At 41.4% G+C, this 60,613-nt stretch overlaps 3 protein-coding genes across 3 annotated transcripts in view; 2 read left to right on the top strand and 1 right to left on the bottom strand.

Annotated features, from left to right (window-relative positions):
- The window catches only part of FDX2 (ferredoxin 2), a 10,193-nt gene extending 335 nt beyond the window's left edge, over window positions 1-9,858 (top strand). The window contains exons 2-5 of the mRNA XM_063294321.1: window positions 3,648-3,687; window positions 4,856-4,962; window positions 6,171-6,258; window positions 7,728-9,858. Coding sequence (XP_063150391.1) covers window positions 3,648-3,687; window positions 4,856-4,962; window positions 6,171-6,258; window positions 7,728-7,884 — 392 coding nt within the window. The 3' untranslated portion in view covers window positions 7,885-9,858. The remainder of the gene's footprint in view (window positions 1-3,647; window positions 3,688-4,855; window positions 4,963-6,170; window positions 6,259-7,727) is intronic.
- Window positions 9,859-13,646: 3,788 nt separating this feature from the next.
- ZGLP1 (zinc finger GATA like protein 1) lies at window positions 13,647-22,761 on the top strand. The gene is made up of 6 exons (XM_063293006.1): window positions 13,647-13,801; window positions 15,916-16,179; window positions 16,237-16,488; window positions 19,912-20,003; window positions 22,099-22,192; window positions 22,626-22,761. The coding sequence occupies exons 1-6, from the start codon at window positions 13,647-13,649 to the stop codon at window positions 22,759-22,761; spliced, it is 993 nt and encodes a 330-aa protein (XP_063149076.1).
- Window positions 22,762-34,654: 11,893 nt separating this feature from the next.
- ICAM5 (intercellular adhesion molecule 5) lies at window positions 34,655-57,000 on the bottom strand. The gene is made up of 12 exons (XM_063294311.1): window positions 56,934-57,000; window positions 52,519-52,791; window positions 50,517-50,834; window positions 47,572-47,850; window positions 45,740-46,018; window positions 42,317-42,559; window positions 41,415-41,657; window positions 40,878-41,120; window positions 39,597-39,836; window positions 38,716-38,958; window positions 36,209-36,472; window positions 34,655-34,872 (listed from the first exon to the last, which is right to left on the bottom strand). Exons 1-12 carry the CDS (start codon window positions 56,998-57,000, stop codon window positions 34,655-34,657), a joined length of 2,910 nt encoding a protein of 969 aa, XP_063150381.1.
- Window positions 57,001-60,613: the final 3,613 nt, after the last annotated feature.

The raw sequence follows: 60,613 nt of genomic DNA, 5'->3' as shown, positions 1-60,613 counted from the left end.
CTACCCTTCCAAAAGTTTGTTGTTTCTATTTGACTGTGATTTGCTTAGATTTTTATCTTTTCTTCCGTTCGAGGATTACCGTTAATCTGTATCGCTTCTACCCTCCCCACTCCCCCCGCGATTCCCAGTATTGCTTCCGCAGGTAGCCTAGACCTTTATTCTCCCTCTTTGCTAGCATACTATGAGAACCCAGGTTATGATGCTGTAGGTCGTACCCCAGGGAGTTAAGAGAGCAAACCTTTTAAGGATGGTATGTGTGTCATGCAAACATAGTCACTATTTATTATTTTTGGTGCTAGATGAGGGCATCTCCCAATCATTTTGGATTGTAGAAATCGACTCTTTGGAGATACATAATGTTCTCTGTGGAATGGCTGTTTTAATGGGATCTTCTATATCTTACTCTGTTTTCTGAATTTACTGTTGGATTTTGTTTTTGTTTTTTTTCTTTATTATTATTATATAATCTAACTAGGTACTTTTTCACATTAGGTAGATGAAAATATACAATAAATATTTTTCATTAAATGAGAGGGTTTGCATATACTCACATCTTATTTTGGGGGTCCACATATAACAGCCTTTGCTTCTTGTACTTACTCCTGTTCTTTTTTTTCTCATTGGTTTAGTGTTATGTCCCTAAATCCCCAGAACCAACCAGCATGGTAACTGCAAAATTCAAATCTAGGCAAATTACTCCTGTGAATCTTATTTTAAAAGTGTTGGCTCTTGTTTCAGACTCCCATATTTCACAGAACAGATACCTCTCATTTTTCAGAAGACCACAGTATAGTAGAGAAGCTATGCTGCTGGTTCTATTGTAATCCTTAATACTTTGTCAATATTTCATTGATAAAATTCTAAAAATTAATTTAGTGAGGGACAAGGATTTATAAAAATGCCCATTTCTTCTTAGGAGAAAATAAAATATCCATTTAATTTTTTAAGCCCATATTACAAGCCAAAAGGTTCCCAAACTATGAACCAGTCAATGAAAACCCTTATCTTTATGGCACAGCAGGAAAGTGGAATGGAGGAAGTAGAAGAAGGGGGGAAACAAAAGAAATAAAGGCCCAACTCTTAAAGTTCAGTATTAGCTCTTAAATAATGCTAGAGCCATACAGTTATGGGGGGAAAAAGCCTGAGAGAGTTGTTGAAATAGTCCTACGTTCCATCATTACCTCTGTCCAGTTACAGAAGGAGCCTGACATACATGGTATTTCACAAAACCTTATGGATTGGCAACAGCCTTCTTAAGCTTGACAAATTAAGGCACTTCTACACACTGTATCTTTTTATTCATGTATCTTTTTCAACCCTCTCCTAATCAACTTTGTGTGGCAAGATAAGCCATTTAAAGGAACCTGGGCAACTGTGTTTTAGGCAGAGTGCCGTAAACACACTTTGTAGTCAGGGCTAATAATTGGGGAACTTACCTTACCCTGGGTTCCTTTTGTCATCTTGATATGGAAGAGAACATTACTTTGAAATTAGCATTCACTCCTGGCCTCTGTATTGCCAGATAGTTATGTACCTGTGGTTCATGGTAGACTCAATTAAGCATGTTACGTGATTCTGTCCATTGACTAGATTCACTAGGCCATAATGGGCATGCTTGGTTTAATCCTAGTGTATTGTGTGAATCCAGCCATTGTTGATTATAAATCATGCATTTTGAACACAGCCATTGGACTGATTAACATAATCAAGTTAGCCTTATTTGGGGGGGGGTGTTTAAAACATGGTTTACGGTTTGGAATTACAAGTAAATCCAGCAATTCTGGTTTTATATAAAATTATATCCCACTGCAGTCACAAAAGTCTCTCAGCAATTCACAAAGACAAAAAGACAATAATATATAAGAACATCTTGTAAATACTGTTAAAACTCCCCAAACAATAGGTGTCAGACCTCCTTTTGAGGTGTCAGACCTCAGAAACCCCCAGGAAAAGCTTTGCTTTCAATATTTACCAGAAGGCAGACAACAGTGGAGACAAACACATCTCCCACAGGAGGCCATTCCAAAGGGCCAACACATCACTGAAAAATAACTCTTCTGAGCTTTGGCGCCCTGACTTCCCCAGAATGGGGGACAACCAGCTGGTTTTCCTGGCATGATCAAAATGGTCAGGCTAACTCTAGTGGGGATATCCAGTCCTGCAGATAACCTGGTGCCAAGCCATAGGTTAAAACCAGTACTTTAAAAAATATAGTTTAAAAATATGGTTAAATTATTGCATAGAGTGATGTGTAAACCTAATCTGTGTGGTTTATTCAACTATACATAAATCATGGCTTAAGATGATGTATGAAACCAGTCACTATATATTACCTGAAACAGTGATTATACCTTATGTTCTCTGAAAGGATAAGCAGACCCAGTATGATATTCTTTAACAGTGATCTATTTGCTCACAAGCATATCCACTGACATCTTCATTATGTATTCATTTTTATAGTAGTCCTGTGAGATAGGTCAGTGTTATTTATTATCCTCAAAATGCTGAAGTACTGAGAAAATATGGTTGTCAGATATCAGTTTAATCCAGGCAGATGTTGAACTGCAGTTTCTTGCTTCTACTGTGCTATGCACCAACAGTACTTCAGTATTTGTTTGGAGATTCTAGTTTAAATCTTGCATTTTCATGAACTTTTCACATGTTTCAAAATATGAATTAAAAATTTCCCATAAGTAGCACAAAAGCTGCTCTTGTACAATGAATATTTTTGTCTTGGTAGGATAATAGTAGAAAAACAGATATTTTTAGTATCTGTTAAGGCAGCAATTAAATTCTCCAGAATAGCTATGCAGTGCTTGCAAGACAGCAAACAACCAGCACAGTGTAGGAGAACCGTAGAGCAGCCTTTCTTGATTTGCTTGTTGCTGTCTGGAGCCTGTGTATCACTCTTAGGCGGTTGTACTACTTCCCCGGTTCCAAGCTGTCTGTTTTCTACAGAGTGGTAGGTCAGTTGTTTGTATTCTTTCTGGTTTGTAGAAGCATTTCTTAGTATTTGTTGAATGCATTTCTACTGTCATTTTATCATGCTGGATTGTTGTTAGTTGTGAAAATAAATGTTGCTGAAAACTGATTCACTGAAGCGCACAAGCGATAATACAACCTGAGTACTAAAAATTCAGAAGACTGACAATAGTGAACAGGTCTTCAGTGCAATTACTGACTGTGGGCACTGTGACCTCACAAGAACAGCCCTAAAATGAAAGTGCAAATAGGGTATACAGTGATGATTATCTAAAAATGAGATTTCATTAGGCTGGAGATCCATTTGTCTTAGCCTTTTCTGTATTTTATTTTATGAAATGTTGTCAAATGATCCCATGAAGCTAAGACTTACTATTAGATGGCATGGAATAGATAAAATAACACAAGTAGTAAACACCAGGTCTAACACAAGTAGTAAACACCAGATCTGTTTGTAATAAGGCCTTGGTCATCCTGGACTTAGAGGGTGAAGAGGTGGATCTAGTGTGTATTACCAAAATCTGGTTGGGCAAGATTCCTGCTGAAGATCTGTCCTCCTTGATTTCAGGTCCTTCATCAGCCTCACCACCAAGGGCAGGGAACGGAGGTAGCATTGAAGGATTTGCATCTTCCTAATTAATAATGGCATTTTGTTGTTTTTCCAGTGGCTTTTCAAACTGAAGATGAGAGCTGTCCAGCAGAAGTGTGAGTATTAGGATGCACATGCATGTGCACATGGGTGGTGAAAATAAAGAAGAAGTGGTGCAACTGAAGCAGGCCCATTTTGTTGCTATTCCAGTTTCTTGATATTTTGTTTAGTGTTTGTAGACACAAATAACTTCAAGTAGCTGTCCCTTCTGGGTCTGGCTGATATGGAAACTAAGTTCAGAAAACCTATAATAGAATATTTTAGGGGTATATTTGAACTGGAAACCAGGATACATTACACTGAAGTACAAATTGGTTTAATGACAATGGTGGCAGCAAAGATAGGCTTGAGGGGTGGGGTTACAGTCCCTCTTTATTGACTTATGCAAATCAGAGTATACATGCATTTGGATAGAGCAACTAGTAATAACACATTGTATAATAGCTGGGTTTAATACATTGGTATAACACATCATGTGCTTGGTGAAATCAATGAGGCCATTAGAGTATAACTATGAGGTAATATGTCAAGACTACAAAGACAATGGGATTTTGAAAGAAAAAGAGGCATTCCATGAACATAGTTTCTTTGTAGGGAATTACTTTTATTTCCCTGAGCTCTGCTCACCTCCCAGTATCTTTTCACAAATTAATGTTCTTTGAATGCTCTATGACTAAGCTGACAGTGCAGTTTTCCAGGGAAAGTGTTTTTCTAATGAGTAGTTGCCCAATTTGACCATATATAGCTCAGCCTGTGCTTTGTTTTCTCTGGGAAGATCTATTTGGGTTAGGGGCTTTAACTTGGCCCTACAAACCTAAATCAACCTAGGATGAAAATTATGGTTAAAGTATTTTACCTTAATCATAGTTTGATCCAAGGAAGTAGTTCATATAGTGTGCTAGATCTAAAAGTAATCTAGTTTAGCATGTCATGTAAAGCACTCTTATCATTTGTGTCTTTTGTTTCAGATTAAAAATCTGTGTCAGCTCTTAGATTAACCTTCCCCATATGTTCCCCATGTGTGTAAGGACTGTAGCCCCCAGAATTCTCATCCAGCATAGGGGGAGCCAGGATGGGCAAGGCTATTTTAGATGTTGCTTGCAATTCTACATAAAGGCAGAAATTGCCAGAAAACATTCAGTTGTGCTTTTAGCATTTGAACATATGACACATACTGGAAGGCCCTGAATTGAGAGCATTTCAATGTTTTTTCTTTTGTCTCAGAGTCAATGTAGTGTTCATAGACCGTTCTGGGCAAAAAATCCCAGTGCAAGGCAAAGTTGGGGATGATGTGCTGCACTTGGCTCAGAGACATGGCATCGACCTAGAAGGTATGTCATAAATATCTATATAAACCTCCCCTGGATCAGAGCAAAGGCCTATTTAGGCCAGCATCCTGCTTCCAACATTGGGTCACATGCTCTGAGAAACCCACACCACAAGCAGGATGTGAGTACAATTTATTTATTTTATTTTATTTTTCAAATTTTGCTACCGCCCATCTCCCCCAAAAGAGAGACTCTGGGCAGTTTACAATAAAATTAAAACTATAATAATAAACAATTAAAATCCTATAAAAATAAAACAATTTACAAATATAAAATACAATATAAATAAATGTAAAATCCATTTATTTATTATTTATAACCTGCCCATCTCATAAGTGACTCTGGGTGGCTTACAATAAAATAAACAAATAAAATACCTAATATAAAATAAAAAACAAAGCAGCTGAGCATTGTAAAATAACCATCAACAGAGCCAAGAGATTGGCTCTATTGCACTTCTGGGTCCCCACGCCAGGCACAAAACCATGTCTTTAGGGCCTTGGAGAGCTCTGCCCCATAACTCTTCAGCACTTCATATATAGTAGTACGGTCTCCAAATTGAAGGTTCTGTTTATTGCCCTATAGCAGCATAGAAGTAATCTTCTACATAACATTCTGTAGCAAAGAAAATTAAAAGTCAGAGCTGTTCAAATCACAGATTGTGACTTTAAAAGATTTCCCTTAGAAAAATATAATGTTCTGCACAACCACAAGGTGAAGTTGGTCTGCTTCTAAGTGTTAAACTCTGCTATAAAGAAGTTCCAACTTGCACAAAACATACAATTACTGGGCTTGTACAGAGACAGTTAAAAGCTTAAATAGCAGCATACACAGACCCAAATTCATCATTTTCTGGTAGATTTGTTTACCTGTTCCTGAGTGCCTTCTGCTTGCTAAACAGGATTTTTCTAGTTTTTTGTAGATTCTTACCTTTAATCATGGGCCAGACACAATATTGCTTCTTTATGTAATCTAGCCCCAGTAACTAACTTCTGCCTTCATTTTAAAAAGACAAAACATTTTCCTCTCCAGGAGGAAAAGGATTGGGAAGATCTGCCTGTTGTATATGCCTGGGGAAAAAAAAAATCTCTGAATGATGTGGATTTCAGCCCAGACACTGATTTTCTGTTGGCGCTGCCTCTTGGCTTAGCAGCAGAATCATATGGGATCATGGAAGCTGGGCTGAATCAGTCTGCCTTTTGCCTTCACAGGTGCCTGTGAAGCCTCCTTAGCTTGCTCCACTTGTCACGTTTATGTGAGCCAAGATTTTGTGGATAAGCTTCCCGTGCCTGATGAACAGTAAGGCTTACTTTGGCTTTCTTCTTAAAGAAGCTGTGGCTAACGTTTGGTCTGTAACATTTCCTGGATTGGGCTTTACGCTGAAGCTTTTCCCAACCCCTTTGGAGCAAGGTGACTGGATATGATCCAGTGCTTTCAGGATGAATAATTTGGGAGTAGTCCCACTGTAAAAGGGCATCCTTTGTTTTTACTGTGGGAAAGACCCCACAGCAGCTCTGCAGTTCTTCTGTGCTGCTTCTGGCATGGACAATACTAAAAGTCAAGCAATATCCTACTGAAAAAAGTCCTTACATGCTAATGGCATTACACACATGCAGTATACTCAGCAAGCAGGGGGTTTTTCTTAAGTTTGCTTTTTACCCGTAACAAAGGACAGTTTGGGTATTTAAGTATATACCCCCCCATTCATGCTTGAAAAATTCTCATCAGTTGCATTAATAATTTCCAGTATGTGCTGAAGCTTCACCAGGAGAAATCCCCATAGGACATTTGTGTGCTGAGTCAGTTTGATATTATAACACAGTGTTTCTCAACCTTTGCAACTTTAAGATGTGGACTTCAACTCCCAGAATTCCCCAGCCAGCTAAAAGTTGCAAAGGTTGGGAAACGATATATATTGGCTAAATCAAGGAGGATAGATATTATGAGAGGAATTGAGTAGGTGGAGCTCCAGATACAGAAGATAGCACACATGGCTTGTTTGCTAATTACTGTATATACGCCTCAGCAGGGCCTGATAACTTAGAACCTTGATTTGACAGAACAGCCTATTGAAACCTCAACAACAGATTATCATACTTCCTTCAGAGCACTAATAAATATGTGGCCAGCAGAACTGCCTAATTTATAGGCAGTGCTGTTCAGCTGAAAGCCTCTTACATAGAACAGTCTCATGCAAAGATGATGCACTGATTTGAATATGCTATATTGTACTTTGGTATATTTATACCAGTTTTATCTTTTTGTTAGTTGATGCTTCTTGATAGGGCCAATTGACTGATCAATAAATTAACTCATTCATTATGGTAGAAAGGCATTTGAGCATCAGGTAACAATTCAGTCTTAGAATCTCAACAACCTTCAAAAGTTGCTGAATATACTAAAATCAAAAAGTTTGTTGTATATAGAAATATAAAATCAATTACAAAAGACAAAAAGCATTTGTAAAGTCTACAATGCTGTATGAATTGGAATAAGCATTTAAAGCACCAGGCTAGAAAATGGGAGACCATGAGTTCTAGTCCCACATTAGGTATAAAACCAGCCTCTCTCAGCCTTAGGAAACAGGCAGTGGCAAACCACTTCTGAAATCTTGCCAAGACATGCTTTTATGTTATTATTTGGATCTACTTGCTTTTTTTTCATCTTTTTCAGGTTTTAAAAACTGTTATCTCCCATGAATGTTGTAAGTGCAAAGTCAGGATGTTAATTGCAATCATGAATAATTCCTGACACTTTTGTCCTCCTAGGGAGGAGGATATGTTGGATATGGCACCGCTGCTTCAGGAGAACTCTCGACTGGGCTGCCAAATTATCCTTAACAAAGAACTGGAAGGAGCAGAGTTCACCCTTCCCAAGATCACCAGGAACTTCTATGTGGATGGGCATGTTCCCAAACCTCACTGAGAGCCACAGATGCCATAGCTGGATCTATCTACATTGTTAAGCTGATAAAGGCTTCAGAGAACACAGCAGGGTTGGGCCCAAAGCTGGAAACATTTAAAGAAAAGAAAACGGAGGAGATGGCTATGAAAGGAGTAAGAAGATGGTGCTGTGGAAGGAACTGAGTGAAAGAAGGAATAAGGCTCAAGCATTTGGCAACTATCTCACCTGCCTGTGCCTTCTTCAGAAAGCCAAAGCTGAGTTAAGCATAGCCTCATCCATGGCTCAGAGAGCTGCTGGGGGAAGGATATTTCCATACCCGCTGTAACAGTTCTTACCCTACTTCCTGAAACCGAAGTATTTCATGGCGAGGCAAGATGTTCCTAAGCAGTAGCCACTGTCTTTCAGCAGAGGAATATAAAGTTTTATGCTGTGTTAATTGCCTGAGGATGGGAAAAAATGTAATTCCCATAAGCACTTTCTCTGTATGCTTTCTAATTTGTTTTCTTGTTCTTCAAGCACTGTTTTGATCCACACTGGGTCTTCCTCATCGCTTGTCTGCATTTAACTGTAGAACAGTATATTGGACCTTTGGTCATCTCTATAACCAAAAAACCAAGGACTTGGCTTCTTCCAGTAAAGAACAAGCAAGCTGTTGCTAATGTTTTTTACTTAATTCTCCATACACATGAACAACTATATTTGGAATATGTGTATATGGGGCAGGGGCTGTGCAGCACCCTGGATTCAACTTTCAAAGATGCTTTGAAGGGTTCAGGAGCACAACCATAGCATTTGTCTGCAATGCTTTTAAGTGATTGTCTTTTTTTCCTGGAACTGCACAGCCACTTAGAAGTGTTACAGACAAGAGCTCTGAAGCAATTTTTGGAGGTTTTTCCAATACCAAAGTTCAAAAGCATCAATCTTCTTTCTATTCTGCTTCTTCAAAGTCCAACTTTCACTTCCATAGAGTGTCACAGGGAATACCTTTTCCTGTGCTATTTATTATGGCATCTGAATATCTTTTCCAAAGCCTTCATGGCTGTTCTGCAAAATGTTAGGCTGCAGCTTGTTCCTTTATTGTTGATGGTTGATCCTAAAAGGTAGAAGTTATCTACCACTTCAGGTCTTCATTGTCAATTCTAAGGCTGGCTGTTGTACCTGTTATCATTAGTTTGGTCGTCTTTAATTTTAGTATTTTGTGACTGAGCTCCTTGACTTTTATTATTAGGGCTTGCAGATCCCTTTGTATTTTGGCTATCAGAGTAGTGTCATCAGCATAGTTACAGCACACTGGTGGGCATACAGCATGCTATCCTTCAGGATAATAAATCCAGGTTTTCAGGAAAAAAAACCACATTTTCAGAAAAGAATCAGTTTTTGCATGTAGATAATGTCTTTGTATCATTATTGTCTACATACTTTTGATGCAGGGAAAATAGATTCTTCCCCCACCAGAGCCGGCACAGCATTGGTATAGATGATGGATCTGCATTTGTTTATTTAACAAGTAACTGGGATAAGCTTAATCTGCAATTCAGATAAATTTTATGCTGTTAAATTGGTTTGAGCAACCTATGCTCCTCCAAAGGTTGACTACAACACCCATAATCTTTGACCAGTGCCCATGCTGATTGAGATTGATTGGAACTGAACATCACCTAGAGGACCACAAGTTTCCCAATTTTGCTATAGCCCTTTCTAGTAGAATGGGAATGTCTTTCAGCAAAACCATTATTTCATTCTATGCACCAACCTTCATTGATCATCATATTTAGGTTTCTCTTCCATTGCAGCAGCTAAAATGTTCATAAATATGTAGTAAAAGGTAAATATGCATACAATATGAAGAGTATACAGTGGTGCTTAAAAGTTTGTGAACTCTTTTGGATTTTCAATTGTTTCTGCATAAATATGATCTAAAATGTGATCTGTTCTCCACACAAGTCCTAAAACTAGATAAAGAGAACCTAATTAAACAAATGAGTCAAAAACATACTTGCTCGTTGATTTTTTGATGAAAATGATCCAAACCTACATACTTGTATATGGCAAAAGTATGTGCACCTTTGCTTTCAGTTACTGGTATGCCCCCCTTGGGCATACCATAACTGCAACTAAACATTCTGATAACTGTTGATCAGTCCTGCGCATCGGCTTGGAGGAATTTTAGCCCTTTCCTCCTTACGGAACAGCTTCAACTCAGGAATGTTGGTGGGCTTCCTTGCATGAACTGTCCTCTTCAGATCCTTCCGCAACATTTCTAAGGATTAAAGTCAGGATATTGAATTGGCCATTCCAAAACATGTAACTTCAGCTTTAACCATTCTTTGGTTGTATGACCTGTGTGTTCTGGGTCATTGTCTTGCTGCATGACCTACTTTCTCTCAGGGACAGATACCCTGACATGTTCCTGTAGTACAATCCAGAATTCAGTGATGGCAAGCCATCCTGGTCCAGAGACAGCAAAGCAGGTACAAACCGTGATACTGCCACCACCGCATTTCACAAGTGGGATAAAGTTCTTATACTGGAATGCGGTGTTAGCCTTTCACCAAACAGAATGCTTTTTATTCAAGTCAAAGAGTTATATTTTGGTCTCATCAGTCCACAGAACATTGCTCAAATAGCCTTCTGGCTAATTTGCATGGTCCTTCACAAACTGTAGTTGGGCAGCAATGTTCTTCTTGGAGAGTAGGGGTTTTCTCTTTGTAACCCTGTCACATACACCATTGTTCAGTGTTCTCCTGATGGTAGTCTCATGAATTCTGACATTTGCCAGTACAAGAGAGGCCTTTAGTTCCTCAGACATTATCCTGGGGTTCTTTGAGACCTGGAGTATTACATACCTTGCTCTTGGTATGATCTTGGTTGGTCAACCACTCCTGAGGAGGGTAACAATGGTGTGGAGTCCAAGATTTTTAGAAATTGTTTTGTAACCTTTTCCAGAGTGGTGAGCATCAACAACTGTTTTTCAGAGATCTTTGTTCGAGCCATGACACACTTCCACATACCTGTGTTATAAAGATCAGACTTCAATAGTGAGTAACCAGAATTCTCTTCTTTAAATAAGGTAGGACCTCTCACACACCTGGTTATCATCCCATTCATTGAAACACCTGACTCTAATTTCCGCTTCAATTGAACTGATCACACACTAAGTAGTTTTGGATCATTTTCCCCAATAAATCAATGAACAAGTATAAAGTTTTTGATGCATTTGTTTAACTGGGTTCTCTTTATCTAGTTTTAGGACTTGTGTGGAGAACAGATTATGTTTTAGGTCATATTTATATAGAAACACTGAAAATTCAAAAGGGTTCAAAGATTTTAAGCTCTACTATAAATGTCTGGTGTGTCCACAAAAACTCAAGCAAGAGGTAGAGAGGAATTGTTTACACCTGTGGTAGTTTACAAATATATCCGTATGGTTATTTGTCAGAACCTCAACTTTTATTCAGAACTGTGCTTTAAATGTTGCACCAGTCAGATACCAGTTCTTGCTTTCTCTCACTTCTCTTTGTGATGCCACCTGAATCAGATTGCTTCATCCTAATTCAAAACATCAGGGTCAGTCCTAGGTTTGAGAAACTTTTCAATTTTTGACCAAGAGAAACTGATTGGCAGGTACATCTGTAGATGTGGGACAGCATTTTGTTTCTCACTAAAAAGGACATAATTCTAGCTATTTAAGATGCTGAACAATACAGATGGATTAGTCCCAAATGAAGTTGTATCCATAAGCCCAAGAGGTCATCTGTGAACATCATGCACATATTGCCTAGAATTGATTGGCATCAAAATCAAATAAATACAATAAATAAGGAAACTGCTTAATAAGCAGATTTAATAACTCAGAAGTTGTAATTTATCTAAAAGTGACATTTTGATCAAGAGATATCGTTTGAGGAAACCAATGCTAAAAATAGTATTTTTCAAAAGAAAATACTTGGGGTGCAAATGAAGTCATGTATTGTATCATCTATTTCCACTGACGCTTATGTGAGAATCCAATATGTGAAGAAACTCACTGCAAAGTAAGATCTGAGACCACAGATACCAACCTTTTCTCTCCCCCCCCCCCCTTAAAAAAAAGTTTTGGGCAGGAAAGGGTATTTGAGGATTTTTTTTAATGATTTCCCCAATCTTTGGGAATTTTCAAAAATTCACAACCATTAGACTTGGAAGAGATTATGTTAGCTCAAAACCAGAAAAGTTTCCTTTAGGCTAACTTTCATAAGTTTTTGCTCTTAAATAATCCTTCTGGAATGAGCAGCATAAGCAGAGGTGGGCATTGACCAAACTCTGAAATGTACCGTCCCAATCTCTTTTCTGTAGCCCTCCTGCACACTGTGCTGCTGAAATTTCACATTTGTTTTTTTAAAACCTGAGATAAAATACACAGCCACTTCTCCACTAAGCTTAATGTACTTAATTTTAAAACCCAAAGCACCAAAAAAAAAACAAACCAAACAAACCAATCACCCCTATGAATGTACCTAGAGCCATTGTCACACCCCAAAGCACACCTTTAGGCTACAAAAGGTTTGCCCTGACCTAAAGTGGCCTCCATATTTTGGATGGGCATTATGGATGTTGGCAGCCCATAGTCCAAGAGCTTAGAAAAAGGCAGCCTAAGGGGATGGCAAGGCTGTTTTGATATGACTGATGAAACTCAGCCTACGCCCCCAGAACCACTGGAAGCTGGCATGTTACCCTCTCAAAAGGTTCAGCTGAGGAGGATTTGGGTCTGAATATGGATCTGAACCTAATTTCCTCATATCCAGCCTCAGCAGGAAAGTGAAGTTACTTCCCAATCACATTGGCTTCCTGCAGCTCAGTGGATGGATCCATGTAATTTTCTTAGAACAAGGCAGAAATTGTTTGCCATTGTCAGCTTCTAAGACCCTTCCTTTACCTTCCAGTCTAGTTTACAGTCCTGGGTCTTCTATCCATGTGGTGACCTTTTGAGTTAACAGTTTGGGGCTTTGTTCTCAGGTGAGATTAACCAGGTGTTACCACTTGCTGTAGACATACTTAGAAGGAAGTGGATTGCTTCCAAATGGCACCCCAGCTCCTAATTTTAAAAGCTAAGCAATGCATACCACATCTGATAATTTTTAATCAGATATATTTCAAGCAGAGTGTCTTGCTTATAATTTTTAGGTAGCTGAACTTATAAGGCCATATGGAAACATTTGGGTTCAACTCACTGGTTCAAACCCACTTAGCTGAACAATATTTTCAATAATAACCAATTGGATGGCTCTTGAAAGCTGAGCAATAAAGCAAAGCACACAGTGATCTCTCTCCCCTCTGGTTTTTTAAAGATACACAAACTCTGAACATGGAGGCTCCACTTAACCAACTCCAGATGAAGCCTCTTGTCCTAACTGACTTAATTTTTAAGAAAATTAAGAAAAATAAAGAAAATTAACTTAATTTTCTTGCTCTGTAAAAAGTCATGACAGGCTCTAGGACAAACCCCCGGCATCTAGAGAAGATGCCCTCACTTAGGTACGGTAAGGAATCCTGCTTTTGGTCCTTCCTCCGTTTCAGGGATACTCTTAACCTTGTGATGTTTGAGCTCCGATCTCGACCTTCTCCTGTTTGGATCGACGTAGCCTAAAGCAAGCTGGGGCGGAAGGGGGAGAGTCGAATTCCTTTGTATAGGCGCCGGCCCTGTGCTCCCAGGTGCGCCCAATTTAGCACCTTCGTTGTAAGGCCGAGTCCTGCGCCTTTGAAGGTGGCGATAGGCGTCAGTTTCTCCCTCCGGACCGTTGGTCATGGAGGGGGACCTTTTCTTGGAAGGGCAACCCCCGGACTTTTCGGTCCTGCAGGAGCTGCTCTGCCCACCTTGCCTGGAATCCGAGCCTGGCAGCAGCCCAGCCTCCACTTCAGGGGGCATCGGGTCAGAAGCCGCCGCTGCTAGAGAATTCAGGTTAGCTACTCTGACTGACACCGACGCTCTGCTCCCGAGAAGGAGGGGCTCCAGATCGGTTCGCCCCCGAAGAAGAATCGGAAAGGCTCCTCCTGCGTGATTGCGCCCACCCAGCTGGGGGACCCGAATTAGCTCCTTGGACCTCTCAGGATCAAACGAGGGCTGAATCCCACGGACGATAAGTTCAGGACTAACCCTCATTAAACGCAGCGGGACTTGCTTCAGAGTAAATGTGCAAAGGACCAGGGCTATCGACTCCTTTGTCTGAACTCTACGCGTAATCTTACTGGGGTTTATTTCCGAGTAAGATGTGGCGCAGGATCGGTTTTTAGAGCGAAACCCCTTCCCCGTTTACTCGGAAATAGCCGCAGTGCTCGGAGAGGGGGACTGCGTCTTCCCCGCACGCTCTGGCCAGACTAGCCTTTGGGTGGCCAGCCCCGTAAGCGGCGCGAGCCCCAGCAGGCTTGGTTACCATTGGTCAAGAACTTGCAAGCGGGAACCCCCCGCGGGGACCTTGCAGGTGTGGGCAGCTGAGCGGGCGGGAAACTTTATACGGGCGCCTCGTGGGTTTTCCTTGAGGGGAGGCGAGCCCAGGAGGAGGGTGCCTCTTGTTTAGCCGGCCTGGAGTAACTGGTCCGGGTGTGGGAAAGGACAGCCTCCAAAGAAGGAGGAGGAATTAGTGGGCAAGACTGTTGGGGAAAGCGGGGGCTGGCACTCACCTCAGTCTCGTGTGGAGGGGAAAGGGGCTGTATCAACGATTGGAACCTCCCTTGAGATGGCAGAGGTACTCCTCTTTCAGGAAGTGCCTCCTTGGGCCGTTCCCCAGAAGTCCTGGGCAGCTGACACTGGGGAGCTGAGGGAAGCCAGGGAGTCATGTTCAAAGGATGGCATATTCGAGGCAGGGCGATCCCTGGTGCCGTAGGTCGATTTTCAAGGCTACTGGTGATGAGTTCGCAGGGCAGAGGGGAGCCAGGAGATGCGCCACCCACCGGGGCTCCGATTTCCTTCAGTCAAACAACGAATTGATAATTTAGTTCCAGATTCCAATCTCTTCCTATCAAACACTCTCTCTGCTAAGATCTCTTAGATTAGGGTCAGAATGATGGTGCAGAAGTTATGGAGGGCGGGGGGATATACAAAGGATATGACTTACGGAAGGCTACTTGGAAAAGTCATGGATTATGTAAGAAAGTGAAGCTTTATTTAGGGAAGTTTCCAAAGGGATCATCTCTGTAATAATTCTTTGTGCAAACAACAGTTCTGTGGTATCCTGAAGATTTAGGACACAAACTTTTGTGGACTACAGTGCTATAATCAATCTGTCAGTCTGTGAAATTCATTGCTAAACAAACTTATTAACAAGCCATGATCACTAAAATGCTTATAGACATTTGAGGGGATGAATTTCTGTTATTACTGAACTTTTCTTTTGAAACCCATTTGAGCAGTATATTTACTTGGAAGTAAGCCATATGGATCGTAAAATTTTAGAGCACCTATATTTCTAATCAGTTCACTGACATTATGTTACAGCAACTGTTGTTTCAATGCTTTCTTTAGATGCTGCAACAGATTTAGAGGGTCTTTGGTTATGTATATTGGCTAAAGCATAAACAATAAAGTAGATAACCGTTCATGATAAAGTAGCAGATAATTTTTTCAGTATAAAAGATCTGACTGTTTTCACGTGTGTTGAATCCTTGGTTAGGATTTTTTTTAAAAAGCTCCTTTAGGAAATTAGAAAAACTATTATTTTTTTAAACTGAATTTGGATGGATGGTAGGAGAACCTCTCATACAGAAATTATACTAGCACACAGTGGAGACAGACACTTATTACAGAATTAATTGGGGCAGGAAGTCCTCTAAAAAAGCAGCCTAAGATAACTTTCTCATGGGCACATTAATCAAAAGAGTCTTTAGAAGAGCCATCTGTAAATTTTAAAAATGGTATGGAAATGCGAGTATTTCTTAGGTGGGGGCAGTCCTCAGTTGGTGCATGGGGAAGGAGGAGAGTTTAGGGTAAGTGCCCCACCCTTTTATAAGCATGCATGACTTACTCCTCCTCCACCTTGGCTCACTCAGTGCTTTTTGCTTACTCCTTCTCACCTGCAGGTTTGAGCCTTTCAGCAACATGGCTTGTTGCCTTCAGATGCCAGACAGCAAAGCCCTCAGCTTCCTGCAGGAGAGTGCACAGCTGCTGTCCCAGGCAGAGCCAATCAGCAGTAACCCCGGAAAGCCTCTGTGGCAGCTGGGCCGGACCATGCATTCTGCCCACAGTGTCCGTGCATCCCAGTGCAACTGTTTCCCCTCTCCCCTAGTGCCTTTTGCTCCTGCGGATGCTCTGAGCCTCATCAGCCTCCATTGCTCCAGCCTTGAGTCAGAACCTCTAGATCAGGTCAAGCCCCCAGAAGCTGAGGAGGTTGCTCACGAGAGGTCTCCCATTACCCACTCTAAAGACCATGGTAGCCACCTGCTGTGGACAGCTTGTGTGGAAGAGCCCAGACTGGCACAACTCTCTGAGTCACAGAGAGGCAGGAAGAGGGTCTTCCGCAAGCAGCCCAGACCCATGAGGAGCTATGATGCTCTGGACCCAAATTTCCAAGGGGTGACGCTCCACATGAAACTGTGTCTGTGTCAAAGCAGCTTGGAGGGCTGTCGCCTTGTCATTAACCCCCAATTCAGCAGGTACAGTTGCTGCAGGACATGTCCGTGAACCTGTGGCTCCAAATTCCCAGATAGGCTAACAAAAGCTGCTCTGTAGGACTAAATAACTTTCCCTCTCTTGATTAACTTGTCTACCATGTAATATGCTTATTGTGTCCCACAAGTAATGATTCTGACTAGAAAAAATTTCAAAGACTCCCTGAAGATTTAAACAGTCTCCTCTGTGTAGTGCCCCAATTCCTAGAAGTTGCATTTTGCCTTAAAAGGGAGAGACATATCAAGCTTTCCCATCTTTTTGGGTAGTCAGACTTTGAAAGAGCACTCAGATACTGAAAAAAGTTGAGTTTGAGGGCCCAACCCAGTGTCTGTAGACCCCAATGTGCCAGCTGCTATCTCACCATGTTTCCTGGTCCACCTTTTATTTTTACTTTTAAATGGGAAACTGACACAGTGCAAAGCCTCCAGCATCATTTTTACTTTCAAAAATGACACATGGATCTCATAAGTTTTCTTGGAAAATAAAAATGATAGGTGGCTGTACCCTCTTGCCTAACAAAAGGACCAAGGTAAGCTGCAGCAGCAGTATCACAAATTGTGCAAGAACTGGGGAGGCTAGACGGGATGGGTGGAAGTGTTCTGGTACCTAGATGGTTTGCAGGGGCGATGTCTCCATGGAAGCCATTTTATGAATGGACATTTGTTCTCACCTCTACCACCCTCTATAGCAGCCATTTTATGAGAGTCCGTAACATGTTTTCAGAATTCCAAATGTGCCCACTGTGCTCCCCACAGAAGAACAAGCCATAGAGCCTTGTTTTCCAGATGATAAGAGACAAGGTAAACTCCTAACATAGTAAGGCACCATGTTGATAAAGATAGCAACAGAGTTATAAATCTTGGCCACTCTCCCTTCTGTTGCTTTCGGTTTTGGTTGAGTCAGCCTGGTCACCTATGGAGATAAGATGTTGAGGAAGTGACCATTTGCAACTTCTTCCTGGAATTCCAACTAGGCAAGTATTGTTTGGTAGATATAAAGCAGTACTCTCAGAAGTTCAATACTGTATTGCTGGGGAGAAACCAGTCCCAAAACTGCTGCTGTAAATTCAGCGCAGTCACTTCCCAGCCACCTAAAGGCTCTATTGTTTTCTAGTAACTCTTATCTCAGTGATAAAGGACTTCATGCCTTTTAGAAATTATGGATTAGATCACGCATAATTCCTGGCCATTGACCATTCTGGCTGGAACTGTTGTTGTTAGTTGCCATTGAATCTTTTACAACAGCTAACAACATTATAACAGAACGAAATGTTGTTCAGGCTTGCCTGACTGTTCCAACGTTTGCATCCATTGTTGCTGTAACTGTATCAATCCATCGCATTGAAGGTCTTCCTCTTTTCCGCTGGCCCTCGACTTTACCAAACAGGATGTCCTTTTCAAGCAATCGGTCTTTCCTGACGATGTGCCCACAGTATGAGAGTCTAAGCCTAGTTATCTTTGCCTCTAGGGAACATTCTGGTTGTATTTCTTCTAAAACTGATTTGTTTGTTCTTCTGGCAGCCCATGGTATTTTCAGTAGTCTTTGCCAACACCACAATTTGAATGCATCAGTTCTTCTATCTTCCTTTTTTAACGTCCAACTTTCACAGGCATATGTGGCAGTTGAGTAGACCATGGCATGAGTCAGACGCACCTTTGTTTTTAAACTGACATCTTTACTTCTGAAAACTTTAGATAGGTATTTGATGGCAGATTTTCCCAGTGCAATACGTTGTTTGATTTCTTGATTACTCCTTCCCTTGGCATTGATGGTTGATCTGAGTAGAATGAAATTGTTGATGACTTCAATTTCTTCTCCATTTATTGTGACATTGTTTAGTGGTCCATTTGTGAGAATCTTCGTCTTCCTCACATTCAGGTGTAGTCCGTATTGCTGACTACAATCTTGGATCTTCATCAGCAAGTACTTCAAGTCTTCTTCACTTCCAGCAAGCAAGGTTGTATCATCTGCATATCACAGGTTGTTAATGAGTCTTCCATCAGTTCTGATACCCTGTTCTTCTTCGTATATTCCTACTTCTCGAATTATTTGTTCAGCATACACATTGAATAAGTAGGGTGAAAGTATACAACCTTGCTGCACACCTTTTCCATTTATGAACCACTCAGTATCATTGTTTTCTGTTCTAATTTTCTGTACTAAGTTGGAACTGTAGTTCCTGATATATAAAGGGCACCACAGTTGAACATTTTATTTTGGGAGTAAATTCTATAGAAGGAAAACCCTCCTATACTGTTCATTTCTCACATTTACCTATTCTCCTCTTGCCTTGATCACTTTCCATATCTTTGCTATGCAAAACGTGTGATAACCAGCAAAAAGAAAAAAAAAAGGAGAGGCACCTTTTTTATTCTTTTCATTTTGTGACACACTGTGATTTAAATGAAGTAGAATAATCCTAAGGAAGGTAAGTTATAAGGAATTGTATTTGCTACTTTTTAATCTGTTCTCTACCTGCCCCTTTTAAGTCCCAACTGTTTCTTTAGTTTTAGCTGCAGATTTGTATTTATAAACTATAGTACCTATGAACTATTTGTTAGAGGTTTCCATATTTTCTTTATGACCAGTATGGCTATTACTGAGTTTATATTTCTATATTACACTTGCTGAGCTGCTCAGTCTGAGTCCTACTGATCCAGGAATTACTCCAATGATCCATAGAAGCTTTTTCTGCATAGACATGTATAGGACAGATCGGTAAATGTGGAAGCTTACATTTAGAGGACACATTCTAACAGATGTAAGATCCTTTTTGCACATAGATACATCTTGGATTGAGTCTGATTTGAGTAAGTTTCTTATTGCTTTGGTTGAAAATTGATTAGTTAAACTGTCTTGAACTTAATTGTACCAGCTATTGCTCACAAAGCTGCAATGTTCATTTACATAGCCACCCAGAGTCCCCCCCATAGGGGAGAGATGGGCAGTGAATAAATTTATAAAATAAATAAAAAATAAATAAACAAACAAACATTGGTAAATAATCTTTTAGTACAAACTGTCCTATAAACATTTTGTAATTAATTATGTTCTTTCACTCCCATCCTTTGGCCTCTGCCATTAGGGTGGATAATTGTGTAGTGGTTGATAGGAGTACCCCTAATGTGATCCTGCTGTCCTCAGGGAAAACAGTAACAACCACCTGCTTGGCCATAGGATGTTCTTGGGTGTCTTATTTATGCCTTTCCCTCCCTCTTCAATCTCTAAAATGAGACTCATGGCATGTATATCAGAGATGCTGTAAATAAATGTGAGAGAAGCTGTAAAGATTGTTGGTTATATTCAGCTTTCAGTATAGGTCAGGTTATAAAGCTAAATCAAGTGACTCGGGAAATGGTTTTGTTTAAAAGCACACTTAAAATGCTTAACATCTAATCTGTGCTCAGTGGAAAACTTAGGAAAAGAAGCGGAGCCCCTTTAGCAGGAGAAGAGTGCAAAGCTGGCAGTTCAGAAGATGAAGGATTCCTCTCTACTCACAGTATGTTGATTCTTTTGCCAGTAAATACTTGTAAGACCAACTAGTAATGTTTAAAGGGTCAAAGACAAAAACATGTGATTTATCTTTTTTTGAGAAAAAGATCGGGTCTAATAATCTAGTAAGAACATTAGAACCCATAATCAGAGCTATTAAGCAATAGATTAAGTGATTAACTGCTTTGATTTGGTTCCAACCAATGCTACTGTTATCTTGATGTCACAGTTTGTCATCCTGTACAGTATTCCTTGCTTTGTAAGCCAAGCTGGAATTTTGTTCTGGCAGAGCAGAGTTGGGAGATCAGTTTGTTACAACATTAATAGAGATTAATGTATGTTTGCACAAGGATGTACTAACCTTGAAGCACAGAATTAGATGGAAAGGGAGCAAGACTCATTTTCATGGTGTTCTGAAGTCAAGGATACTAATGAGTTGACAATCTGGAGTGATTTTATGAATTCAACAAATGATAGACAGCCTCTAATAATTATCATAGTTTAATAGACAATACAGTATGGGAGGGAATCACTTTCCACTTGGCACAGAGATTTTTCCCTTAGTAACTTCTATACACTATTTTTAAGGCTAGTATATTTTAATAATTAATTAAATGAATTCCACCTCTGTTTAAAACTCAGCAACTTAGAAGCATCTCATGTAACAAGTAAATTCATTGGTATTTACGGTCATTTGTTTTAAATATCTTAAACTGTATGTGTTGTATTTTCTTAATCTTTGCTTTAAATAGATACTGTGTTTTCATGTTGTTTTTGTTAGCCACTTTGCATTTTTTAAAATAAAAATTGGGATAAAGTATTTTAAGTAATCAAACATTAAATGTAACATTGTTTATAGTATTTTAGATAATCAGACATAAGAAGGCAAAAAGTGCATCTCTAAATACTGAGGGACCCTTACTGGGGTTGTAATTGGTAGGCTTCCGATAAGGCCATCTCCTCTAAAGATTTATGGATTTGCTGTTCAGAATACTAATAAGATGTGGTTGCTCTACAGAGATCCCCAAGAGTCACTTATAGCAATTTCTAGAGTAATCCAAACATAATTTGGGTGATATGGCCCCATCACTAGTGACGGTTGGATAATTGTAGAAGATACTATAAGCATAGGTGTATTGGACAGGGAAGACTGGCAAGTGATGAAATAGACATCAGGCAGACCTCAGTGTTTCATAACTGTCTCCTGATGTCATGGCACAAATATGTAAGTTATGAGGTTTGTGTTGTGATATCACAACTCATCGTTTTCATGACATCACAGTCTGTACTGGATTCCTATGGCTGTAAGTCACTAGTGAGCATACCCCAAATTAATGTTAGAAAAAATCCTAACAGTAGTTCAACTGTAGATCCAGTTATACAGAGATCTTGTGGGATCCTGTTCATTGGAGCTGTTCAAGTGAAAGATAGACAGTCATCTGTTTGGGATAATTTAATTTGGATTTCTGGGTAGGGGTTGACTCAATGGCCTAAATGGCTCCTTCCAATTCTATGATTCCATGCTATAGTTTGAATCATCATTTTCTTTCTGATTATAAGCCAGCTGAACAGAAGGATTGGCAGATAGTACTTCAGTCCTAAATTGCAATTTTAAATTACACTTTACTGTGAAGTAAAATAGTTTAAACTATGAGTTGAGAACTCCCCATTTAAGAATCATCCTAGCAACAAACTCGCTAAGTAATTTGGTTCACAGTTATGACTTTGTCAACCATAGTTCATCACCTATGTATGAAGAAAAAAAATGGACCACCTCACCAGACTATTTGCAGGATTATTGAAATAAGATAGGGAGACACTTTGAATATTATAGATACTAAGTATTGTATAAATTACATACATTAATCTATTAAAGGTCACTCATCCTGAATTTTCTTTATAAAGTCTTCAATGATGAGCAGATATGACATCTTTCATGTCAACAGGATTTTCCCCAAAAATTCAGAGCAGCCAAAAAACAAAAACTAAACATTTGTCTAGTACTGAAACTATCCACGTTAGAAGAAAATTGCAAGACATGTTTTCAGTAAATGTAAATTGCTCAGATATATTACTTGACCTCATTGCTGTTTGCTTTCAAGGGAATAAGCGTTGTGCTTCTTGCAAGACTAGGAAAACACCACTGTGGAGAGATGCTGAAGATGGGACCCCTCTCTGTAATGCTTGCGGCATTAGGTATTTAGCATCCTATGCTATTATAGTTCAGCAGTTATATTTGATAAGGTCTAGGAGTTACTACAAAACTGGCCAAACACAGAACTGCTTCTGATATATATGCTAAAGGTACAACAAAGCATAGAAAGGAAAAAGGTGATTTGAACTATGACTAAGATGGTGCCCTTGAAATATGTTGGAAAACAGTTCCAAAAATCCCTAATACTATTGGCCCTATTGTTCACAGGAAGTATTTTTCTTGTATCCCACAAATATTTCATGCACTCCCAAGACAAGACATTTCCATTTCATTTCATGCAAAAGGGAAGATAGCTTTTTGCATGAGTAAAGGTGGGTAGAAGGTTGGTACAGCTTACAAAATTCAGCTTGGTCAATGAACAGAGATGTGGAATGACCAATGACACAATCATCTGATTAAACTTCTTTCCCCTAGGTACAAAAAGTACAGAATTAGATGTTTTCACTGCTGGAGTATTCCAAAGCATGGTGGGAAACCTTACTCACATTGTTCCAACTGTGGAGGAAAGTTGGGTGTAGTAGCTGTCCAGCAGAAATCTGGAAAAAGGTAAAAGGGGCAAGGGAGAAGGAAAGCTTTGGTTGCCCATTCTGATTGTGCTGAACTGAACATCCGCTGCTCACTTGGGGTTGATTTGTGGGCCACCCGTAAGAAATATGGCCTGTACTACAACATTTGATTTAGGTTCTGATTTGATGATTTGAAAAACAAACCGGTTCATCTGGATTAATTAATAGGTCTCCTGATAAATAAGAATAGCTGTGCCTGTAGGTGAGTTCTAGTGCCCAGATTACCAGTTTTCATTAAAAACCAACAAATAAGCAACAACACCCCATCTCTAGCCCTTCCAGGTGATGAAGTAAAAAGCAAATCCTGTGATCGCTATCCAGCTAAAAGTAGTATCTTTGCAATAAAAGTCTGTCCCTATTTTTCAGTGTCCCACCTAATTAATGAACAGTTTTAGCAACTGGAGAATGAAATTATCAGTTCCCTTTTTAAAATATTTTCCATTGGGAAGGGATTGGTGATTCATTTAAAAAATTTCCAGATTTTTGGTGTTGTAACTGAATTGTGTTTGTGTACAAAAACAAAAACAAACAACCCCCCCTCCCCACAAAGATTAAAAACAGAAACAGGAGTTTGAAATAATTCTAATATGAGCATTTCTTTTAAAAATTAAAAATATTCAATATTCAAAAAATTATCCTGCCAGCTGGATACAGATAAATTATATAGTAGATTTGTCTAAAGATAAATCCATTTTAGATTATAGTGTGTGTGTGTGTGTTATGCTAACTCTCCAGAGTAATCCAGTATTGTTATTACATGAGAATGGATGAGAAGATGGATGAGCCCCTGCAGTCCAATATGGCTATTTTTTTTTAAAGGAAAATGAAGTGAGAGATGGGATAAGAATTGATTTTCAAAGGAATACAATGTATTAAGAGCTGGAGGTAACTTTTACAGATGAATGCAGAATGTTAAGCCCAGCTGCATATTTTCCTTTCTGTTTTCCTCCCTGGATAAAGTTGCTTCTTCTCTTTCAGAGCAGATGTCTGTGCTGAGAGAGCATATGTGCCTGTTCAGAAATCAGCCTTAAAAAAAAAATCTGAAAGTTTTAGTGAAGATAAAGGTGTTACTTAGGGTTTAGGTGTTACTTAGGACTTAGCTAGACAGAGTGACATGACATAGCTGAAGAAAGCCAGAGAAAGAATTGGCTTGATCTATTTATCCTTATATTTTTCCTCCACAATAGTGACCAAAATAAATGGCATTTCCTTAACCATCTTTTGATGAATCCAGAACAGCTCTGTCTAATCCAGATTATGCATCTTTCTTTGTTTTTCTTCATTTACTCCATGACTGATATCAGATCCTGCTTTAGAGGTTGAGGATTTACGTTCATTTACATTACATCCTTGAGGATTTTAATTACAGGTGGAAATATATTACTTGGATCCCAGGTTTCCCTACTGCAAAGGAAGGGAAGTCAAGGTCAGCCCTATCTATTTGGATGGGTGCTCAGTCACCAGAACTCTTGGGGATCATAGACCTACTTTCTGATATTGTCAGCCTTCTTTATAAATACATAAATAAATGAGTCTCTAGTCTCAGAATCTCCAGTTAGAGAGAGAAGCATGAAGTTCCAAAATGTGGCTGATCAGTAGTGTGAAAGTAAAGTGAATTCTAAACTCTGATGAAGTATACCCTATGTCCCAGCTCATTGTTAAGGTCATTCCTTGCAGACCCCTCTATAACTCTCAGTCTAGAGACTTGTCCCGATACTTTCAAGATGAAAGTTAGAACAATAGCTCGGTAGTAATATTTCTGCCGTTTGAAACACCATGTCGTACATTCGTAGACAACTGCTTTCTTCACTGGTGGTCCCAGTGCAAATGTTGTCTGTGCACAAACTCACATGTTCAGAAAACATGAGAAAGCTGTAGTAATTATAGGTAGTCCTCACTTAACAACCATTTGTTTAGTGATTGTTCAGAGTTACAAGAGTGCTGAAAAACAACTTATGACAGGTACTCACACTTACGACTGTCACAGCATCCCCGCAGTCACGTGATCATAATTTGGGAACTTGCCAACTGGTTTGCATTTATGATCTTTGCAGCGTCACATAGTCATATGATTGCCATTTTTGACCTTCCTGGCTGGCTCCTGGCAATTAAAATCAATAGGGAACCATGTGATTCACTTAATGACCATGTGGTTTGCTTAACGCCCGCAGGGATTCACTTAACAGCTGCTGCAAAAAAGGTGGTAAAATCGGGTTGGATTCACTTAATGACCGCTTTGCTTAGCAATCAAAATTCCAGTCCCAGTTGTGGTCATTAAGCAAGGATTACCTGTAAAGGGTTGAAGTGGTACTGGGGAGATTCAGGTTCAAGTCCACTTTCGGCCATGGAAGCTCACTGGGTGACTTTGTATCAGTCATTGTCTCTCACCCCAACCTACCTTACAGGGCTGTAGCATGGAAAAATGGGAGGCAGGAATGCTATTTGGGATGTAAATCAAACAAATAAATGAACCAGAAAACACCCTTGAAATACCTTGGCTGAACATTCTGAAGGATGCTGCTGCTTTAATGCTGCAAAAAGGAGTGCTTTGCTTGCCCCATTATGCTTTTTGAAGTGATCTTTTTTGGTGATTTCCACAGCCCTAGCCTAAATAGTATTAATAGATTATTAATAGCCTAAATAGTTTTAACAGTATTAATAGATTATTTTAATTGTACTCTGAAGAATGAGCATAAAATTGAGAATGTAGTTATGCCCTAAACATATATCATATTACAGATTTAAGGGATTCCTTTCCTTCTGTTTTGTAGATGTGGGAATTTTGTAAAAATTTGCAATTAGCTGGAGAGGAAAAGTTCTTTGAGGAATTTGATCTACTTGCCTGAGACCCTTGGATGGATACCTAGGTGGATGATTATTAGATATACTAACTACATTTCCATTTCCATTGACAGACCTTTATTTTTATTTTGTATTTTGTTTCTTCCTGGATATTATTCTGATATGAAATTGCAGATATGCCATATGTTGAATATTTAGTTTAAATGAATGTGGAAGAAGGTAGCAAGGAAGCATTAAATGTTTATGAAAAAGCGGTGCTTCACTTGAAATTTCAACCATCTACATGACTGAGGACAAAATGCTGAAATATTTTCAAGTAATTATTCTTCCTAATCGCACGGACATTCCTTTAGGGTATATTGGGTTTAATATTTCTCTTGCTGTCACCACCAATTTATAGCATTTGGGGTTAAAGCTATATTAGTTGCAGTGCTATTTAACATTTTCTAGAGAGGAATTATAAAGTGCAAAGCAGCATTTTCACAAGTTGTAGTGCTTGGGACAAGCAGGAGAGGGATCTTATTTAAAACATGTAATACTAGTCTGCCATCTTAAAGGTAAGGCTTTTAAGAGATCCAGATTTTAAAAAAGCAATAGTCCCATGTGATTAAGCACTTTTCTCCTGATAATATTTGTTAATTTCACAAAAAAATAATTAGTATAAATATACAAGGTATATGCTTGAAGTATTTGTATATTTGTAGTAAACTCATGTATTTGACAGTTTACTACAAATATATGAATAATATATGCACATTATTTCAATATGCAGGAACATGATAGTTTCTGAATATTGATCCCTTCACCAGTACGTGGTATGTTTCAAAAGGTATGTCGCTCTCCAGGAAGAATTGTGTTGTGTGATACTGTGCAGTATATTTGTTTTTCTAAATAGTGTTTATATTAGAAGTATGAGATTGCTGTAGTCTCTGGGCAGAGCACTACTAAAATAAAAACAAACAGATCTCTGTCATGAAATAATCAAACCAAATACCCTGATTTTTCTGTAATTTACAAAAGTTCTGTAATTTACTAAAATACAAAATTTTGTTGAAAATGAGATTCTTAATGGTTATTTCATAACTAAATAGCTGCCAAGCATCTGCAATAAATACTGTTTATTGGTATGTCCTACAGAACACTGTCTAATTAATTCTTGCAAAGACTTGGAAGGGGAAGGGGAAATACTACTATACCTTATACTAGTGCCACTGCTATGCCCTTGAAAGATTCAGATCCTAGAACAAAATATGTAGACAGACAGTAGACATACTATTTATATTTAGAAATAGTTAATTAAATGGGTCATTAGTTACTGAGAGAGTTCTCATTTAAATTTTGTGGAATGTAAAGCCAGCCAATTAATTTATCCTTCGAATCACACCAAATAAAGTAAATTGTTTAATTTTGACTCTAGTTTCCTCTGTATCATCCCAGACAACAGTTTCTTTTCAAATTACAAATGATTTCCAAATTACAAATGATTTCCAGTTACTAAGGTCAAGTGTGATTGAAAGCATGCCTGCTAGGTTATGTCTGAAAGTGCTCATGACAAAACTTAAGAATGGTAACTCTTACACCGAAAATGTACTTTGAAAAACTTGACAGAGTGCCAATTAAAAAACACACCAAGGGTGAATGATGTTAGATGTTTCCTAATTAATTTCCCAGTTCTCATCAGATCCTGTTTCAAAACTGAATAAGCTTCCACATCCTATCTCCATTACTTTCATAAATTACTTTCAAAATAATTTAAAGTTGTCCACTGCTCTCTCAAGGATGAAGGGGCAGGGAACAGTGGGGGGATAGAATTCTGCCTGTGCAACATTCTGGACATAGGAAACGGACAGACAGACAGACAGACAGAAGGGTGACCACTGACTTGTCCATACACCGTGCTTGGATCTCTCTGCCTAGCCAGAGAGTCCTCCTCATGTTCTTTGCAAAGTAGATAAAAAGTTTTGTGCATGATCCTCTCCTGTTCAAAATATCAAACTTTGAAGAAGAAAAAAAAGGTAGCCAGAAGAATGTTTATTAAAGATTAGAAAATAAAGTTTAAGACACACAAAGATGATAGAAAGGTAGTTGTCCACACAGCTGTGATCTGATCTAAGGCCCTCATTGCATGCTCATTCCAGCCAGCATCTAAGACCTCAGCTGAATTGTGCACCAGAGCCTCAGGAATAACCACAAGCCCCCTCTAAAATCCTACTGGGTCAATAAGTCACCTGGGGTGGACCAATCAAATAGCCCAACTTTCCTGCAGTGGGGGGCGTGAAAAAAAAAGTGAAAGGTTCCCTGTGCAAGTACTGAGTCATGCCCAACACTTTGGGGGGATGCTGCTTTCACGACGTTTTCTTGGCAGGAAAGCACCCAATGGAGTAGGCAGTGATGGCAACAGAAGGCCAAGATTAGGTGGTACCTGGATGGTGTTGATGAAGAGCATCCAAAGAGGCCAAGAAGATACCACCCGGACCCTGCTGAGACAAGGCCAAGCGCCTCCCCATCTCGGAGGACTGTCCTGAGACTCAGAATGCTGGACTTGCTACACTGAAGCCCAGGACAGTAAGAGGCACAGGCCCCAGCAACAGTTTAATCTGGACCACCTCAACCCCTTAAAAGCCCAGAGTGGCAGCAACAGCAGAGACAAGACTTCCTCAATCTCTACTAACCCACCCAGTAGCAGACCCACGCACCAGACTGCACAGGTTTCTTACACTTAGGATGGTATGGAATAAAACTGTAGGCTACAGTGTAAGTATAGAACAGTGAAAGGATAAGAAATAAAGGAGCTTAGGAAAGAAGACATGGTTGTAAAGGTTATGCTAGGAATAAACTGGAAAGTAGTGTAAGAAATAGGACTATAGGAAATAAGAAAGGTGTATTTAAAAACGAGTCTGGAACCTCCACTTTAAATGTAAAATCTTTATTAGGTATATTTCTCAATAATAATAATAATAAACCCCTGGCTACAGGAATTCTACCATCTTCTGCTCAAATCTGTCACCATCCCCAAAATGAACCCATGAGAGACCAAATGGTTCATTCCAACTCTGTGACTCTATGACACCGAATGTGAGAAGGGTCATCCCTGTTAACAGCCAGATAGGGGTAGGAAAAGCAAGCCCCATTATTTCCTTGGTTTTCCACTTTGCCCCAGAATGCTTTGAGGGAGGTTGAACCCTCTTCCTTTTCCATGTACTTCTCCACTAGTGACTAGCTGGGAGAGCTGAGCATAAAGGAACAGAACACAGTGAAGTAAAGCTTCTCAGGTGGACTTTCTTCAACCCTCTTTTGCCATGCATGATGCCTCATCTGTGCCCACTTAGGTGAATGAGACTAGATGCTGCAGTCTAGATGAAAGGTTTTCCAGTATATGCAGTGATTCGTGCAGCTAGGGAAGCATCCCAAGGCTGTCACTATGGGGCTTCCTATTTCCGTCATTAAATTTCACAGAAACGTCTATTTGCCTCACCTTCAGGAGGGTGGGTGACCACATTTATACTGAACTTTAGATATACATTACTGAAGCGGAATACAGAATATGAACTATCTTGGGAAATAATGGGATGATTTGCTGAAAAGGAGACCACATACTGATCAGAGTTCCCTTTGGTTAGCAGGTAAATTACACTATATTTTCCCTCGTTATTTCTATCCCTGTCTTGATTTTTATCTGGCATAAAAATACCTTCTATAGTAATTACTGGTATAGGTCTCCACTTAAAAGAAGAATTGCAAAACTCATTCAGTTTTCCTGGAAGGTTTATACTGTACTCTATTGCAGTGTTTCTCAACCTCAACAACTTTAAGATGTGTGGACTTCTGGGAGTCCACACATGCTGGCTGGGGAATTCTGGGAGTTGAAGTCCACACAACTTAAAGTTGCTGAGGTTGAGAAACATTGTTCTGTTGTAATGCATCACATCTTCCAGTATTTTTTAAAATGGAAGAATAATGGCTGTAGCTGGAGGCAAGTCACCTGCTTCAGTGTTTTTTTCAGCATAACCCTTGCTGTATAAAACTGTGCTTTCATCTTGCTTCTGCTATTTACAGTAAAAAACCCCTCATTAAATACAAGGAAAAAAGCAAATTTCCCAAATACCCATACTGGAGGAGCAAATAGCAAATAATAATTGGCAATAACATTGAACTGAGCCTATCATTAAAATTACTGCTGTACATGAAATATATACTTATAAAACTAGTTTTAACACATGATTTGAACAATCTTTTTGCATGAAAGGACCAAAGTTTAAATTGGTTTCCTGCTGCTGTTTTATGCAGCAAAAGATACAACTGTTTAACAAAACAGCATTTTAGTATACATGGAGCCTTTCATATTTTCACTGGCAAATCTAGATAGGCCCTTGTGTAATTCCCTACACCTTAAGTGAATGGCTGCATTTGGGAGGAGGACTGTTCTAGGCCTGTTTCATCCATTGTCAGATGAAACAGTCATGGGAAAATCTTCCTTGTTTTTGAGCACTGCTGTGGGAACAGGATTTACAGGCTGTGGGACCACAACGCCACTTCATTCATGCTGTGACTTTAGCCTGATGGCCCACACTTCCATTTCCCTCTTCAGCTTCATAATCTACCCAAAACTTCATGGACCAGGCCACACTGTTCACTTCAACTATGCTATTATTTCAGCACCGATGTCTGTGAGTCCTGCCATTCTGTATAAAGATGGCACCATGAGCCTGACATTAAGACATAAATCTACTGCAGAAAATCGTGGGACTCGTAAGAAAAAGAAAGCCAAGGTCCTAAAACCAAATACACGTTTGCTACCATTAATGATGCTGCCCATCAAGATTCTGGGCAAGCTGACCTTCTATTCACTGCCAATTTACTCACTGAGCCTGGGCAGCTCCCCCGCTCCCCCCAGCCAGCAGGCTTCCAGGGGCATCTCCTTTGTAAAGGAAGATTAGAGAGAAAGCAATAGAAGTAAAGCATCCCCCTCCCCCGCAATTCACTTTTTCCAAATCTAGAGATGATCAACACCACCATTCTTTATAACTATGACTTTGTACAGGCCTTCTTTTGTGTGTGTGCGTGTGTGCCTTTGAGTCAGTCTTGACTCCTGGCAACTGCCTGGACAAGTCCCTGCAGTTTTCTTGGCAAGGTTTTTTAGAAGTGGGGATTTTTAAAGGTTTTTTTAAAAAATCCTGCCTTTATTATTTTTATAAATAACTCAAGGCGGTGAACATACCAAATACTCCTTCCTCTCCTCCTATTTTCCCCACAACAGCAACCCTGAGAGAGAGCGACTGGTCCAAGGTCACCCAGCCGGCTCTCATGCCTAAGGGAGGACTAGAACTCTCAGACTCCTGGTTTCTAGCCCAGCACCTTAACCACTAGACCAAACTGGCTGTCATGTACAGGCCTACTTATTCTATTTTGTTATCCATATCATCACTCACCTTCTTCCATGAGGCAGCTGTTGCTAAAGCTCAGCTGCCGCCGCCTTCTCCTCCCTCCCCTCTTTCTCCTCCTTTACCAGCAGCATCAATAACCACCATGGATTCATCTTCACTGCTGACATACCCACAATTGTTTGAGAGTATCTATTCCACCTTCCATATTTCTATCATTCTTCTTTTCAGATACTGCCTCAGTTCCAGTACTGAATCCTAAGTTCAGTCTTCCCAATCAGGTATTGGTGGCTCAATCCCTGTTTTTTCTGGGTGAAAGAATTACGACTCTGACTGCTCCATACTACCATTTCCTAATGCTTCTTAGGGAGTAGCCACAACGTGGACAGTATCTCCCTTTCAGAAAATAGCTGTTATATCAAAACATGTTTTAACAAATGCTGTTGGATAACAAGACCTCCAGCCATCAGTCACCAAGGAAAACCCTGATTTTTAGCTCTGACATACCGATTTTGGTTATCAATGCAATCACCATCCTGTCATTGCTCTTAGAAATAACCAAGGACTCTTAGCAAAAAGCTTTCATGATATCACCTTCCCTTTTTTAAGAACTTGGACCATTTTTATAAAATTCCCAGAGAAGACCTTTTTTTTTTTACATTATCCACAGCCAAACTCCATAGGAGTGGAAGCAGTTCAGGGAAGTCCCTCCAGTAGATCCCATTGAGCCATGATCCTTACAGGAGCTGTACGCTTGACCAGTCGGACAGAAAAATATTTTCTGCCAGTACATTCTCCCCCCATCTAGATAGCCAATGTGATATAAAAAATACGATGGTGTAAGAAAACTCAGGTTCTAGTCCTTTGCTTGGCGAAACCAGCTGGATAATTTTGGGCCAGTCAGTCCCTGTCAGCCCAAATCAGTGCCAAGATCTGCAACAAGCTGACTGATTAAAAAAATATCTCGCATTGCATCATGCACTGATAGCTTTGCTGTAAGAATAAGGCAAGCTCAGTGCAACAATATTTGGTCCCTGCTACCATGCAGGACAAACACCAAGCAAAATAACACCATTCTCCTTTGCAGACCTTGCCAGTTCTCAGTGTTGATCAGCACTGATCTTCTGGGAAGAGGCATCCAAGCTATCTCATCAACTTACTACTGTCAGGTACTTGGCAGACCGTTCTTCCAAAGAGATGGAGAAGGATCTATCTGACCTGTTCATTTCCAGAACAATGTACAGTATAATGCAGTCTCTTCTATAGCCTAGTAGGATGCTTTTGTGTTTCAGTGAATAGGACATCTTCTGTATACTTTCTTTCCTGTCCTCTTGTTGGAAAAGGGTGGCAAAGATCGGGTAGGATGGTTCCATTATTCTCCCATCATAGATCTCCTGACTGTACAAGGCTTGACACAGACCCTTAGCTAGGACCTATCACAGAAGTAGATTTCTCTTAGTTGTCACATTGCCTTGTAAGCCCAGCAAACTGGCCAATTTATGTGTCAGCTCTCCATACCTAGTATTTGATAAAGCCAAGGCCGTTTTCATACGGATGTTTCCTTTTTACCAAAGATCATTTTTCATGTTTCTCAAGATATTGTGCTATCTGAACTTTTTCTATACAGGCTCATCACTGGAAATTTTTGCAGCATTGCCTTGACCTTCCTCATTTCAACACTGACAGTGCAGCTAGCGTATTGTGCTTTGTACAGAAGAGCCTCACCTCTCGGCACAGCATCAAGTGAAGTTCTCTCAATTGCTGAAGCCATTTTCCTAGCTTCTTTTAGATGCCCTTGGTTGGCAACACAATCATAGCTTTCTGTATTTATTTGCCACCAAAGGCTTAAGCAATATAAGATACTTTCTTGATCCTGTCTGCTGTTCTGCCTTGATGACCTGCCCTTTCTCTGTATGTATAGGTTGCTATTTTCCCATTTCTTATGATGTCCTGAGAGAACCCCCACCCCCTCAAAAAAGAGAGAACAAATTGCTTATATATAACTGTGGTTCCTTGAGTAGTCGTCTGTGCATTCACACAACTACCATCCAGTCTCTTAGCAATATTTAGTTTGAATCATGCTCACCTTCACTGGCTCAAGGAATGGAGGAGATGCAGGAGGCTCACTGGGCATGTGCGCTCAAGCAAGGAAGGGGCTTTTTCCCACTTAAAAGGCTTAGTTAGCAATGTCCAACTAATCCTTTGTAGAGGCTCAGGATTTCTTTTATGTGAATGCACAGAATGTACTCCAGGAAGAACCAGAATCACAGATAAGCACCAGTTCTTCCCTGAGGGCTTCCAGTGGCTCTGAAGCTGAACCTGCAGCAGCCTTAAAAGAAGAGGATACTTAATAGACCATTTTGATAAAGTCTTGATCCCATTAAGAATAAAATGAGAACTGTAGTAAGTCCCATACTTGGAGTGTACAGAGAGGTTGTTTTCTCATATTTAATTAATGAAACCATCCTTTAGGAGTTTTATCAGGTAAAACTCTCTTGAGCTATGATCCCAGGCACCAATCTTCCATTCAGTAATGGACATTTAACTGGTTCCAAATGCCCATTTATTTCCTTTCTTCTGATTCTTTTTAGATCTGTGATTTTCACAGCCTTCTCCAATCTTATGCCCTAAGATGTGCTGGATTTCAGTCTCTGTAACTTGCCTGCAAATGGTCTTGCTGGTTGTGGAATTATGGGACTTGACATCCAGTACATGGAGGCCACTATCTTGGATGAGGCTAAATAGAGAATTCTTTGTCATGTGTACATACAAGCATAAAAAGATGACATAGACTTCAGGCCCCTTCCTCCAAACCTGTTTGACAAATCTATCAAACTAAATCCATAAGCCAGGAATTAAACTGGATTCATTTGATTGGGCTTGATCCCCCCCATATATCTTTTTTTTAGCAAAGAATGATGGGCTTGATTTAGTTTAGTCACAATTCAGTTATCATCTTAGTTAAATTAAGATGGACAGCATTATGTTCTTTTAGATTAAGCAGTTGTCCAAGATAACAATTTTACTATTTCTCAGTAATTCTCTGTTTATCAGTTTATAACTGCATTTATTCCATGTTCTATTAAGATTAATTTCCTCCATATTTCTTTTTAACTTATAGTCTTGTCTTAAAAACATCAAATCTGCTCCAGATACCAGAACTTGTGGTCCAAAGCTGATGTCTCCCACTCTGGCAAGGTGCCAATCAACTAGTGAGAGAGGACTGAAGCTGTAGAATTTTACAGCCAGAATTAACATACATATCCCAGAACAGAAGGGCAGTCAGTTCCTCTGGTGCAACATTTTCAAGAGGCCATGTAGTCCTTTCATATTTTCAGCTGCAAGAAGTACTATAAAAAGATATCTGGAAAAAACGGAAGAGATGAAGGCTGGTTACAGCCTTTGGTCTGGGAAAATGCCACGTATGTGCTAGGCTGGTCCAGAACTTGGGGCACTAAAACTGGTTGTGATCCCAGGCAGCCCAGAAACTGGTTCTCCATGCTCAACCATGGGACTGTCAATTGGCTGTTAATACATTGCACAGTGAAGTAGAGAACTATATGGTCCCAAGACCTTCCTTCAAGGGCAGAGATAGTGAAAGAAATGAGAGGGTGGTAGAGAAGCAGTTGTTCTTTCATCTACCTTCCTTGGTCCCTATCCAGGGAGGCACAGAGGAGTACCTGCCCAAGACTGTTCAGGTCCTGGTGAGCTGTATGCCATAGATGTCAGTGTCACAAGGCCTCTCCCGGTTTAGAAAAGTGGCTTCAGTTGAGTTTTCTGCATCACGCACATTGTATTCCCCCTTTTTACAAGCTGTGGATTTGAGGTAGTAAATGACCCCGGCCATTCCTCCCAGGACCAACATGGTGGCACCAGCAATTGCCACAATGACAATAATATATAGCCAGTGATCTGCAAAAGAGGAAGCAGATTATTAGTTAGCAGCCTTTTGGCTTACAAAAGGAATTGTTACCCACAGGAAGTGGGCACTTTTCAGAAAACTCACCTGATGCTGCTGAAAAAGATACAAGCCAGTGTGGGCAGACTCCAACTTGCTCCTTTTAAAATTTCACCTTCTCTTTTACTGAGAAGAAAAGTCCCTGATACCCCTTTCTTCCTTTCCTTTTGAAATTTGCTGTATATGGATTGTTTTATCTGAACTGTTAAATGGCTTAGCCTTTTCCCTTTTGTCCCTCTCAGTTAGAAATGTATCTGTAGTTCAGTTATCTTGAAGTTTCATTCTCTGTTGCTGGGTGGGGAATTCTGGGAGTTGAAGCCCACACATCCTAAAGTGGCCAAGTCTGAAAAACACTGATCTAGAGGGTGGAGAAAACAAGGAGGTCCCATTTCCATGCATGAGAGGGAGCTTCTTGTAATCAGGGACATGGCTTTGAATCTGACTGGCAATCTATAGATTGTTGCAGTTCCATAATTCATTCTTACTGAACGTCTAAACTTACTTGGGACCAACTAGTTGTTATATGGCCCATGGATATAAGAGTCTCAGTATGCTTTGCCTTCTTTTTTACAGAAAAAGCAACCAGGACGTTTGCAGTCAGAAACAATAGCACAGTGGTGGTGGGTTGACATGGTTACTACAGGTAGTCCTCATTTAACAGCCATTCATTTAGTCATGGTTCAGGCTTACGATGGTGCTGAAAAAACCAACTTACAACCACTTACGACCGTTGCAGCGTCCCCATGGTCACGTGATCATGATTTGGGCACTTGGCAACCGGTTCGCATTTATGATTGTTGCAGCATCCCGTGGTCACATGATCGCCATTTTCAACCTTCCATGCTGGCTTCTGGCAAGCAAAATCAATGGGGAACTGTGTGATTTGCTTAACGACCACATGGTTCACTTAATGCCCATGGTGATTAGCTTAACAACTGCTGCAAAAAAGTTCGTAAAATCAGGTCAGATTCGCTTAATGACCGCTTTGCTTAGCAACCAAAATTCCAGTCTCAATTGTGGTAGTTAAGTAAGGACTACCTGTACCCTCCCTTTCAGTTGCTTTATCCTCCTGTTCAGGTGCTTAACTGTGCTTTATTCCTTCATTCTAAGCATATGCCTAACTTTCTTACTAAGTCACCATTTTGTACCTAACTGTTAACAGGTTCTTGTTCTTAGGGGAGAAAAGGAGAATTAGTAAGGTTTAAGCTGTCCTAGCCCTCCTATACCTTGCTGTTATCATCTTTACACACAAGATGTCATTACTGGTGGCATTCTAGTCTCTGGTCTTACCTTCCACCTGGATTTCTACCTGGCTGTGCTGCTGTCCATGCTTGTTGCTTGCTGTGCACTCATATACACCATTATTCTGTCCATCTGCATGGACAATTATCACTGTGCTGTTGTTACCAATAAAGATGATGTTGGAGGCGTGAGGCAACCTCCAGGTATAGCTGGCAGCTGGGGATCCATCTGCCTGGCAGGTGATGGTGATGTTTTCTCCCTTTCTAATTGGTAAAGAACCACTGACTGACAGAATGACAATAGCAGGCCTGTCTGGAAACAAAAATGGTGGGTGTTCAGTTCATCCAGCAAAAGGCTCTCATTTTTATTGTCTGTCTTCTCTAGCTATCTTTGTCTCTTGACTTGGGTAGGCCATAAACATTGTTAAACAAACTGACTAACGAATAAATAGCATTGCAATGCTTCTAGACAAGTTGACATCAAGATTTGCAAAGTGTCCAACTGTAGGACTACTGGATCTGGGCCGCAAAAATTAGATCGACACCAGGTTACCTCAGTTTTGAATACAGACTTGGTACTGCTGCTAAGGTGTAACACTTCAATTCCTCCGTTTCAGAAAGAAGGAGAATTGTGTTAGGGCTTTTTTATCTAGGGTATAAACATTCAGACAATCACTACATGGCAGTATAGAGATATCAAAAATTCTTTGCTTCCATCTAGTGATTGTTTGGAGTTTTGCAGCCCTGATTGGTGATCTCAGGATACCCTCCTAATACTTCTTCCCCATTAATATTACATATAGAGAATGATGAATCTGTGGCGGATTCAGTAGGATCTATACAAAACTTCCCTTGCTTCAAACCAACTTTATATGGTGGTACTTCCAGAATGATTGCTTGTGCCACCAAGCTTTGGAAGAATGTCTTAATAATATTATCAGTCAATCTTTATTCGGTCATAGACCAGCAAATAAAACAAAATCACAATTAATTAGGCTAAAAAGAGAAACACATAAAATTCTAAAATATCTAAGAAAAAATAGAGGAGATGCTATGATGTATTGTGCAAACCATAGAACAGTACTTGGCGCTGTGGTCAACTAAAACTAAGACCGGATTTGGGCTGCAGAACTCTGGATGCCAACTGAGATATAAAAAACTAGTTCTTTGCTGTCATCCAACGGTCATCCAGATTTCTGCAGCCCCAATTTTGAATCAAGGCGCTAGGAGTCCAGCACTGAAAAAGAAAACCCTCATGCAGCTCTGGAGGAAAGGGAAGCAAAATTGTATTGATTGATTATATGCCATCAAGTCATTGCCTTGAAATATCATGCTCTTATTTTACTGATTTTAAGTGAATTTCGAAGTAGTGTCTAAGAACGTTTAGTAGCATTTTGGCTTATAAAGTAGCTGGAACAAAACAAACAAACAAACATCTGCAGGAAAACAACCAAGCTCAGAAAACACCAAAAAAAAAGCCAACAAACAGAAAAGCTTTCCAAGATAGATTAAGGAGGGAAGACTTTAACGAAATGAAACAAATAAATAAAGGCTTCCTTCCTTCCTCTTCTCTGAGATGACCAGGACTTAGGTTGTTTGGAAAATTACATTTTAGGGGTTAAAAACGGCATCTAGAATTCAGCCTGAAAATGCAGGATGAGGAGTTACAGTTACTTTACATGGCTGTTATATAAGACCAAGTATAATTGAGAACAAAAGATCTGAGTGATTAGCATTTCCCTTTCTACTGGAACATGGGAACAATGTTTAAAAAGCAGAATGTTTTTCAGATGGTCTTTGGAGTACAAGTGACCATAGCTCGGGAGTGATAAGCGTTAGAGAAACTAATCCCTCTCAGTTTGGGGTAGCCCTGGAAGGAAGGCGACTACGCAAGGGAATTGTGCTCAGATCTTTAAGCAGGAAAACAGTGAAGCCAGGCATACTGTAGGTCTAGGGCATATCTGCACTTACTGTCTAAGCAGCTCACGTTGTGTCATGCTGGGTTGACTCTAAGCCATTCTAAGAAAATCCTGTCCAGACTGAGAGACTTTGGTGACATTTTGGAAAGTCTGGATTGCATCCCATTGGATAATACCCTGCTGCTGCGCCCTCCCACCTTTCTGTTTAAGGAAGACAATGGCCAATGATTTTCTTCCCTGTGGGCAGCTCTTCCTTTGGCAGATATAATATATACTTTTATATGTGTATATGCACACACATACAGTACATACAGTATATACACAAATTAAATGTATATTTACAAGGTTAAAGCATCAAAGGTAGAAAGCTGTCGCCCCGGCCCACAATCTACCTGTAGTTATTTGGGCTGTTTGAACACTGAGGAGGCCTGCTACTTTAGGTGACTGGAAAACTGGTGAAAGAGTAGAACTGCATTTGTCAAGAAGAAAGAAAAAAAGAGAAAAGAAGGGAATGCAGAAAGAGGAGGAGGAGGAAAACCAGAACAAGCTTCTGCTGCAGTTTGAACCCACAACATCTGGGTTACAAGGCAGGAGTTTTACTGTTCACCATGAGGCCATGATTAAACTGATGACTCACATTCCACTTGCACATTTACCATCCACCTCTCTGTCCCATGGCCATTAGTGGCGTTGCACTCGTAGATGCCGGAGTCATTCCTGCTGACATTCTGCTTTCTGTAGAATTCCCCAGCCACTCCCTCCTTGGCACACAAGACACGTGGAGTGGGAATCCCATTTGCCTCACAGGCCAGAGACTGTAGAGTCCCTTCCAACCAAGTCTGATTGCTTGGGCAGCTCGATTCATCCATCTTAGGTTTGGCTGCAACAAATTGATGGACAAGGATCTCCTGACATATATATATAATGTGCGTGGGTGACTAACAGCTACTGTAAATCTGCTTCACAGAAGGCCGGTTTGTACTTCAAACTAGGAGACTAGCCTATAACTCTGTGACTAACATATTTCATTTCATAAGATGTTTTGCACTGATGCCAAATACAGTAAATTAAAGCTGCCTGCCAATTCTCTTCACCGTAGGCTCTAAGAACTTTGAGATAAGTAGGCCTGAATCTATTGAGCTGCAATGCTTTATGGACGCTGACTAAATGCCATGTTTGCAGGGACAAAATAATGACAGGAAGAAAAGGGTGTTATCCTTATTTTAGGCTTCCAGCTGAAATATATTACTTAGGTACAGAGAGAGTTAGATTCAGCTGATCAAAATGGCATGTTTAAAACCACTCTAGAACCTGGTATAATATTCTTCTTCTACTTGAGAGAAGGGTGAGGAAAACATGTATTTCCAGAGAAACAGAATATTACTTAGATAAATGGCTCCCAATCTTTAGTTGTAATGCAGGGGTCCCTAGCGTGAACAAAAATAAAGTAAAAATAAGTCTTTCTATCAGTAAGAGATGGACAAGTTTAATGAGTTGCTATTCATAATCAACACTCACTTTCAACTGCAATTTTGACTGCTTTGGCTACACTGCCATGTCGATTTGTTGCATTACACCAGAAGGTTCCATTGTTGGCCAAGATCCTTTGCCCTTGGCTAAGATCAAATGATGTCTCATCCTTGGTGCATATAATCTCAGGAGGTGGAACCCCGTCAGCTTTACAGAGAAAAGTTGGCAGTGCCTCTTCCACCAAGGTCCAGTTGCTTGGACAGTTAGATTCATCCATTTCTGGCTTATCTGGAATATCAGGAAAGGGCATAATTTGCAAAAGGCTAGGTCACGGGTTTTTAAGGTGCAGTCCCAGGAAGCTTATCAGGGATTCTTCAAAGAGAAAATCAAACATGGTAGAGGGCATAATCTTTCTTTGTAATATGCTATAACTGGGAAGTTTTAGGTGTATTATGAAGTCCAGTTCTTGTTCATGCAACAACTGTGCAGAAATTTCCTGGCAGATGTTGGAGGGGTTGGCTAAGAAATATGCAAAACATTGGTCTAAATGTATATATTCTTTATAAAGTCCATTCTTAAAGCAAAATTAAAAAGTCAGATCAAAAGCCACCAAGAAATCAACTCTCTTAACTCTCTTTAAATGTAGGATCATGGTGAAGTTGTTTCAATATCAAATCATGATCCGAAGTTGAATGGAAAATAGGTTAAGAAAACCTGTTTCATTTAACATTGCCTGTACTTGAACGATCACCTTTTTAGTACCTTGTCCCCCAACATAACGTTTTAAAATGGACAACAGTTGTGACAATGGTGCGATGAGAATTTCTTTAAGGAGCAGTTGGAAATAGTACAAATTCCCTTTGAAGGAAAAGTCACATCAGTTGTAGTTTTCAACTGAGGAAAAAGACCAGTAAAAGAGGAGCAGGATAGGGAAGGTATGAGAAACCTCTAGCCCAGTCTTTCTCAATCTTGGTGGCTTTGAGATGGGTAGACTTCAATGCCCAGAATTCCCCAGCCAGCAAGGCTGGCTGGGGAATTCTGGGCATTGAAGTCCACCCATCAAAGCTGCCAAGTTTGAGAAAACCTGCTGTAGCCCATGTCCCTAAACTGATCCATAGGGGTCTCCTCTCTGGTTTGGTTTGCAACAAGAGTTAAACACCAACTAAGTGAGAGATAGTTATGAGAAATAAAATACAAGAAAAATTAAAATTAAAAATTAAAGAGTACAAGAAGAGTACACTTGTTTTGGATCACCCCTACATGGCAGCCATTTTTTAAATCCTTGCCAGTGTTCCCATCCCTGTTGGGCTGAGATCCATGCTCACTTACATTCCACCTGGATGCTCACAGCTCTAGAGCTGGAGCCATGAATGTTTGTGGCTGTACAGAGATAACTCCCAACATATTCTCTGGTGACGTTGTGGAGGATCCCAGGACTGTAGGCCATTCCATCTTTGGTGCATTCAACAGTTGGTTCTGGGTTTCCCCAAGCAAAGCAGGTGAACATGTGTGGTGTCCCTACTGTCAGAGTCCAATTATGAGGACAGCTGGAATCATCCATTTCAGGCTCATCTAGAAGATTAAAAAAAACCCCTGATTTTACAGTGAAATGTAGGAAAACATAGATCAATAATTTACAACTGGTGTAGCAAGAGATGATGCTTGACAATTTCCACTGGGGAGAGAATTTTCTATACCTTGGCAATTTCTGTTTTAAAGACTCCAGTTCAAGATAATTTGCCAGTAAATGTTACGGTTCATTTTATGTTCGCAAGTCCCTTTAAGATCTATAGAAACATGTTATGGAACTCCAATTCTTCAGTATGAGCCCACACAGTTTGCATACAATACACATGTTGCACTTACACTCCACTGTAACAGTAACCATCTTGATGTTTGACCCATGTACATTGGTAGCATTGCATTGATAAACACCAGCATGATTTTGGGTGATATTCTGCATCCTTCCAGTATGGTACACTTTGCCATCTTTCGTGCAGAAAACTTCTGGAACTGGAACACCATCAGCTTGGCAGCTGAGATTCCATAGACTTCCTTCCAACCAAGTTTGATTACTTGGGCATTTGGATTCTCCCAGCTCTGGGCCATCTGCAGCAGAGAGAGGATGGAGAAGGATTCAGGGATAAGAACACAGTAACCTAAAAACAGTCCTACTGTGTCAGACCAAAAGGCCATCTAGTCCACTATTCTGTGTTACACTGTGGGCAACCAGATGCATCCAAGAACCTTACAAGCAAAATACGATGATGGTGATGATGAAAACGTTCTTCAGTGGTTGCTTGCATCAACAGTGGAAAAGACCTGTGATTCAGCAAGTAGTACATAGCCACCAAACCAGAAGTATACAGCCAATATGGTATCTAAGAACATTCTGATCCTTCATGAATTTGTCTAGTCTCCTTTAAAGCCATCTTGTGGCCATCACCCTATCTGGTGACATACTGTAGGTTTGTAAAGAGGTGCTTCCTTTTTCTGGTCCTGAATTTCCCTGCAATGAGTTTTAATGGATGCCCCTGTATATCAGAAGGGAGAAAGGTTGATACATACAGTAGATGCTTTTTGACTTCACAATCTAGGACTAGGAGAGTGGCTGGCCCAAAGTCACCCAACCAGATTCCATGCCTAAAAGAAGGCTAAAACCAGGATCTCCCCTCTCCTAGTCCAGCACCTTAGACACTACACCACACCACATTGGCTGTCATATGTACACACATATACATGCACATGGAGGCAGAAATGTTACTTACATTCAACATGGATGGTGACTGTTCTAGTGCTGGAACCAAACTCATTTGTGGCTGTGCAGTTATAGACGCCAGCATGGCTCCGGTCAACCTGTTTCTCCTCTTCTACATCGTAAGCAATGCCCTCTTTGAGGCAAGCCACCGAAGGCTTTGGGTTCCCCTTAGCCAAGCAGAGGAGCATTTGTTGTGTTCTCTCTACCCATGTACGGTTGCTGGGACAAGACAACCCATCCATTTCTGGCACATCTGCAATGTGCAGAGGGAACATACACATTGGTTGAGGCTCTTCTCTCTTTGGATGAGAAATAAAGGGGATGTTTAAGGTTGGAGAAAAATATTGGGGTGACAGTGGGCGTATTGTTAGATAAGCCTTGAGTGAGGCTGATTTAAGAAGATCTGGTGAGGGGCGTGTCTCAGGTGGCATGTTCTGCCTATCACTAAAGTATAGAAAATGGTATGTTCTTTATTATATTTCAGACTATGTGCAGGCAAAGTTTGCTGTTCAGTTATGTTGCTCTACTACACTCTTATAGCTGAGCTGGCCTTGTTACTTCTTCAGTTAACCATAGAATTTGGTCTTTTATTGGCACTGCTAGATTAACTGATTTCCTGTAAACTGCCTTGAAGACTTTTCAGTGGAGGTGAGGGGTGTTTTAATATTTTCAACAAAGACAAAATGAACTGGAGATCTTTAGTGCTCTGTGATTTGTTTTGTTTTTGGTGCCTTTGAGTCAATGTTGACTCCTAGTGACTGCCTGGACCAGTCCCTGCAGTTTTATTGGCAAGGTTTTTCAGAAGTGGCTTGCCCTTGCCTTCTTATTCCTGGGGCTGGGAGAGGGGGACTGGCCCAAGGTCCCCCAGCTGGCTTTGTGCCTAAGGCAGGACTAGAACTCTTGGTCACTCAGTTTCTAGCCTGATGCCTTAACCACTACACCAAATTGGCTCTGCTCCGTGATGGGAGACTCAAAATTATTCCCTTGCTGTAGATTCAAGGCTATCCCACATATTTGTCCCACACAATTATGTGTGACAGATAATCTTTGCCATCTTGTGACAAAGGGCACATACACACCCTCTAACCCCTAGCCACTGGTTTTCAGGACCATTCGCCTTCTGGCAATAGGAGAGTCAGGGCTCTTCCACTAAAGCCATCTCTCCCACTTATCTTGCCCACCCATGGGTGCCAGATGAAAGAGGGTGAGAAGCAGGGAAAACAGGACTTTGGGATGCCAGTTCTCCCAGGACCCAAAAGACCTACTTCTCCCTTCTCCCTTCTGTAGGAGTCTTCTGTTGTCATTGCCCCAGTCTCCATGGGAGTGGAAAGCTAGCAGTGAGGGAACCCAGAGCACCAGGTGGGGGTGAGGGTGGGGAGAGTAGGAGGGGAAGCTGATCTTTGGGTTCCAGTTCCCCCAGGAGTAGAATGACCTCCTTTACCCCAGAGAAGGTCTACTTAACCACAGGGGTGCCTACTGCAGAGATGCTTCCTCTGCAATACAGAGGAACAGCTTAGCTGCTGCAGGGCCTAAGCTGCAGGGGAACATTTTACTTGTGTCTAACAGTCGACTGGCCAACCACTGGACAAGTGGCACCTTGATGCATGTTGGCATTTCACCAGGAGATTGCTTACAAACATCAGCTGCTGCTTCTGCACTTCGGGGACAGCAGCCCTCCCTTGGTTTTAAAATGCAGCTTCAACTGTGTAGCATCCAGGGGCATATTGATACAGTGGACCAGTATGTCACAGCAGAGGGTCCTGCTTGCGCTCCTGCAGGAAAGGATGAGTAGAGGCTCTTCCCCTCCTCCTCGCTTCTGCTTTGATTGCCACCTATGTCAAGGGAAGGGGTGGGGAAGGGGTGGTCTGGCTCCCCTGAGCTGCTCTTGTAGTGGAAGGCAGAAAGAACAGGGGGAAGAGAAGAGAAGTGGGAGAGAATGGATCCTTTGGGGCCTGTTCTCTGGTTCCCCCTGGGTCAGGGGTCTCATTCTGCTGGATACCAGCACCAGAAGAAGGGCTCCCCACCTTACCTTTCTCCTCCCCCTGCTTTCTGGTGAGGCAGAATCGAAAGTGGAAGAGCACTCAGCACTTCTTTGAGCCTGCATGCTTTGAAGCTAGCTCTCGCCCTGGATAACAGCACAGTTGGACCAAAGGGCCCTGGATGTAAGAGCTGCAAGCCATTTGTTTCCATCCTACATTCCAGCTACCTCCAGCTCTGCCCCCTCTCCCTATTGTTGGAAGTCCTGGCAAATCCAGCATGCCTCATTAGCATGTGAATTAGCATGTAAATTGAGTTGTCCCACAATGCAACTCTGAGGAAGTTGTTTGTTGCCACTCCCACTTCCTCCCTCTTTCTTCCTCCTTCTTCCACTGAGAGAAGCACACGGCTGTGTGCTGCTCTCCTCCATTCTGGGCACCATGCGGTGGGCCTGGAATTCCCCTTTCTTTCACACAGCCCTTGGCAGCAAAATAGGGCTGAGGGTTTAGGGCAAACTAAGTATTTAGAAAGAAAAGAAGAACAAAGGAACTTTATCTTTTCCACCAAGATGGATGTAACAGAAGCAACAATAAAGTCAGTAAGAATTCTTTTGCTTATCTTAACCTAATGTGTCTAAGTGTGTAATTCTTTATGCTTGGGGGGGCTGAGTGTGTAAGATCAATAACCTGTGTTTCTCTGACATGCTCATTAAAGCTATCTAAGGTAATATTCTTTTTCTGTGTCAGCTTCTCAGCTGTGTTATAAGCTCTGCTCCATTTCAGTGGTTCTAGCAGGCTACTAAATTGGCTTCACCTATAGTCCTGGCAAAAGGTTGAACCCAGGTCTCTAGCCCCTCTTAGCCACTTCTCTTCAATCACCAGCACAAATTCCAGGCCTCTTTGTTTCAGTGCTGGTGGCAGCAGTAACAACAGTGTAGAATTGCATATCCTTGCTCCTTCCTGATAGACACTGAGCTGCAAATGAGTTTGTCTGCCTCCTTTCCCTGCCACTGGGTGTTAAATTCTGCTAACACGATATTATATCTAAAGTGGCAGTGAGTGTGTGAGTGCAACTAGTTTGCTAGATTTTTATTGTGGTTGTTTTCAATACAGACTGCAAGCACTGAAGGGTTCTGGCACAGGCTGTTGGTGCTTGCAGGGTTTCCACCTATGGTAAGAGGCCAAGAGCCCGCCTCCTCTTATTGGGGGCTAGAATAACAAGCCGTTTTTCAGACGGAGTGCACCAGCAGCTTCAGTGACAAAAGAATTTGGAAGGGTCATTGTGAGATCTCTAGCAATATAATCTAAGAGGTTCCATCTCTTAGATCCTACTGTGCAATTGTAAGCCGAGGCAAAAATGGTTCAAATGTGCTAATTTGCAGGGAGAAGGGACATAAGAGCTTTAATGGAAAATTAGCAAAACACATGTTGTTATAGGAAGGATCTTCTGTACTCACAGAAGACAGTAAGAACGGCAGAGGTGTGCTTTGTTATGGTTCTTCCGTCAACTGCCAGCTCCACCGCGCATACAAATTCTCTCCCATTGTCTTCCTCCTGAGCTATCAGGCTGATCTGCAAAGGGAATTCATCACCGGATGCCAGGATCCTTCCAGAAGCATTCTGGATCTGCAGAGAAATGCTGGGTGGTTCAGGAGCTGGAGAATTGCATAGAACCGTCACGGGATTATTGACATGGGCCTCAGCGGGGTGGATTTCCAAAGAAGGCTCAGGAAAACCTGCAATTTAGATAAAAAAGAATGCTGCTTCTAAAACAGTTGAGGAGATGGTGGCAACTGGGAACTACATCAAATGCTGGGCATTATTTAAGAAATATATAGTCGTAAGAATTTGTTTTTCATCAGATATAGGCAATGGCTGCTCCCCAGGTGTTTTGCAGTACCACACCTATCGACTCCAGCTAGCGTGGCCAGCGTTCAAAATGTAATGAGAGTTACTGCTCAGTATAACAGGAAGATTCACAGGTTGGGGGAAATTACATAAGATACCACAGAGGGAGATATGATGTTCCATTTTTGGCATACCCAGCAACACATTTTGGCAGAGCTTTACGTGTTTACAGTTCTGGGACCAGATTATTTATCTTACAGCCTGCTCAAGGAGAGAAAGAACAGATTGGTACAAGGATCATGGGATTTGGAAGATCAGCTGATGACTCACAAAATAAGGCTAACAACAAGATCTGCTCTGCTCTGCTTTCAGGTTCATTAGAACTTTGTATTGTAGCTTATCATGGTGCCATCTCCCAAACTGCATTTGTGATAGACATGCCCTCTGCTTCAGAAGTGCCTTCTTATGGGGCTAGAGGAAACTGGCTTGAGGAACCCAAGCAAAGCCCTGTGTATGGGAGTTGGTCCATGATGGTGGTGTTTTTTTGCTAATGGTTTCTAATGAGATAGAGCCATTCACCCACCTTAAACTGGCGGCAGATGAGAGAAAGGGAAAGCGGCTCAGGTCTTTCTGTCTCCTGGTCTGCTGCCATTGCAAACTTATTCAAGAGCAGGCATGCACAAATTGAAGTCCTATGCAACCCTCAAAAACCCCAGAGACCCTCCAAAATTTGAACCCAAACTGTAGCAGAAGGGAGAAAATGAATACATGGGGAGTGATTGTAATAATTCTATTTAATTTAATTGACATTTGATGTGCCCCAGTCTGTTTCTTGTCAAAGTGCTCCCCCTATCTTTTGAAATCAGGGCCCTTGGCATACCCCTCAGCAGCAAGTGGAACTCTTGCCTCAAAAACAGCTGCACCCTCTGCTTAATAGAAGGTAAGGTGCACTGTCATTCTGGCTTCTTAGTGATGATTGCATGTCAGCAGAAGACACATCCACACAGGTCTTAAATTGGTGGCTTGAAGGAAAAGAAGAGCGTGTGTGTTGTCTTTGCCCAAAAAGTCTGAAAAGAATTGAAAGATTTCCCCACAGTTTTTGTAAAAGCTTTGAGGTCAGGCCTACTTGAGATCTGGGGTAGTTAAGAAACTTACTGTTGAATACAGATGGCTTTTCCCTCCTGTCCCCTCTGGCTTTGCCTTACCCTACCCTCCATTGTACAAAAAGCTGGACTGACAGTATGTGAGACACCAGTGATATAAACACAAGGCTAAACTCACTTATAGTGAGATGTATATGGATTTGCTTCTTTATTCTACCTCGAAACCCACCAGGATGATGTTGACGATGTGCTTAGTACTGTCATTCCTTCTCCTACGTCCTAACAAGCTTGTTTTGGATACAAGCTACAATTCTCTGGAAATCAGAGCAGCTACTCACTGTAGATATGCACAGTCTCCACTGCGGATTTGCTTATGGGCCCCAGGGACACAGTGCAGTTTAGATGATGGTTTCCTGTTGGCCAGGAAGGCACCTGAGCTTGGGCTCTCACAGTATTGCCCGACAGAGTGATGCTGACGTTCAGACTTCGTTCTGCAAACATCAAGTCAAACTGGGCCTCTTCAGCTGGGAAGACCCCAGCAACCTCACAGGTCACACTCAGGTCAGCATTGGCTTCCACATAGCGCAAAGTGTAAAGCTGGGGATCTGCCGGAAAATCTGTAAGAAAGAAAGACTTTCAGATTATTTCTCTTGTCAGGAAAGCCATCAGGTGCGAGAGCCTCTCTAAGCATCCTCTTAGGAAGCCAGATTGATTTCATGAATCCTCCAAAGAAATCTACTCTTGTCTGTACGTGTTTGTTCTTTGCTTTAACCAGCCCGGATGGCCTGGATCTTCCATTTCCCTTCTCCAGCCATTAGCAGTATTTATCTAATTTATAAATAAATATATATATATTCCAGTATTTATCTAATTTATCCAGAATGGGCACTCCAGCCTCTGGGGGCAACATATGGCTGCATGGAGTTTCTGTGGGATTATGTATACATGACAACAACAAGCTCAGTGTAAGATCTGAAAGGATTTCCTCCTGAACAATTATTTTGAGCTACTGCTGGACAGGAACACTGGCATAACTTGGTACTTGATGGATTTGATAGATGCTAGGGGCTCCTAGGCCCTTATAATGAGGTGCACCTACTAGTGCCAGAGCAGCATAGGAATGCATTTAGATGATATTAGGCAGTGTTGTGTCTCTGAACATCAATGTGGTCACATTTCTCTTGGTTCTTTCCAGATTTCCTGCCCAAACTGGTTTCCCCCCCCCCAAGGATTCTTCTAATGAAACCAAATAAAATGGGAAGTTGTCCTATGGTAAAAAATGTTAGCCTTTACATCTTAATTTTTTCCAAGGATGAGCATCTCTCACTTTAGGAAGCAGAATGAAATGGGGGTGGGGGTGATATGTGGGCAGCCCAGGGCTTTATTTGGAAATGTTCCCCCTTGCCCATCAAAGCTGACAAATGTAAATTGGGGTGGTGGTGGTGATCACTGGGGAGGCTGGATGGCATGTGAAAGCATCTTGGGAAGGCATCCATGAGATGCTTTCAAAACTTCACAGGTTTCCAAGATCCCCAGCTATTGCCTTCCACTGACATACTGTGCTCACTAGTTGTTTTGATCTTCTTGGTGCCTTCACTGTTCTTAGCCACTGATGTTTTTCTAGGATTTGACATCTTAATTGTGGGGCATAATTATTTCTAAAACATATCTTGAGCTTTTTAGAATAAGCAGAGCAATGACATACTGTCAGCTGATGTCCAGGCATCCATGTACGCATGTTTGTGTGGGAGCCATCAAATGTGTAAAGAAATCTGCCTGCATCTCTCCTTTCCAATGCCCTTGTACTCTGATACAGGTAAAATTGGGGGCAGCTAATCTCTGGGCACCAGAACAAAGTTCTGAGTCACAGTCATCATAGCTTCATTAAAGCCCCCAGCTCAGAGAAGAAAAAGGGCAGTGTCTTTGACATACAGTTATTAATAGACTCCCTTTAACAGGATTATAATAATTACATATTTCTGGCATGCTCACCAGCAGTAGAATGCCTTTCCTGCACACAGAACTAGGAACTGGAGTGAGGAAGGGGGAAAAACCCCAAGTGATTCTTTCTTTGTTCTATGAATGAAGTCCTTGCTAGGTTGGCTCACTTCAATAGCTTATCAAATTCAACATCCTGCAATTAATTATAATTGTTCAAAACTATCTGAGAAATCAATGAAAGCAGAGGAGGAAAACAGGAATTCTTAAGTGGCCCAACTTTTTTTTTTCCTCTTGAAAACATCTTGTTTTCATCATTACATCTATTGCATTAAGAGTCCTTTTCCCATTAGGACAAGTTGATGTCTGGAGGCCAAATTCAATCATTGCTTAGCCTGATTTCAAAAGATCCTTGGTTTTTGTAACAGGAGGTGATCGTTTCTCCTTTTGGCAATTTCAAGGACATATGCTAGTGATAAGTAGGCAAAACTAGCAGTGGCTAGATCCAGGAATACAAAGCAAGTGTTGTCTTCCCTCCTTTGTGCCATGCATAAATTGCCAAAAGGAGGAACAATCACTTCATCCAGAAATTCCATGTGGATGTGCATTGAGAATGAAAAACGGTGAGTGGTTTGAAAAAAATCTAGGACAATAAGGATTGAAGTCAGGGCCAATAGTTAGCAGTTTTGGTTTTCCAGAAGGTAATTTGGTACCTGGTTCCTGGATTCCATAATGCATCAGAGTTATTGTCCCAAGCACTTTTTGATTTGACCCAATCTCTTCCCCTTTGATTAGTCACTTTTCTATCACTGTTTAAACTTCCCATTGGTAGTAGTTACTATCAAGGCAAGGTTTGGGGGTAGATACTCGGAGACTACTCTGCAGAATAAGCAGCAGGGCCCCCCAATGAAATAAGGTTGACTCACTAGATTTTGAAGTCCTCTCCACCAGTATAAAATCATTAAGTGCAGAATCCAAACCTACCAAACTGCAACATTGGAAGTATAATGCTTTGTCTGCCAGTGATCCCAGATTCAGTTCTCAAGTTAGATCAGAACTCCAAGTGGTTCCCTCATCGTCCTCAGCCCAAGTGTTCCTCCAAGATGACAGTAGGCACCCACTCCTCTCTTGCAGGGCAAATAAGAATTTAACACAAATAAGAATCCCGGATATTGGGATTAGGGCTTCTGATGTTTCTTTCCTCAGTTTTTGAGCTATTTTCTTTCTATTTCACTACTGAAATATTTCACTACTGAATACAGATATTCACTACTTACTTTTATTGGGGGAGAAAGCTTCATTCTGGAGAAAATAAAGAATATACAATAAGAAACTTGCAACTCACCAAAGACTTTTAGGACTTCGCTGAAAGATGTCTTTTCAAGGAGCTGCCCTTGAGGCCTCAGATCCAGAGCAATGTGGCAGGTGACTTCCTCCATGTGGTTGTCCTGCTGAGCAGTTATGGGGAAGGTCACTATGACGTCACTTGCTTCAGGAGCACTGTGATTCTCAAAGGTCTCCACGTGGAGTTTTTCTGTTCCTTTATACAATGTCACAGTGAGGAGCCGGATGGGAGCAACCCTGGCAACTCGGCATGTCAAATTATACACTTTGCCCATCTCCATTACAGGCATTGGATCCAGCACTACATGTTCTGGAATTTCTGGAATGATACATGAAAGCCTACTGGAAAAGGATTTCATATGAAGGTGACAGCTGCTGAAAAATCCCATAGGAAGGGAAGGGACAAACCATTTAGATCAGGCATAGACAGCATGTGACCCTTCAAATAATACTGAACAACCACCAGTTCTAGCTAGCATGTCCAATAATGCAACACATTGGCAATCACAGTCCAACAATCTCCAGAATGCCATAGATTGTCTACCCCACTGATCTAGACAATTGAAGATGTCTCCTCTCCAGATTCTCATTGACATACATCTCATAGACAAAACAAGTTTAAAACAGTGGTGAACATTTATGGGAATCTTGCCAACAACCTATGGTTTTGTCTGTAATCTAGTAAACCAGGAAACTGAAGCAGCAGCTCTCAGAAAGGCAGGCAAGAGTAAAGCCCTAGCTGTGTGAAATATTTAGACCCAGCAGTCCTTCAGCCTGGTGGGCCACATATTCCCACTGCATACACTATACCCTCAGAAACCCATTTTTCAAGGCTTCTCTGCTCAGGTGACCATCTCCAGGTCTGATCTTAGGTTTACAGGTAAAATGTCATGGGAAAAGGGAAAACCCAAGATTGCTGAGCTACTTTCTGCTTATGAACTTCTGGCACTACCCCAAGCACCAAGCCTTGCTGGGCTCTGCCCCTGGCCTCCAAGGTATAACCTTCATCTTATACCTTGTTGGAGCACCCATTTTTATCTCTCCAGGCTGTTTCCTTAGGGATCTGAATTGTAAAAGATCTGGAGATTGTCATTCTAGGCCATACCTTTAAATAGTTTTGGGATAATCTATTGTTAATAAGTTCATATGGTTCACATGGGGCTGCAGTGGCTTCCAGCCATGCAGGATGTGATAACCCACTTCCGGAAGAGTGCAAGTCTCCGTCAGAGATGGCTACCTAAATGCCATCATTCTATTCTGAGAACATTCAGCTGATAGTTGTGACTTATCAGAAGCCCTTAAATTCAACTCCAACAAGTTAACCAGGTTGCAATGTTTGTGGATGTCTGTAAAGCAACATGCAGTTTGAGAGGAGCACCATGGTCCTCTTTGGTGATACTAAAGGGCACAACTCTTGGGTGATACTAAAGGGCACAACTCATTTATCATGAACTGCAAACTGCCTCCTCTTCTGTGGCTCAGACCTTCCAGTTTTCTTCCCTATTTTGCTTTTCCTGTTCCTCCCTCTCCTTTCTTCCTTTCCCTGCCATTTATATTTCCATTAACATTTTAAAAAAGCTTTAGGCTGGGCTCTAGAGCAAAGCTGGGGTTATGCTCAGCACCTTCATTTCTTCAGTAGGCTCATAGGGGAATGAGGTAAAAGGAAAAGCAAGGCAATTATGTTTTTATAGTGAAGAAATAATAATAATAATAATAATAATAATAATAATAATAATAATAATGCATGTTGTTGAATCTGGAGAGCATCACTAGGCTGTGGAGCCCTGGAGTTTAGCCGAGTGATCCATTCCAATTAATATCACTGAGCCTGTGTGATATTCGAAAGGGTCTAGGTCACTTTCTGACCTTGTTCATACACATTTTTCCAACTCTCAAGCCAAGCTGGCCTGGACTAAGTAATTACCTAGATGAAAAGCTGCATAAGAGAAAGAATCTTTTACAGATATAAACAACAAACAGATCTTTGCTTCATCACCACTTACGATAGACCATGATGTTTGCCTGCACAGATTTATGCTGTCCGTAACAGCTGAAGGAGCACTCAGTGGCAGACGCCCACTCCGTGATGTTCACAAGCTGGAAAACTGCCCAATGAGTCCCATTGTCTTTCTTCTCCTTCATCAGCGACGTCTCCAAGCCTCCCCTGGCATCTGCCTCCTGGCAGCTGGTACTGCAATTCAGCCAAAGAGATCCTCCATGCTCCACCACAGGGTTTTCTGGCCAAATGGTCACATCAAACATGTGCTGTTCTGCTCCTGAAATAAGGTATTCACAAGGGATTTACCAAAGAGTTGGCCCAAAAGGCCACACAGAAACTTACAGGCTTCTGCGTCCAGAGATAGGGAGTATCTAAGAGCTTAGGCTAAGACAGAAATCCCAGTCCATCCTCTCCCTTTCTCTCATTAATCTCAATGCATTTTAGCAATAGATCATGCTCATCATACTGAAATAACTAAAGAAACATGGGAACTCCGTTCTTGTAGCTGCAGTTTATACTCATTTATGAGAGAGTGAATCCCAGGGAACACAACTAGAATTATTCCAAGAAAACCAAACTTGCATTTTAAAAAATGTGCCCCAAAGGCTATATGTACTATTTTGAACTGCAAGTCAGTACTCACAAAACATAATGCTTCTCACTCACCCAAACTTTTCTTTACAAGGAAGACTAGCTATTGGAAGAATGACCTTACCTAACCTGTTCTATGAAATGCTGGTTTTCTACTGCAGCTGTCTTCGGGGATTCATCTGAATGCCTGAGAATTTGAAACGGGGCAGAGAACAGTCCATGCCCACAGTCCTATTCTCAGTTCTCCCTGTTGGCATGTTCACCTGGGTTGTGTGAAAGGCATCTATGCTTGTGGTGGCTTGAATGCAAGGGCAGTTCTCTGGGTTGTCCAGGACCCATGGAGAGTTGGACTCATGTTCCAGTGGCCAGGGATGACAGTCTCCTTAAGATTGTGTGGGTGAATGGGGAGAAATAGCATTATCCAAACACATAGCTGAGCTTTTCACCATCCCAGTAAGCACTAGGCCTCAGTCACACTATCTGCAATATGGGGACCATAATATCATTCACAGGGGTTCCCTGAAGCACATTTGAGAGCCTTCTACCCCATTTCCAAATGTGTATGCATGCACAAAAGACATTTTACTTTCTCAAAGCATGCGGCTAAATGAGTTGTCTCATACAATACTGAGGGATGTTTCTGAGGGATCGCTTTAGGCAATAGCTCAACGTGGGAACACACATATGCTTGGCATTCCAGTTGTGCCAGGCTCAGCCCCTGGCATTCTGAGCAGGTGGAAAGATGTCTCTTTCGATTTAACTCTGAGGAGAGGTGCCATTAGCACAGACAATCCCAGGCTTGTTAAACCAACGTTCTAATGTAGTTTGGTTTGGACTTAGCATGATGTGTGAAACCAGTCACTATATAATGTCAACACTTGGTTCATAATGCTTGATGTTGAATATGACCCAGGTCACTATGGCTGGATAAATGTATCTTGCTCAGCCATGGTTTGTTTTGCCATGGTTGGCTGGGAATGAAAACATGACTGGTTAAATTCACATCCAGTGGCTGGATTCACACAACCACTAAACCAGACCCAAACAAATTATATTATATCATAATGTCTGACCTAACCATTGTGGTTTGGAAACTCTGGGTTATACCTTAGTATTATCTGTGAACCAGAGCACAACTGCATGGTTATTAAAACAACCCTGGTTTGGAGTGATATGTGAGACCATCTTAGAGCTTCCTATATAGCTGGAACAGGAGTAATTTCAGTATTATAATTCAATGCCTTTTGCTCCAGAATAAACGGGATACAACTCTAGCAAATAAATAAGCAGAGGAAAACAAGAGGAAGTATGCAAAGTGTGTTTCTGGGCCCTTTTCCAATTCCATAGTAGTAGCTCAGGATTACATGATCAAGAAAGAGAAAAGAGGGCCCAGAACCTACTGTCCATTGCTCCCATAGGGATACATCAGGGGCATTTTATTCTTCGTTTTTCTCCAAAGCCCATTTTCAAGCCCCATCTTTCTTTGTTGGCTTCTTCTTCCATGGGAAGTTTGTTCTGGGAGAGAGTTATCCTGCTGAAAGACCGACCAGTGGAGAGACTGGGTCTCAAACCCTTTCCCCCATATTTCTTCTTTTTTAATATGCCTTTGGGTTGGAAAGAACATCTTCTGGATTTGGTGGAGGGAAAATCAGAGAATCTATGGGTGAAGCATGAAGACCAGATTCTTTCCCGCAATTACATGGAAGAGCATATTTTCTGAGGGACAACTTTGCAGCCCTTTGAGATGGATTAGTCAAATTGGAAGGGGCCTCGACATTTCTCTAGTCCAACCCCCACCCTGCAGACATGGAGGGCAGGTCCTTATTCCTAAGAGATGGCCATCCAGCTTCTCTATAAAGCAAGCCTTCAATATTTGAAGGTAGATGTACCATCCTTGCACTGGTGTATGAGGCATTGTGGCCTCATGCTGCAAGGTCCAACCTTTTGTGTGCATGTGTAATGTTGTAACACGCATACAAAAGGGGCAGGGCTGGTGTTGTGACACCATGGTGTTCTGACGCTGCTTTCATCATTTTGCACTCACCCACCCACCCCCTTCCCCACTGCAAACACCATTGCACTTATCTTCTCAAGCCTAAACATCACTAATTCCTTCAAAGTTTCTTTACAGGATTTAGTCACACAAAGCTCATCTCCTTTGCTGCTTCTTGCCTTTGGACATTCAGTTGGTCAATATATCTATTTGAAAAGTGGGGTCCAGAAATGGACTCAGTACTGCTGAGGTCCTCAGATGTTCTGCTGAAATCCACTCTTTTAAATCCAACTATGGAACGCATAAGGATCTTTTCCTGCACTGTCCAGCCAGTTCATCCTTGCAGAAGATTGTAGAGAGTGGTAGAAGAATTGAAGACAGACCAGAATGGAAGAATAGGAATGCCCAAATGTGGAGGAAAAGGAACAGGGAAAGCTGGGAAGACACTTTTGATTGGTCAGAAAAGGATGGGACAAACTAATGCAAAAGATGAAGAGTGAAAGCAAAAAATATGGCTTCCTGCCCCAAAGTACTTACAATTTAATTTTTTTTATGCTGGGGTGGGATGATCAAAGAGCAAATTGAGACAATGGGGGAGAGAAAGAGAACATAATATTTCAGCTACATGTCTCAGGAGCAGATAACAATTAGAACAGTGTTGTTCAAACTTGGCAACTTTAAGATGTGTGGACTTCAACTCCCAGAACTCCCCAGCCAGCAAAAGTGGGTGTGCATGTCAGTTGTTCAGATGAAAACTGGGCTCTTGTTCCTTCAATATTTTTGCAAGAAAGAATTTCCACATCTCCAACCTTTTTTCCAGCCTGAATGGCAAGCTGACACCTGCCAACACCCCTCACTTTGTACCTGGGTTTACTTATTTGTGCGAATGAAAAATGAAAGAGATTGAGAAAGAGAAATGTATTTATAAACATCTCAACAGGTAAGAGATCAGAATAGGGTAAGGTAAATAGGGTAAATTAAGAAGACATTTCTAATAGTAATAGAAATGATGGGCTCCCCTTTGCTGCATGTCTAAGCTCGTGTTGGAGATGCTTGAGTTTGGATTCCTGCACTGAGCAGGGGTTTAGATCTGAGGCCCAAATCAAGCATGTGCAGGCTGGGGTCCTGAGCAACCACAGTCAGCTCCCCTTCCATTCACACATCTGCCAGATGAGCAAGAAAGACTTAATAATCCATATAATCTCAAGCTCTAGTATGTCTTGCTTTGGAAATCAGGGAGGACCTCTATTCCCACAGCCATAATGACTTCAACAGCATCCATTCCTTTAACCCACATCCTGAGCTAAGAGAAGAATTCAAAGGGGAACGTATCTCAGCCCAATCCAAGACTCAAACTACCAGTTCTCTTGCAATGAAACACAGACTATTTCCTCATGGCTGCAACAGAAATTGTCATCATCACCATCATTGCCCACAGAACAACTCTCCTTATTCCCTTTCTTAACCTCAGGTGAATGAATCAGAGCACAGTATGGAGAACTAGAGCTGGTGGGAGATTTCCATGGAAAAAACAGCATGTGCAGAAACCAGAGAAGATCTAAGCAAAGATGCCTATATTGTCCGGAGGGTGGGTGGGTGGGGGGGGAAGAGAGTTATAGACAAATGGAAACCCCCTTTTTTTAGGGGGGGTCCTCATATACCTTAGGCAACCCCATCCAGCTGCATCCGATCCCATTTGTGACAAGGAAATACAAGCCCCCTCCCTCTGCTTTTGTCACCAGTCAGTGAGAAGCCCTTTGGCATAGTTTGGGCGATGGAGGCATCACGGGGTGGGGGTGGGGGAGGGGGAGAAGGGTGAACTTCTGGTCACTTACCTGCGGGCAGAAGCATCAGAAGCAGGGAGCAGCAGGGAAGGAAACGCCAAAGCCGCTGGAGCTTCATGGCTGATAAAGCAATGCTGAGCTAGAGAGAGAGAAAGAGAGGAGGCAAAACCAGAGGAAGAATAGCTGGCAAGCGGAGGGGAGGAGAAAGGGGGCTCTTGATTGGTTTAGCGTTGGCAACTTGGTATCTAAGGAACAGGAAGATGCAGAGGTGGCTAAAAAGCTCGGCAGCAGCAGGAGACCAACTGTTTTCAGGGGCACAAGCTGTGCATTTCAATTCCCACCTCCTACTAGTTCATAAGGAAAACTCTCGCCCCTGTAGAATCAGCAGAATGGTCCAGCCATTCCTGCATCCCTTTCCATCTGTGGGACTGATGGATGCTTCAGAGCAGAATCCTTCTGAGCCTTGTTGTCTTGAGGGGCAAAGTGCAGGACCGCTTTGATGGCTCCATGCTTGACACAGCACAAATGGGGTTCTTTTGACTGTGCAACATAAACCTGGTTTACATTTTGGCAGCCTATCAGACAAGGGCTATGAACAGTTCAGGGTGCAAAAATTTGCGTTATTGTTCTGGAATCAAGTTACTGGTTTGCAGGAATGTGTTGTAGTTCCAGTGGCTGGCTATAGGCTTCAAGTGGAAGGGCTCTGAGCCAACCTCCCCCTGCCTCCCCTCCAGACACCTCTATCACACTGATGCTGGTTATCAGAACTGTGATTCCCTTGGGGCAGAATCCTATCTTTTACACTTACGGTATGTTATCAAGTTCAGCGTGAATTAATGCTGCTTTCTAACTAAAATGTGTAGTCTACATGAAATCAAACTCAGTTCCGGGTGACTACATGGACACATTCTTATAGTTTTCTTGAAAGCAATATGGAAGTGGTTGACCCTTGCCTTCTACAGTTTTACCTCCTAGCCTAGGCTGCCGCCTTAAGATTTCCTGGTGGTGTCCCATCCCCATTAATCAGGTCTGACCCTGCTTTGCTTTTCAAAATCAGCTAGCTGCTGACCTGTACTGTAGGCACTTCCAATTATCCTCAGTAGCAGCAGCAGAAGCAACAGCAGTCCGTCTATAGCATTATCACATCAATACGAAAGTCCACTTGGCAGCAGGACTTAAGCTGAAAAGATAACTGCTTGACCCAGGCAGAGCTTATTACCATCTACATTTCAATTGTAGGGGACATGAGTAAGACCCCAGGGAAATAGGAAGTGAGTGCAGCAATGCCTTGTGTTGATGCTGGTCCCACAGGGCCTGGTGGTTACAGAGACAAGCAATGGGAAAGACCTCTGACCACATTGCCTTCACTGTCAGGGGCATTCAGGGGTCCATTGAGGAAGATCCTACTTGCTTCAACTTCTTTACCTGTTTTAAACAAATTCATCATGATTTGCCAACCACCTAGGCTATTATTTTTATTTTAAAATATGCCCCATTTTCCTACAACAAAATTGTGCCTTTTTGCACTCCACTTTCTTTGGCACATCCTGATTTGAAGATATAAAGATGTGTGGGCTCCTGAGTATTTCTTTCTGCCTTTTAAAGCAGGACTGGTAACCAGTTTTCCCTTGTGGATGCCTTAATCGTTCCAGAATAGGGCTGGGCTACCCACAGATCCTGGGCCATGCGTAGCCCTACCCTTTTCCTGAAGCCCATGGAGATACTGAAATTCAGCAGTGTAATTGCTTTTTTTTTTCATTTTGATCAAAATAAGAACACAAGTAGGTGTGTTATAAGCCTCCACTAAGTGAGTGGGCTGGGAGGAATACTGAGAAGACCAGGAATAGGAACTGAAGAACCTCATGCGGAAAATGCTGGGCAGGATTTCCAACAGCAAAAAGGAAGGGGAGTGAGATAATTTCTGCAACATATGGCTCACCCCATTCCTTAGGGGTGTAAGCAAGGGGACGTATTGGAGTTCTCTGTTTGAGAGAGAACTTGCTTCAGAAGGTGGGATGAGGTGCCCTGCCAACTCCTGGAGTGGATTCCTTGGCAAGGCTCTTCAGAGGAAAGGCAGATTGGAGTTGTCTGGGGAGAGTGAATCCAGGAATCTCTCACAATGGACAGCTACTACAGGACCTATAAAGAAAGCAAGTTAGCCATCTTGGCTAGGTTCACACAATTCCCTAACATTTTTAGTCTTGCTAGTTTTATGAACCTGGCCCCCAAGATTTTCTTCTGAGTGAACAAGCCAAGACATGTGCAGTGATGATCAGAGTGATCAGAGGGAAGTAACTGCAAGGAGAGCTCCAGTCAACTGCCTTGCAGGCAGGAGAGGTGGGGGAGGCAGTTATAATAATAGCTGGGGATCTGTGGGTGGGTGAAGCATGCTGTTGCTGGCTCCAGATGGGTCTATCAAGCCAGCTTGGGACTATGCGCCAAGTACAGCTTTTCAGATTTCAGTGGCATTGAAGCCCAAAAGCCTGGTCAATCCACATGCTCAAGGCATTTTGACACAACTCCTTAAGACCAAAGAGGCTGGTTTTATATAAATCCCACGTTAATGTTGTTGCTGTTGCTGGTGTTCTTGTCATATGTTGCAAAGCCCAGCATCCAGTCATGGGGACCCTGAACCCCTAACCGAGCCCACCCCCACCCCAGCAGAACATGCTGCTGTTCTACCTGTTGCAATTTCTGTTTTTGCTCCCAATGCTTGTTTTTCTTATGTTTTCGATCTCCAGATCAAGCCTGGAAACCTGGAATTTGCAGCAGTTTTTAATGGTTTGCAATACAGTTCAATGTCCTGCTAAGGATATATAAACACACTATGGTGTCCCTTTGTTGGATGCCTGTGCAAATGTTCCACATACTGATTTGGAGCACCAAATCCAATTCAAATGTAACTTATTTGCCTGCTTTCCATGCAAGCACACTTGTGTTTTAATAGTGAAAATTGGGCCAAATCAATTTTATTTATTTCTTTCTCACATTCCTAAACTGCCCATCTCGCAAGCGACTCTGGGAGGTTTACGAATCCCATCTGAATCAGAGATCGGGTCCGAATTGATTTGGAAGTCTGAATCAAATTGGATTTTCTGAATCAGTTCAAATGTTTGAATTGGAACAATATTCCAAATACATTTGAATAAAATTGGATCCATTCATGCACATCTATTTAACAATCAGCATGTTACATTGACCCCCACAACTCTTTCTTCAGCATGAACACGTGTGGGATTGTCCTGGGAGAGGACTTGCTGTGATCATCCTTTCCAAAGAGTCATGGTAATCTTAAAATGTCTAGTCAAGACACGAGATGGGAAGTTCATTCCCTACACTAAGAACAGAAGAGAAAGACTAAGTGCCTGAGTTCACCGACACAACTAGTCCAAAGCCACCTACTGACCAGAATAAACAATGATTCTATAATGTTAGAACCCCAGCTGCATTTGAGTCACATGCAGGCTGCGTGGGGTCCCTGCGCCACTCTTTTGTGACCCCAAGAAGCCTCTCCTCATTGTGCACCCAAAAATCAGCAATGTCATTTTATGAAATATTACTGCTTCTCTGGCTGTTTTATAAATTGTAACACTTGAAGATCAGTATTACTGGGGCTATCCGGGGGCATCCTTAACTCCTTAACTCAAACACATCTGGATCATGTAGAAGCTGTGAAGCACCTTTTGGTCTTTGAACCAAGGCACTGCATTTGGCGATCACGATGATGATCA

Source organism: Candoia aspera, chromosome 2 (assembly GCF_035149785.1).
Source record: "Candoia aspera isolate rCanAsp1 chromosome 2, rCanAsp1.hap2, whole genome shotgun sequence".
NCBI classification, from domain to species: domain Eukaryota; kingdom Metazoa; phylum Chordata; class Lepidosauria; order Squamata; family Boidae; genus Candoia; species Candoia aspera.
Note: the sequence above shows the minus strand (reverse complement) of the source record. Positions and strands in the feature narration are given on the sequence as shown.

Coding starts and splice junctions, on each gene's coding strand:
- ICAM5 (XM_063294311.1), bottom strand. CDS start 57,000: ATGAAGCTCCAGCGGCTTTGGCGTTTCCTTCCCTGCTGCTCCCTGCTT. Junction 41,658..42,316: donor AGTCACCATCCATGTTGAAT/GTAAGTAACATT, acceptor TCTCTGCTGCAG/ATGGCCCAGAGCTGGGAGAA. Junction 36,473..38,715: donor GGTAAATGTGCAAGTGGAAT/GTGAGTCATCAG, acceptor TTTTGTTTCCAG/ACAGGCCTGCTATTGTCATT.
- ZGLP1 (XM_063293006.1), top strand. CDS start 13,647: ATGGAGGGGGACCTTTTCTTGGAAGGGCAACCCCCGGACTTTTCGGTC. Junction 13,802..15,915: donor GCCGCTGCTAGAGAATTCAG/GTTAGCTACTCT, acceptor TCTCACCTGCAG/GTTTGAGCCTTTCAGCAACA. Junction 20,004..22,098: donor AGGATTCCTCTCTACTCACA/GTATGTTGATTC, acceptor TTTGCTTTCAAG/GGAATAAGCGTTGTGCTTCT.